The sequence below is a fragment of the Callithrix jacchus genome, chromosome X, assembly GCF_049354715.1.
Source record: "Callithrix jacchus isolate 240 chromosome X, calJac240_pri, whole genome shotgun sequence".
Classification (NCBI taxonomy): Eukaryota; Metazoa; Chordata; class Mammalia; order Primates; family Cebidae; genus Callithrix; species Callithrix jacchus.
The window spans coordinates 131,817,660-131,881,620 of record NC_133524.1 but is presented as its reverse complement, the minus strand read 5'-3'; the positions used below and the strand labels follow the sequence as shown (position 1 = coordinate 131,881,620).

At 42.6% G+C, this 63,961-nt stretch overlaps 4 protein-coding genes across 6 annotated transcripts; 2 read left to right on the top strand and 2 right to left on the bottom strand.

The window, feature by feature from the left end:
* Positions 1-7,671: 7,671 nt before the first annotated feature.
* On the bottom strand, positions 7,672-17,165 carry LOC128930851 (uncharacterized). Of its 3 annotated transcripts, XM_078363439.1 has the most exons (15): positions 17,043-17,165; positions 16,662-16,796; positions 14,722-14,856; positions 14,326-14,466; positions 13,935-14,075; positions 13,548-13,688; positions 13,158-13,298; positions 12,769-12,909; positions 12,385-12,525; positions 11,218-11,358; positions 10,066-10,206; positions 9,680-9,820; positions 9,061-9,195; positions 8,607-8,700; positions 7,673-8,222 (listed from the first exon to the last, which is right to left on the bottom strand). In XM_078363439.1, the coding sequence occupies exons 1-15, from the start codon at positions 17,149-17,151 to the stop codon at positions 8,171-8,173; spliced, it is 1,929 nt and encodes a 642-aa protein (XP_078219565.1). In that variant the 5' UTR covers positions 17,152-17,165; the 3' UTR covers positions 7,673-8,170. The 3 variants fall into 3 exon arrangements, with proteins under 3 accessions (XP_078219567.1, XP_078219565.1, XP_078219566.1); XM_078363441.1 differs by lacking the exon at positions 11,218-11,358 and having other exon boundaries at positions 7,672-8,222; XM_078363440.1 differs by lacking the exon at positions 14,722-14,856.
* A 157-nt stretch (positions 17,166-17,322) lies between these two features.
* Positions 17,323-33,368, bottom strand: LOC128930852 (uncharacterized). Its single transcript, XM_078363046.1, has 17 exons — positions 33,225-33,368; positions 30,776-30,862; positions 26,403-26,505; positions 23,619-23,759; positions 22,849-22,989; positions 21,767-21,826; positions 21,292-21,432; positions 20,917-21,057; positions 20,534-20,674; positions 20,229-20,288; positions 19,759-19,899; positions 18,988-19,128; positions 18,599-18,739; positions 18,208-18,348; positions 17,824-17,964; positions 17,434-17,574; positions 17,323-17,336 (listed from the first exon to the last, which is right to left on the bottom strand). Exons 2-17 carry the CDS (start codon positions 30,860-30,862, stop codon positions 17,323-17,325), a joined length of 1,875 nt encoding a protein of 624 aa, XP_078219172.1. The 5' UTR covers positions 33,225-33,368.
* A 7,055-nt stretch (positions 33,369-40,423) lies between these two features.
* On the top strand, positions 40,424-45,336 carry LOC144581061 (uncharacterized). The gene is made up of 8 exons (XM_078363045.1): positions 40,424-41,461; positions 41,708-41,848; positions 42,478-42,618; positions 43,641-43,700; positions 44,035-44,175; positions 44,410-44,550; positions 44,793-44,933; positions 45,179-45,336. The coding sequence occupies exons 1-8, from the start codon at positions 41,266-41,268 to the stop codon at positions 45,334-45,336; spliced, it is 1,119 nt and encodes a 372-aa protein (XP_078219171.1). The 5' UTR covers positions 40,424-41,265.
* LOC144581106 (uncharacterized) lies at positions 45,232-57,491 on the top strand. The gene is given in 22 exon segments (XM_078363431.1): positions 45,232-45,708; positions 46,339-46,473; positions 46,728-46,868; positions 47,119-47,259; positions 47,503-47,643; positions 47,893-48,033; positions 48,284-48,424; positions 48,671-48,805; positions 50,611-50,745; positions 51,001-51,141; positions 51,392-51,532; positions 51,779-51,919; positions 52,169-52,309; positions 52,558-52,698; positions 52,942-53,082; positions 54,109-54,249; positions 55,261-55,401; positions 55,647-55,787; positions 56,272-56,406; positions 56,767-56,860; positions 57,245-57,291; positions 57,294-57,491. Coding segments are annotated over 22 exon segments (2,856 nt in total). The 5' UTR covers positions 45,232-45,602; the 3' UTR covers positions 57,389-57,491.
* Positions 57,492-63,961: the final 6,470 nt, after the last annotated feature.

Below are 63,961 nucleotides of genomic sequence, written 5' to 3'. Positions count from 1 at the left end.
GCTTTCACCAGAGTAATGCAAAATATTTTGCAGCAGAAATTTCACCACCACAAGGAATGTTTGTGGTTTGTGGTACATCTGGGGTATATGAGATATTGTGATACAGACAACAATGTGTAATAAACACATCAAGGTAAATGGGGCATCTATCACCTCAAGCATTTATCTTTTGTGTTACAGATAAACCAATTATACTCTTGCTATTTTTAATGTACAATTATATTATTACTGACTGTAGTCACCCTGTCATGCTGTCAAATCGTTTTGCACGTATTAATCATCTGCACTTCCCCCCACCCCCACTAACCTTCCCAGCCTCTGGCAGTCATCCATTCCACTCTCTATCTCCAGTAGTTCAGTTGTTTAAAATTTCTGCTCCCACCAATAAGTGAGAACATGCGAAGTTTGTCTTTTTGTGCCTGGCTTATTCCACTTAACGTAATGACCTTCAGTTCCATCCATGTTGTTGCACAAGACTGAATCTCATTCTTTTCTATGGCCGAACAGCACTCCTTTGTGTATATGTACCGCGTTTTCCTTACCCATTCATCTGTTGGTGGACACTTAGGTTGCTTCCAAAGCTTGGCTACTGTGGACGGGGCTGCAACCAACACGGGAGTGCAGATATCTCTGCGGTGTACTGACTTCCTTTCTCTTGGGACTATACCCAGCAGTGGGATTACTGGATCATATGATTGCTCCATTTTCAGGTTTTCGAGGAATCTCCAAACTGTTCTTCATAGTTGTCATAGTAAATTATATTCTCAACAAGAGTGTATGAAGCTTCCCTTTTCTTCACACCCTCGCCAGCATTTGTTATTGCCTGGCTAGACTACCCCTTACCATGCAGGTGCATTTCTGTCTCCATGCTGACTGTTACTTCATCCTTCTATCTCCCACAGTGCTTCCTACAGCATAGGTTCTTTGGCTCTCTTTTGGTTAATGACACGTCTCTTTCTTTTCAGGTATATGAGAGGAGACTTAATTCCGCACCTTGAAAAGAGACTGGAAGAAATGACATCTGACTACTTGTCCAAGAAGGAACATCAGACCCTAAATGCATAATCTCTTTAATGATTGAGGAGGAAAGAGGATCAAATTGCTCTTTCCTACAATCGAGCAGGATATGGCTGAGGCCTCCTAGTATGTGTTAGTGAATAAAATGGCCTCCCAGAGGCTAAGAAATTTCTGTCAGTAAACGTTGGTCTTTTTACCTAAGCATTTCATTTGAAAGGATAACTTATTTGTTGGTTGGTTGATTTTCCCACCTGTGCTGGCAGACATGATTAACCCATCAGGTAAATACTATTACAGTCGTGGTTTCTGCAGCAGCCCACATTGTGGTAGCTGGTATTTATAACTGCCTTCTTTCACTCCCCATTTCTGATTCCCTTTGCCTTGAGATGGCATGTCAGCTGCTCATGGTGCTTTGTCTGGCAGGATGACTCAAACCTTCATTACTGAACAGTCTGAACCATTAGATGTCCTGCCTAGATGGCGTTGCTGTAATTTTTCATTAACTCTGATCATAAAACACAGGAGTACTAAGAAGCTCTCTAGATATGTCAGGCATAGTGTTCCTTAGCCCCTGGTCTAGTAGGAACCCAATATCCGTTTTAGTTTGTTTTGTTTTTGTTTTTTACTTTCCATCAGCCGAGCCAGTAGTGGATCCCCTCAAGCCAGTCTCTTAGTTCAGATGAATGAAGAGTTCAAAGTGGTCAGCTTGTAGACACAACTTCCAATTCAATGGAATCATTTTTGGTTCCCCTGTTGAAAAAATTTCTCAATTCGTAACTAATACCTCTAGTGCAGCAGAGCCAAAAGTTTGCTTCTTGATATCAAAGTTTGGTTTTGCAGCACAAGCAAAATTTTGCTACTAGATACCCAGGAGTAACAGTGAGAGAGGCCTGCATATTGCCTCCTTCATTCTTGAGGACATAGATGTAGCTATAGGAAAAATAGTTCCATATACTTGATGCTGCGATACAGCATTGCCACCTCCTAGACTGTCAGCCAAGCCCCCAAGGCACTGCCGGGAAGGCATTCCTAAATCTCAGGTTTTAAAAGATCATTGCACTGTACTATTGAGCCAACCATTTCAGCATGGGGAAGAACATCAGGAGACTCGGGTAATGCATTAGTATGATCTCATTGCCATATTCATTTCCTGTAAAGTGAGTTGCATGTTTAAAACTGGTGCAGTATGGGATACCACGAGAGTTGATACAGCCTTTCGTTACAGCCTTTCCTAATACCACAGTGTTGGTTTTCTTGAAGCGCCGTGGGTAGGAATGAAAATCCTTATGCAGAAGAAAAGTCTATTTGAGGAAGATCAAAGTGATGCCCCTTTACCTGTGGAAGCAGACCAAAGTAATCAGCGTGCCACCTGGAAGCTGACTGACCAGTCTGGGACATGGTGCAATACTGGGGAATCAGCATTGGTCTCTGCAGCTAGCAGGTGGAATAGTCAGCAGTTACTGTAGTGACGTGGACCTGGTAAATGAAAGTTAGTGTTGCCAAGCCCATGAACAACCTCTGTCTCAGCCACCATAGTCATGATGTGCCATGACTGCTTAAAAGATAGCGGGGTGCACCTAAGGAGGTATGGATGTGGGTCAAGTAGCTTACTGTGGCCTCGGCGGAGACCACAAGTATATGGGTACCTCAGTTCTACAACTTTAAGAAGTTAGACCTGCCAGTAACCCAAATGAGCTTGAAAAGACTTTCTCTCTGAGTCTTCAATTAGTCACCAGCCTGGTTGATACCTTTACTTTGATTTTGTGAGACCCTAAGCAGAGAATCATATCCAGACAGCCTGGATTTCTGATCTACAGAACTGCTTATATATTTGCATTGTTCTAAGCTGCTAAATGGGGGATGATTCTTTTGCCGCAGTAACAAACTAATACATGTGGTGCCTGCATATTCGGAAGTAACAAATGAAAATCAGTTATGATGTTTTTTATTATCTAGTCTACTGGTCACAGGGAACTACACATGAGACCACCGGTGTAGGATGAGAGAATTTTCTCTTTTTTCTGGGCCCAATCCATGCTAACAGGGTTTCAGTCACTTGTCAATGAGTCACGGTACTGAACAACATTGAGGAATGTGCTAAAACAAGCACCTATTACAAAAAAAAAACAAACCCAAAACTTAACCTTGTTGACTTTGCGTAACTACCGAAACTGGGGATATGCCAGACCTGGATCCTTAGAAGACTGGCCTGGCATCCCAGCACATCTCCAGGGGCAAACTCACTGGACCAAAGAATGGGGATGTCAGGCCCAACAGTCAATTCCAAGGGATTTTGTTGCATCAAGTCATGGGTTCCTTAAGTTCCTCCTCTTAATTATCAACAGTAGTTCAAATGTCCCAAAAGGAAAAAGTGCTTTCCTACATACCTTTTATCCAGAGCAGTTCCCCTTCTGCCTTTACAGTAATCATGCCAGTGCTCCCACTTTCGTAGAACTCCAGGACAGACAGTGTAGCTGAAACTTTGTCACCGGGTCACCTATCTGAGTCAATGCATCTGCAGGAACTAAACTAATAAGTGGACACCTCACCCAGGAAACCAATTTTTTTGCTCTATGATGTCCCTGGACTGGCACCACCTCTATTTCCTGTCAACAAAGCTACAACCTCTAGGTTTTGCTGAGGCCATCCTTGCATGAAAAGCCCTTGTTCGCCCCATCTCAACGCATCCCCCAGGGACTCTCAACATAGCCTGTCTAAAGATAACTCTGCCTGTGGTCCAACCCTAAAAGGGGAAGTCCACTGAAAGATCTTACTAATGCCGCCACTGAACTCTACCATTCATTAACGGGTCCAGTAACCACTGCCGACTTAGCGGCACAGAAACTTTCAATTATACGCCAGAAAACGGGAGACCCCTTTTATCGGCCCTCCACTGCTTTCACCACTTTAATGCAAAATACTTTTGCAGCAGAAATTTCAGCATCAAACAAATTTTGGGGGTTTGAGGATCTTCAGCATATCTACAATTACCCACTGTGGAAGGGGCGATGCTCTATCACTTACGTTTCCCTTATCTAACTTTCACATGGGCTAACACGTCTCTCCCTTTCCCCGTGTACCAGCGTAGCAAGATTCAGCTCCCAGCAAGACCCTGTATTCCCTTAAGTTTACTACTGCCCTCTCTATGGGGATTATCATGGTCAGCTACGGGAGGTAGAGCCTCGACATCCAGCATAACCGGTTTGAGGAGATGACGGTGGCCCTCCCACGTACGGCAGAGGGCCACCCTACACTTCAACAGCAGCTGGACTCCCTAGCCATTATAGTCCGACAAAACCGAAAAGCCTTCAATCTTCTCACAGACGGTCAAAGACACACGTTGGTATGTGAGAGATGAATGGTCTTTTTACATCAATCAGTCTGGTTTAGCCCAAGAAAATATCAGAAATGTCATCACCCAGGCAAACGAAATGAACACTTTAGGAACTTCCATGGGAACTGGAAGCATTAGCTATTGTCTGCTCTGCTCCCTTTAACATTGCCAGTCGTTAACATACTTTTAGCTTTGACTTTTTGTCCCAGTGTGTTTAAAATGCTGATTTCTTACTCTCTTGCTTACAGCTTCTCCAGGTCCATATGATGGTCTTGCAAGGTTTTCAACCTTGGGTTGCTAATGAGCTATCTCATGTCTTGCCCACCAGTCCAGTGAAACATGTGGTTCCCACCCCGTAGGATCAGGCAGGAAGAGACGTTAGGGCCCAGGCTAGGCAGGGAGAATGCCCCACTCAGCAGGAAACAGCATTAGAAGAACATTAATCGGCCTAAAACAACACACGTGTATTATCCACAGTTCTGCAAGTCAAGACCAGGAAGGCTCAACCGGCCTCTCTGCTGAGTCTCTCCCAAGGCCAACTCTAAATGGGCCGGCTGGGTGCTAATGTGGAGATTGTGGAATAATCCACTTCCGAGCTTATTCAGGTTATTGCTCATTTAGATCTAGTTCCTTAAGGTGGTAGGAGTGTGGATCCCATGTTTTGGTTGGCTGTCATCCAGGGACTGCTTTAAACGCTTAGAGCCACCCTATACCTTCTCGGGAGCACTGCTTTATCCTCAAAGAGGGCCTGCTGTGTCACATCCTTCTTGTGCTTTGACTCTCTTAGCTCTTCTTCTGCTCCTGTGTGATGAAAATGCTCTACTTTTCAAGGATTCCGCTGCCAGGTCTGGCCCAGCCACACCACACTCATGTCTCAAGGTTAACTGACTTGACCCCTTAATTCTCCGGCAAAATCCCACCATAGCAGTATTAGGATTAGTGCTTGATTGAGTATCCGGGAGATGGGAATCTGGGGAATCAGACTACAGCTGTCTCAGTCAGCTCCAGCTGCTATCACAGAATACCACAGACTGGGTGGCTTCATCACCAGGCATTTCTTTCTCATAGTTCTGGAGGTTAGAAGTCCAAGATCAGGATGCCAGCGTGCTCAAATTCTGGTGGGGGTCCTCTTCCTGGCTTGTAGTCAGCCACTTTGCTATATCCTTACATTTTGAAGAGGCATGGAAGAACAAATTCTCTTTTCTCTAATTAGAAGGGCGTTAATCTCATCATAGGGACCCAACCATCATGACCACATCTAAACCTAATGACCTCCCAAACAGTCTACCTCCAAATATCATCCCATTGGGATTTAGGGTTTCATCGTATGAATTCTCAGAGGTCACACATATTCAGTCCGTTCATAATGCCTGCCAACCACGCAAGCCAGAAGTGGGCAGCAGCATTACGACAGGACCAACTGGGATAGCCCTGAAGGACAGTAGAGAAGGGAAATCCTCCCAGAGGAAAGAACTTTGAGCATTGCTCCTGTGTGGAGGAGAGATGGCCAGACTTTTAAGTGTGTATCCTTGTACAGGCTGTGTCTCATTTATTGGCCGAATGATTAGGGACTTTGAGGACACATGATTGAAAATCTGTGACAAGGAGGTCTGGGGAAAAATATGTGGACAGACCTGTCCGAGTGGACTTTCAATGTGAAGATATTTGAGTCTCATGAGAGTTCTCACCAAAGGGTAACCTCAGCAGAGCAGAAGTTTAATAATCTGAAGGATAAGGTACCTATTATCTAAATATTAATCAGCCTCTCTCCCCAACACTTGTGTCACAGCCTCATGAGCTCACAAAGTGGCCAAAGTGACAGGGATAGAGATTATGCTTCAGAGGCATGGACTTCCACTCACCAAGGCCAACCTGGCTACAGTCGATAGAGACATCAGACAGCCAAGGGTCCCTGGCTAAACTCCACTTTCAAGCCTAAAACGGCCTGAAGGTTGAAAAACCAGACTGCTGGTCTTGAATGAAACCCACAACCCAGAAAAAGGATTGTCACTGTTTGCTTGCCCTTTCCCAACTGAGTCTTTCTCATTAATGCTGCCGGGTACCCGGGGGAAGAGGGTAGAGCCATGGGAAAGTTGTGTCTCGTGCAGGAGTGGCAATGGGGAGCCTGGTCTCTTCGGTTTCTGTGTGATGGCACAGAAACAATCTGGGAGGTGGGGGCCTGTTAGCAGGATTCCCTCTCGCTTTGCTGAGAGTTCTTTCCTCCCTAATTTTCCTTTTCAACCGACACATTCCCCTCCTCACCCTGTAATGTGTGCGTGAACTTAATCTTTCCTGGTCATGTGACAAGAACTCAGTTTCAGCTGAACTAAGGAACAAAATTCTGTAACATAGTCATTGCTGAGTGTACAATCTGCCAGAAACAGAGAGCAACACTGAGTCTCTTATATGGCAACTGTCTCCAGGGTGATCAGCTAGCTACCAGATGGCAGGTGCTTACATTGGACCACTTTCAATATAGAAGGGACAGGGCTGTGTTCTTACTCAAATAGACACGTATACTGACTATGGATCTTCATTTCCACCCACAGTAATTTGAGAAAATCAACATTTGTGCAGTTAGAAAAAACGCCTTATTTACCACCAGGGTATTCCACACAAGGCACTCACAGATAATAAAGTGTAGCGATGGGCCCACCCTCATAGGAATTCACTGGTCTTAATATTTATATTCTCTTATCCTCTATCAGGTTTTATTTTAAGGTGGTATTGGCTTACCCACATTGGCCTTGACCTCCAAGTCAGGCTCCCGAGCTGTCCCACATTATCTGAAGATGACTGGATCAACAGAACTGTGCAATGGACTTGTGGAACTCAGTTATAGTGCAAGCTAGGTGGCAATGTCTTGCAGATCTGAGAAATCACTTAGGAAGCAGTGTTTGCTGTATATTTGCATCCAACACAGTTTGCTTTCTTTCCCATAGTCAGGATTCTTGGTCCTAGATTCAAGGGGTATAACTGGGGGTGTCTCTACTCATACTCTATACCCCAGTGACCCACTAGCAAAAACGTTTCCTATTCTCCTGACGTTAGGCTCTGCTGAACTAGAAGTCTTATTTCCAAAGGAAGAAATGCTTTCACCAAGGGACACAACAGTGATTCCATTGAAAAGACATTCATACTGCCAGCTGGCCATTTTGGTCTCTTCATCACTTTCCATCTAGAGGCAAAGGAGGGGGTCATCCACTGGCTTGGGATGATGAACCTGACGATCAAAGGGGGATTAGTTGCACTACACCAGGAGCTAAAAAGGAGTATGTCTGCTGTGTCTAGAGAGCTTCTTAGTCCTCCCATGTTTTCTGATTACACTTAATGGAAAAGTACAGCAACCCAATCCAGGCAGGTATCTAATGGTCCTTCAGACTGTTCAGTGATGAAGGTTTGAGTCATCCTGCCAGGTCAAGCACCATGACCAGATGACATACTATCTCAGGGCAAAGGGAATGAAAAATGGGTAGTGAACGAAGGCAGTTATAAATACCGGCTACAACTATGCAGAAACCATGACCGTAATACTAAATACATTGGTGATTTATCAACTCGTATCCCTCCTCAGGTGGAAGAATAAACCAACAAACAAACCACAAAAGTCTAGCTTTTACTAACAGAAATTTACTAAATTTCAAAAGCTCCATCTTTTCTTAGCTTCAGGAAGGGAATTTTCTTCACTTCAAAATTACAGGAAGCTTCAGCAATGACCTACTCCACTTTACAGCACATATCCTTGTTTCTCCTTGGTATTTGCATTAACACAATTATTTTTTCTCATGTGCTTAACTTTGCTGAGATGGCAGTGGGAATCTACTCTTTTAGCACCTTCTTGAGTTGCTGAATTAAGGCAAAATTTTTAAGCCTGAAATGAAAGAGGTATTCCATTAACCAGAGGATACCCACGGCATCTGTGATATGTAAGAGGTAGTAGTGGATACAAAACAGACTTTACAATGTACATGCAGATAGAAAATGCATGCTCATGGAAAATACAAACTAGAAAAAGACCAAGTGAGTCACCTGAGGGCCCACACCCACTCCCAGATTATCATAAATTTGGAAGGCTCCATGGCATTGGAAAAAGGGGTTAGAATAAGAAAATATCAACCTAAATGCTTGGGGAAATAGCATGAACTATGACTGAGGGCCAGGGATTAGGAAGAACAAGGCATGATTTCTTCCTGCTCCTGTCCCAAACTGCGCACAAGTGCTTAAAACAATAGAAGAGTTTCCTTTTGGCACCCACCTTGCTGCTTCCTTAATGGCAAATTTAACAAGTTGTTTCTTGACTTCCATAGATCCTTGTACTTCATCAAGCAAAATGAAAATTCTTTCATAATCTGAAGGTATTAAAAAGTTAGTATTTCTAAAATTATGAAAATGAAATATACTTCAATCTCATTGCATCCACTACCGCAGTATACATTTTTTATGGGCTACAATGTTACACAGTGTTTGTGTTTTGAATGCTTAAATCACATCAGTATATTACTAAGGAAACTATTGTGAACACTAACAAAGAAAAACACCTAAGCAGATGTATTTGAAATTTTCAGTGAAATTAAATAGAAGCCCTGCTAAATTACAGACAGATCCAATTTAGCCAAACAATGAGCTCAAGGGGCAGCATAATTGTGTTCTAAATCATAGAATGAAAGACTTCTCAGGCTTTCATTGATAGACATTCTTGCACTACTTACTTCGCCCACACCTTCGAACTTCTTTCATCAATTGATGTTTTATATCATCATTAACTTTCTTTGCCATAGCAGGAGATATTCGTGCTGTATTTGGCACAGTTTCCACCGGAGACCTTCCTGTGACTGGTGAATCACCTGCAGAGACACGGTAGTTTTGGGCTCCTACCACAAATTCGTTATTATCAGGTTTGTAAAGCAGCTTATCTTTGCTGAGACTAGTGCAGTTGTAAGACAAAGAATCTAATGTGTTGGGTTGCATACAATCTCCTGTCATATTTATAAGCTCTGGGGGAGCAGAATCTGACAGGAAGCCATCAGGTGGGGTCTGACCATTTTCTATCTCCTTCTGGATATCATGAATGACAGTAGCATCTGGAATCCAAATGGAAAAATTGAGCTGCGAGGTAAGTGCATTATGTCACTCCCACAGGTATATCCCTCGGAGGCTCAGTTTCGAGGAAGTTATGTCAGAAAGCAGGAGGATATACAAGGTGGCGATACCAGACCCCTCGGACTGAGCTCAAAAAAGACAATACAACAAAACCACCTGCTTCCCTGCTGGACACTATGCATGCATACAGAAACCAAGTAGGACAGTACAACCAATACACAAACATACACAGATCCCTGCTACTCCTGGATGAAGCACCAGCTCCTGACAGATTACTACGCCCTGGTGGAACCGCTGATGAGGAGTTATCAGGTGCTTGTTGGCCATTATTCGTCTTCTTCTCATGGACATTGTGAGAGACGGTGGCATCTGGAAAAAAAATGAAGAGGCCGAGCTGTGAGGTTAAGTGCATAATGAGAGCCCCACAGGTATATCCCGCTCATGCTCAGTTTCTAGAAAATTATCCCATAAAGCATGAGTATATACCAGGTGGCAACCAGAGAACCCTGAAATTGAGGCAAGAAAAGATAATACAACAAAACCACCTTCTTCCCTTGATGACACTATGCCCGCATATGGAAATCAAGTAGGACACAACTTATAAGGAAACATACACAGATCCCTGGTACTCATGGTTAGGATGCTAGCCCCTGTCATATTAGGAAGTCCTGATGGAAGATTTGACAAGAAGTTTTGAGTTGCTGGTTGGCCGTTTTTTATCTTCTCTTCATGGACATTGTGAGTGATGGAAGAATCTGGAAATCAAGTGAGGAGGAGGAGGTGTGAGGTACGTGCATTATGTGAAGCCCCGGGTATATTCCACTGAGGCTAAGTTTCAAGGAAATTATGCCATAAAGCAGGAGATGATGTGCCAGGTGACGATCTGAGAACCCTCAAACTAAGCTAACAAAAGATAATACAACAAAACCACCTTCTTCTCTTTATGACACTATGCATTCATATGGAAACCAAGTAGGAAGTACAACTAGTAAACAGATCCCTCGTAGTCTTGCTATGATACCAGCTCCTGCCAAATTATTAAGCCCTGGTGTAACAGTGGGCAGGAAGTTATCAGGTGCTAGTTGGCTGTTTTTTATCTTCTTTTCACCGACATTGTGAGTGATGGTAGCATGTGGAAACCAAATGAAGAGGATGAGTTGTGAGAAAAATACATGATGTCAACCCTACGGGTATATTCCCGATGCTCAGTTTCTAGGAAATCATTGCATAAAGCAGGAGGACAGGCCAGGCGGTGTTCTGAAAACCCTAAATTCAGGTCACAAAAGATAATACAACAAAATTGCCTCCTCCCTTTCCTGACACCATGCATGCATGTGGAAACCAAGGAGGACAATCCAACTTATAAGCTAACATATACAGATCATTGCTACTCATGGTTGGAATACCAGCTTTTGCCATGTTAATAAGCCCTGGAGGAACAGCTGACAAAATGTTATCAGGTGCTTGTTGGCCATTTTCCATCTTCTCTTCACGGACATTATGAGTGACAGTAGCAACTGGAAACCGAGAGAAGACGTCAAGCTGTGAGGTCAGTGCATTACAACAACCCTGCAGGTATATACCTCTGATGCTCAGTTTTTAGAACATGATCTCATTAAGCAGAAGGATATACCAGGTGGCTATCTGAGACCTCCCAAAATGAGCTCACAAAAGATAATATAATAAAACGACCTTGTTTGATGTATGACCCTGCATGATTATGGAAACCAAGTAGGAAACCAAGCAGAAACAACCAGGAAACATACACTGAGCCCTGGTACTCATGGGTGGAGTACCAGCTCCTGATACATTAATAAGCCCTGGTGTAATGGATGACAAGAAGTTCTCAGGTGCTCTTTGACCATTGTTCATCTTCTCTCCATGGACATTGTGAGTGACTGCAGCATCTGGAAACCAAATGAAGAGGTTGAGCTGTAAGGTAAGTATATTATGGTAACCCTACAGGTATATCCCTCTGACTCTCAGTTTCTAGGAAAATATTTCATGCAGCAGGAGAGGATATGCTGGGTGGCGATCTGAGAACACTCAAATTGAGCTCACGAAAGAAGGTACAACTGAACAACCTCCTTCCCTTGATGGCACTATGCATACATATGAAAACCAAGTGAGACATTCCAACTTATAAACAAACATACACAGATCCTTGGTACTCATGGCTAGAATACCAGCTGCTGCCATGTGTATACACCCTGGTGGAAAAGTTAACAAGATGTTACTAAATTGCAGTTGGGCATTTTCCATCCTCTCCTCACGGATGTTGTGAGGCGTGGTAGCATCTGGAAGCAAAATGACCAGGTCAAGCTGTGAAATAAATGCCTTATTTAAACACACAGGTATACTCTTATGATGCAGAGCTTCTAATAAATTATTGCATGGAGCAGGAAGACACGACGGCAGTGTTCTGAGACCCCTCAAATTGCACTTAAGGAAGAGAATACAACAAAACCACTTTCTCCCATTTATGACACTATGAGCATATACTGAAATCAAATAGGAAAATCCAACTAATAAGAGAAGATACACAGTTGTATGGTACTCGTGGCCAGAAGAGCAGCTCCTGCCATACTAGTAAGCCCTGAAGGAACATTTGACTATATGTTATGCGGTTGCGGATTTGCCATTTTCCATCCTCTCCTCATGGACATTGAGATTGACTATAGCATCTGAAAATCAAATGAAGAGGTTGAGCTGTGAGGTAAGTGCATTATTTCAACCCCACAGGTACATCCCTCTGATGCTGACTTTCTAGGAAATTATCAAAGAGAGCAGGGGTGGATATGCCAAGTTGCCCTCTGATACCCTTCATATTGAGGCCAGGAAAGTATGTACAACAAAATTACCCTCTACCATCCATGAAATTATGCCTGCTTAGGGAAAGCGAGTAGGACAGCACAACTAAGAAGCAGACATACACAGATCTCTGGTCCTCCTGGATGAAATTCCAGCTGCTCCCATATTACCAAGCCCTGGTGGAGCAGTTGACAAGACGTTATCAGGTACCGGTTGGCTGTTACTTCTCTTCTCTTCACGGACGCTGTGCGTGACTGCAGCATCTGGAAACCAAATGAAATGGTTGAGCTGTGAGTTACTTGCATTATGGAAACCACACAGACATAGCCCTCAAATGCTCAGCATCTAGGAAATTATCACTTGGAGAAGGATATAGCAGGTAGCAATCTGAGAACCCTAAAATTCAGGCCAGGAAATATAGTGCAACAACACTAGATTCTTTCCTCATGACACTGTGCATGCATATAGAAACCAAGTAGGACAGTATATCGAGTGAAGAAACATACACTGATCACTGGTACTCATGAATGAAAAACCAGTTGCTCCCATATTAATAAGTGCTGGGGGAATAGTTGAGAAGATATTATTGGGTTCTGCTTCAGCATTTTTAATCATCTCCCCATGGACGTTGTGAGTGATGGTAGAATCTGGAAAGACAATGAAGACGTTAAGTTTTGATTTAAGCGCATGATGTCAGCCCACAGGTGTATCCCCCTGATGATCAGTTTCTAGGAAACTATTTTAAAAAGCCAGAGACAATATGCCAGATGGCCATCTGAGAACACTCAAATGTGCTCACGAAATATAATACAACAAAATCACTTTCTCCTATTCAGGACACTAGTCATGCCTATGAAAACCAGGTGGGATAGTACAAATGAATAAGCAAACATACACTGATCCCTGGTGCTCATGGCTGGGAGACCAGCTGTGGCCAAAAATGTAAGTGTTTGTAGAACAGTCAACAAGTCGTTATTAGATGTTGGTTGCTTATTTTCCAGCTCCTCTTCACGGACACTTTGAAGGACGGTAGCATCTGAAAACCAAATGAAGAGGTTGGGCTGTGAAGTAAATACATTATGTGAACTGCACTGGTATATCCCTCTGATGATCAGTTTCTAGGAAATCGTCAGAAAAAGCAGGGGTGCATATGCCAAGTGGACATCTGATACCCCTCAAATTGAGGCTACTAAGGCATTTACAACAGAGTTACCCTCTACCATTCATGAAATTATGCCTGCTTAGGGAAACCGAGTAGGACAGCACAACTAAGAAGCAGACATACACAGATCTCTGGTCCTCGTGGATGAAATTCCAGCTGCTGCCATATTACCAAGCCCTGGTGGAGCAGTTGACAAGATGTTATCAGTTGCTGGTTGGCCATTATTTATCTTCTCTTTACGGACATTGTGAGTGACTGCAGCATCTGGAAACCAAACAAAGTGCTTTTGCTGTGAGGTAAGTGCATTATGTCAACTACATAGGTATACCACTCTGATGGGTAGTATCTAGGAAATTATCTCATACAGAAGAAAGATATACCAGCTAGTAATCTGAGAACCCTAAAATTGAGGCCAGGAAAGACAGGAAAACAACACTACATTCTTCCCTGCTTACACTATGCATGCATGTGGAAACCAAGTAGGACAGTACACCGAGTGAACAAACTTACACTGATCCCTGGTACTCATGGATGAAACACCAGGTGCTGCCATATTAATATGTGTAGGGGAAACAGTTGGGAAGACTTTATTGGGTGCTCCTTCAGCATTTTTAATATTTCCCTCATGGACACTGTGAGTGACGGTAGCATCTGGAAACGAAATGAAAAGGTTTAGTTTTGAATTAAGTGCATTATGTCATCCCCACAGGTATATCCCCCTGATGCTCCCTTTCTAGAAAACTATTTCATAAAATCAGAGATGATATGCCAGAAGGCCATCTGAGAACACTCAAATGCAGCTCATGAAAGATAATACAACAAAATCACCTTCTCCCTTTCAGAGCACTAGGCATGCCTATGAAAACCAAGTAGGATAGTCCAAATGAATACGCAAACATACACTGATCCCTGGTGCTCATGGCTGGGAGACCAGCTGTTGCCAAATAAGGAGGTCCTTGGAGAACAGTTGACAAGACGTTATTAGGTGTTGGTTGCTTGTTTTCCATGTTCTCTTTGTGGACATTTTGAGTGATGGTAGCATCTGAAAACCAAATGAAGAGGTTGAGCTGTGATGAAAGTGCATTATGTCAACCGCACAGGTATATCCCCCTGATCCTCAGTTTCTAGAAAACTATCAAAGAAATCAGGGTAGTATATGCCACGTGGCTATCTGATACCCCTCAAATTAATGCTATGAAACTATATACAACAAAATTAACTTGTAGCATTCATCAAACTATGCCTCCTTAGGGAAATCAAGTAGGACAGTACAACTAAGAAGCAGATATACACAGACCTCCGGTCCTCCTGGATGAAATTCCAGCTGCTGCCATATTACCAAGACCTGGTGGAGCAGCTGACAACACGTTGTCAGTTGCTAGTTGGATGTTATTTATCTTTACTTCATGGATATTGTGAGTGACTGCAGCATCTGGAAACCAACAGAAATGGCTGGGCTGTGAGGTAAGTGCATCCTGTGAACGTCACAGGCATATCCCTCTGATGCTCAGTATCTAGGACATTATCTCATAAAGAAGAAGGACATACCAAGTAGCAGTCTGAGAAGCTTAAGATTGAGGCCACGAGGCAAAACTATCCAGGACATAGGAGTAGGCAAGGACTTTATGAACAAAACACCAAAAGCATGGGCAACAAAAGACAAAATAGACAAATGGGACCTAATGAAACTCCACAGCTTCTGCACGGCAAAAGAAACAGTCACTAGAGTGGATCGGCAACCAACAGAATGGGAAAAAATTTTTGCAGTTTACCCATCTGACAAAGGGCTGATATCCAGAATTTACAAAGAACTCAAACGGATTTACAGGAAAAAAACAAACAAGCCCATTCAAAAGTGGGCAAAGGATATGAACAGACACTTTACGAAAGAAGACATATATGAGGCCAACAATCATATGAAAAAATGCTCATCGTCACTGGTCATCAGAGAGATGCAAATCAAAACCACATTGAGATACCATGTCACGCCAGTTAGAATGGCGATCATTAAAAAATCTGGAGACAACAGATGCTGGAGAGGCTGTGGAGAAAAAGGAACACTTTTACACTGTTGGTGGGAGTGTAAATTAGTTCAACCATTGTGGAAGACAGTGTGGCGATTCCTCAAGGCCTTAGAAATAGAAATTCCATTTGACCCAGCAATCCCATTACTGGGTATATATCCAAAAGACTATAAATCGTTCTACTATAAGGACACATGTACACGAGTGTTCATTGCAGCACTGTTTACAATAGCAAAGGCCTGGAATCAACCCAAATGCCCATTGATAATAGACTGGATTGGAAACATGTGGCACATATACACCATGGAATATTATGCAGCAAACAGAAATGATGAGTTTGTATCGTTTGTAGGTACATGGATGAATCTGGGGAACGTCATCCTCAGCAAACTGACACAAGAACAGAAAATGAAACACCGCATATTCTCACTCATAGGCGGGTGATGAAAAATGAGAACACATGGACACAGAAAGGGGAGTACTAAACACTGGGGTCTATTGGGAGGAAAAGGGGAGGGCCAGTGGGAGGGGGAGGTGGGGAGGGATAGCCTGGGGAGAAATGCCAAATGTGGGTGAAGGGGAGAAGGAAAGAAAAGCACACTGCCATGTGTGTTCCTACGCAACTGTCTTCCATGCTCTGCTCATGTACCCCAAAACCTAAAATCCAATAAAAAATTTTTAAAAAAAAGAAAATATAGTACAAAAGAACTACATTCTTCCCTCATGACACTATGCACGCACATGGAAACCTAGTAGGATTGTAAACCAATTGCACAAAGGTACACTGATCCCTGGTGCTCATGCATGTCACAACAGCTGCTGCCATATTAATAAGTGCTGGGGGACTAGCTTGGAAGGTTTCATTGAGTGCTGCATGGGCATTTTTAATCTTCCCTCACAAACATTGTGAGTGATCGCACCATATGGAAATGAAATGAAGGGGTTCAGTGTTGAGGTATGTGCATTACGTTAACCCCACAGGTATATCCTCCTGGTGTTCACGTTCTAGAAAACTATTTCATAAAGCCAGAGAGGATATGAAAACTATTTCATAAAGCCAGCAGGGGTGAATATGCTAAATGTGCATAAGATGCCCCTAAAATTGAGGCTTGGAAAGTATATACAACCAAATTAATTTCTAGTATTCATCAAACTATGCCTGTTTAGGGAAACCAAGTAGGACAGGAAAACTAAGAAGCAGACATACACACACCTCTGGTCCTCGTGGATGAAATTCCAGCTGCTGCCCTATGACCAAGACCTGGAGGAGCAGTTGAAAAGATGTTGTAAAGTGCTCGTTGGCCGTTATTTATCATCGCTTCACGGACGTTGTGAGTGACCGAAGCATCTGGAAACCAAATGCAGTGGTTGAGCTGTGCGTTATGTGCATTAAGTCAACCGCACAGGCATACCCCTCGGATGCTCAGAATCGAGGAAATTATCTCATAAAGCAGAAGGACATACGAAGTAGCAGTCTGAGAACCGTAAATTTGAGGCCAGTAAAGATAGTACAACAACACTGTATTCTTCCCTCATGACACTACGCATGCATATAGAAATCAAGTAGGACAGTACGCCAAGTGAACAAACTTACACTGATCCCTGGTACTCATGGATGAAACACCCGCTGCTGCCATATTAATATGTGCTGGTGGAATAGCTGAGAAAACATTCTTGGGTGCCGTTTGGGCATTTTTAATCATCTCCTCATGGACATTGTGAGTGATGGTAGAATCTGGAAATGAAATCAGGAGGTTCAGTCTTGCGTTATGTGTACTATGTCAACTCTACAGGTATATCCTCCTGATACTCAGTTTCTAGAAAACGATTTCAAAAAGCGGAAGAGGATATGCCAGATGGCGATCTGAGAGCACTCAAATGCAGCTCACTGAAGATAATACAATAAAATCACCTTCTCCCGTTCAGGACACTAGGCATGCCTATGAAAACCAAGTAGGATAGTCCGAATGAATAAGCAAACATACACTGATCCCTGGTGCTCATGGCTGGGAGACCACCTGTTGCCAAATAAGGAAGTCCTTGGAGAACAGTTGACAAGACGTTATTAAGTGTTGGTTGGTTATTTTCCATCTTCTCTTTGCGGACATTTTGAGTGACGGTAGCATCTGAAAACCAAATGAAGAGGTTGAGCTGTAAGGTAAGTACATTATGTCAACCCCAGAGTTATATCCCTCTGATCCTCAGTTTCTAGGAAATTATCAAAGAAACCAGGGTAGGATATGCCACGTGGCTCTCTGATAACCCTCAAATTGATGCTAGGAAACTATATCCAACAAAATTAACTTGTAGCATTCATCAAACAATGCCTCCTTAGGGAATCCCAGTAGGACGGTCCAACTAAGAAGCAGACATACATAGATCTCTGGTCTTCGTGGATGAAATTCCAGCTGCTGCCAAATTACCAAGCCCTGGTGGAGCAGTTGACAATATGCTATCAGGTGCTAGTTGGCCATTATTTATCTTTGCTTCATAGACGTTGTGAGTGATCGCAGCATCTGGAAACCAAATGAAGTGGTTGAGCTGTGTGTTTCATGCATTATGTCAACCGCACAGGCATACGCCTCTGATATTCAGTATCGAGGAAATCAACTCATAAAGAAGGACATACCAAGGAGCAGTCTGAGAACTGTAAAGTTGAGGCCAGTAAAGATAGTACAACAACACTGTATTCTTCCCTCATGACACTACACATGCATATAGAAATCAAGTAGGACAGTACGCCAAGGGAGCTAACTTACACTGATCCCTGGTACTCATGGACGAAACACCCGCTGCTGCCATATTAATATGTGCTGGTGGAATTGCTGAGAAAACATTATTGGGTGCTGTTTGTGCATTTTTAATCTTCTCCTCATGGACATTGTGAGTGATGTTAGAATCTGGAAATGAAATCAGGAGTTTCGGTTTTGAGTTATGTGTACTAGGTCAACTCTACAGTCATATCCCCCTGATACTCAGTTTGTAGAAAACGATTTCATAAAGCTGAAGAGGATATGCCAGATGGCTATCTGAGAACATTCAAATGCAGCTCACAGAATATAATACAACAAAATCACCTTCTCCCGTTCAGGACACTAGGCATCCCTATGAAAACCAAGTAGGATAGTCCAAATGAATAAGCAAACATACACTGATCCCTGGTGCTCATGGCTGGGAGACCAGCTGTTGCCAAATAAGGAAGACCTTGGAGAACAGTTGACAAGACGTTATTAGGTGTTGGTTGGTTATTTTCCATCTTCTCTTTGCGGGCATTTTGAGTGATGGTAGCATCTGAAAACCAAATGAAGAGGTTGAGCTGTAAGGTAAGTATATTATGTCAACCCCAGAGGTATATCCGTCTGATCCTCAGTTTCTAGGAAATTATCAAAGACAGCAGGGTTGGATATGCCCTGTGACTATCTGATACCCCTCAAATTGATGCTAGGAAAGTGTATACAATAAAATTAACTTGTAGCATTCATGGATCTATGCCTCCTTAGGGAAATCAAGTAGGACGGTAAGACAAACAGGAGACCTACACAGACCTGTGTTCCACGTGGATGAAATTCCAGCTGCTGCCATATTACCAAGACCTGGTGGAGCAGCTGACAAGACGTTGTCAGGTAGTCGTTGGCCGTTATTTATCTTCGCTTCACGGACATTGTGAGTGACTGCAGCATCTGGAAACCAACAAAAAAGGCTGGGCTGTGAGGTAAGTGCATTATGTCAACCACAGCATACCCCTCTGATGCTCAGTATCCAGGAAACTATCTCATAAAGAAGTGGGACATACCAAGTAGCACTCTGAGAAACTTAAGATTCAGGCCAGGAAAGATAGTACAACAAAACTACATTCTTCCCTCATGACACTATGCACGCATATGGAAACCTAGTAGTATAGTAAACCAATTGCACACAGGTACACTGATCTCTGTTGCTCATGGATGACACAACAGCTGCTGCCATATTAATAAGTGCTGGGGAACTAGCTGGGAAGGTTTTATCGGGTACTGCTTGGGCATTTTTAATCTTCTCACAGACATTGTGAGAGATCATACCATCTGGAAATTAAATGAAGGGGTTCAGTTCTGAGTTACGTGCATTATGTTAACCCACAGGTATATCCTCCTGATACTCACTTTATAGAAAACTATTTCAGAAAGCCAGAGAGGATATGCCAGGTGGCGATCTGAGAACACTCAAATGCAGCTCACGAAAGACAATACAACAAAATCACCCTCTCCCATTCAGGACACTAGGCATGCCTATGAAAACCAGGCAGGATAGTCCAAATGAATAAGCAAACATACACCGATCCCTCATGCTCATGGCTGGGAGACCAGCTGTTGCCAAATAAGGAAGTCCTTGAAGAACAGTTGACAAGATATTATTAGGTGTTGGTTGGTTATTTTCCATCTTCTCTTTGCAGACATTTTGAATGCTGGTAGCATCTGAAAACCAAATGAAGAGGTTGAGCTGTGAGCTAAATGCATTATATCAGCCCTATAGGTCTATCTCTCTGACGCTCAGTTTCTAGGAAATTATCTAATAAAGCAGGGGAGGATATGCCAGGTGGCCCTGTGAGAACCCTCCAATTGATCCCAGGAAAGTATATGCTATAAAACCACCTTCTACCTTTCATGAAATATGCAATCATATGGAAACCAGTGATGACACTACAACTAATTAAGAGACATACACAGATCCCTGGTACTCATGCATGGAAGAGCAGCTGCTACCATATGACCAAGCAGTGGTGTAACAGGTGACATGAGATTACCAGTTTGGGATGGGCCATTTTCCATCTTCTCTTCATGTACATTGTGAGAGATGGTACCATCTGGAAACCAAAGGAAGATTTTGAGCTTGAAGTAAGTGAATTACGTCAATGCCACCGGTATATCCCACTGATGATCAGTTTCTAGGAAATTATCCCATAAAGCAAAAGAACACATCAAATGATGATCTGCGGCTCCTCAAATTGAGGCCAAGGAAGACAATTCACAAAACAACCTTCTTCCCTTCATGGCACTATGCCTGCATATGGAAACCAAGGAGGACAGTACAAGTAAAAAATGAACATACACAGATCCCTGGTACTCATTGCTGGAATACCACCTCCTGCCATATTACTAAACCATGCTAGAATATTTGGCCAGACGTTATCCTGTTGCGGTTGGGCATTTTCCATCCTCTGTTCATGGACATTGTGACTGACGGTGGCATCTGGAAAACAAATGAAGAGGTCAAGATAGGAGTAGGTGCATTATGTCGCCCCCACAGGTATATCCCTCTGATGTTCAGCTCCTGAGAAATTTTTGCACAAATCAAGATGACAAGAGTGGCATCTGGGACCCCTCAAACTGATATCAAGAAAGATAATACAACAAGATCTCCATCTCCCCTTCCTGACAATATACATGCATATGGAAACAAAGTAGGAAAATCCAACTAAAAAGTGAACATACACAGACCATCAGTACTCATGGCTGGAATAGCAGCTCCTGCGACATTAGTAAGTCCTATTGGAGCAATTGATGAGATGTTGCCATGTTGAGGTTCGCCCTTTTCCATCTTCTCCTTAAGGACATTATAAGTTTCAGTAGCATCTGGAAACCAAATGAAGAGCTGTGAGTAAGTGTGTTATGGTAACTCCACAGGTATATCTGTGCTCAGTTTCTAGGAAATTATCTCATAAACCAGAGGATATACCAGGTTGCCATCTGACACCCCTGAAATTGAGGCCTGGAAACATAGTATAACACAACCACCTCCTACCTTTTTTGACACTATACATGCATATGGAAACCAAGTAAGACAGTAATACTAACAAACAAACTTACCCAGATCCCTGGTACTCATGGATGAAATACCAGCACCTGCCATATTAATAAGTCCTGGCTGAAGTGTCAACAACACGTTGTCAGGTGCTGGTTGGACATATTCCATCTTCTGTTCATGGACGCTGTGAGTGATGGTAGCGTCTGGAAATCAAAGGAAGAGGTTGAGCTGTGAGGTAAGTGCATTAGGCCAAACCATAAGTATATCCCTCTGATGCGCACTTTCCATGAAATTATTTCATAAAGCAGGAGGATATATAAGGTGGTGTATATATCTGGGGCCCCTCAGATTTAGTTCAGAAAATATAATACAACAAAACCACCTGCTTCCCTTCAGAAGGCACTACGCATGCATATGAAAAGCAAGTAGGACAGTACAACTTATAAGCGGACATATAGCGATCTCTGGGACTCATGGCCGGAATAGCAGTTGATACCATATTACAAAGCCCTGTGGAATCAGTTGACAAGACGTTACCAGGTTGGGGCTGGCCATTTTTCATTCTCTCTTCATTGATATTGTGAGTGATGGTAGCATCTGGAAACCAAATGAAGAGTTCAAGCTCTGAGGAAAGTGCATTATGTCAACCCCACAGGTATATCCCTCTGGTGGTCAGTTTCTATTAAATTAACCCATAAAGCAGGAAATATCAGGTGGAAAATGAGACGCCAGAAATTCAGACCAGAAACAATAATAAAACAAAGCCACCGTCTTCCCTGCATGTCACTGCATGCATACGGAAACCCAGTAGGACAGTATAACTAGTAAACAAACATATGCTGATCCCCAGTACTCAGGGGTGGAATACCAGCCCCTGTGAAATTTATAAGCCCTTCTATAACGGTTGACAGGGATCTATCAGGGGCCATTTGTTCCTTTTTTATCTTCTTTTCATAGACATTCTGAGTAACAGTTGAATCTGGAACCCAAAGGAAAAGGTTGAGCTGTGATGTAAATGCATTATGTCAGTCCCACAGGTGTATCCCTCTTATGCTGAGTTTCTACGAAATTATCTAAGAAACAGGATAGGATATGGCTGGGCACGGTGGCTCACGTCTGTAATCCCAGCACTTTGGAAGGCTGAGGCGGGTGGATCTCGAGGTCCGAGACCAAGACCATCCTGGCCGACACGGTGAAACCCTGTCTCTACTAAAAATACAAATATTAGCTGGGCGTGGTGGTGCATGCCTGTTATCCCAGCTACTCAGGAGGCTGAGGCAGGAGAATCACTTGAACCCGGGAGGTGGAGATTGCAGCGACCGAGATAGCATCACTGCACTCCAGCCTGGGCGAGAGAGTGAGAATCAGTTTTGAAAGAAAAAAGAAAAAAAAGAGAGAGAGAGAAAGAAAAAAAGAGAGATAACGGGAGGAAGGAAGGAAGGGAGGGAGGGAGGGAGGGAGGGAGGGAGGAAGGACGGATGGACGGATGATATGCGGCCATCTGAGACCCCTCAAATTGAGAGTAGGAAAGAAAATACAACAAAACCGACTTCTACCATTCATGAACATATGCATGTTAGGGAAACCAACTATTCAGTACTACTAATTAAAAGACATACACAGATCCCTGATACTCATGGATGGAATACCAGCTGCAGTCATATGACCAAGGCATAGTGGAACAGTTAACAAGACTTTATCAGTTTGGGGTTGGCCATTTTCCATCTTCTGTTCATGGACATTTTGAGTGACAGTAGCATCTGAAAACCAAACAAAGAGGTTGAGCTGTGAGGTAAGTGCATTATGACAACCTCACTGGTATATCCCTCTGATCTTTCTAGGAAATTATCTGATAAAGCAGGAGCAGACATCATATGATTCGAGTTCCATCAAATTGAGGTCGGGAAAGATAATTCCCCAAAACCACCTTCTTCTCTTCATCATATTGCGCATGCATATGGAATCGTAGTAGGATACTACATCTAATAAACAAACATACACACATCTCTGGTACTCATCACTAGAATACCAGCTCCTGTCATATAAAACTGCTGTGACCGAGCATTTGACAAGACACTATCTGGTTGCAGTTGACCATTTTCCATCCTTTCTTCACGGATATTGTGACTGACGGTAGTAGGTGGAAACCAAGTGAAGAGGTTGAGCTCTGAAGTAAGTGCATTATGTCAACCCCACAGGAATATCCCTCTGATGCTCAGTTTCTAGAAAATTATCTAAAAAATCAGGAGAGAATATGCCAGGTGGCCATGTGATATCCCCCAAATGGAGGCTAGGAAAGAATATGAAACAAAACCACCTTCTACCGTTCATGAAAATATGCCTGCTTATGGAAATCAGGTAGGATAGTACAATAAAGAAGCAGACATACACAGATCTCTGGTCCTCGTGGATGAAATTCTAGGGGCTGCCAAATTACCAAGACCTGGTGGAGCAGTTGAAAAGACGGTATGAGGTGCTGGTTGGCCGTTATTCATCTTCTCTTCATGGACGTTGTGAGTCACCGCAGCATCTGGAAACCAAATGAAGTGGTTGAGCTGTGTGTTATGTGCATTACATCAACTGCACAGGCATACCCCTGGGATGCTCAGTATCTAGGAAATTATCTCATAAAGGAGGAGGACATACCAGTTAGCAATTTCAGAACCCTAAAATTGAGGCCAGAAAAGATAATACAACAAAATTACCATCTTCCCTCATGACGCCATGAATGTATACGGAAACCAAATAGGACAGTACAACAAGTGAACAAACTTACACTGATCGCCGAAACCCAGGGATGAAATACCAGCTGCTGTAATATTAATAAGCGCTGATGGAACAGTTGGAAAGACATTATCGGGTGTTGGTTGGCCATTTTTAACCTTTTCTTCACAGACATTGTGAGTGACGCTAGCACCTGGAAACCAACTGAAGAGGCTCAGTTGCAAGATAGGTGTGTTTTGTCCCATCATCCCGGTGAGACAGAAGGACTTACCACATTGAAACACATATCAGGTCAGATTACACAATAAAACTACGTATGTATCTCTTGGCATAACGATGGTATGTAGTAAGTACGACAGTAGAATAAACATTCACAGATTTCTTGCAATCATCATTTTGTATCATCTTGCTGCCCTTTACAATTCTCATTTGATATCGCTTTTATAGTTCACCTATACATGCCATGCTGTGTGCAGCGGGAAAGCCAGACTAAGTGAGGCCTTGTTAACTTGCCTCCTTTCTACCTCATATAATCTGAGAAAATAGAGGTGGCTATTGGAGTTGAACACTCTTATGTCCACTCCATCGTCACACATCCCTAGTTTTTACGTGATTCTACAGATCCTCCCCTTTCGTCTGTAAAAGTAACATTCCTTTTACTCCAGGTCTGTCACCTGTTTCATTTATTCATTGTCTGTGGCAGGCGGCATGCCAGGAGCTGGGGATCAGCAGTAAAGAGGACAGAGAGCAACGGTCCCTGCCTTTGTGGGACTCATATCACTACGGGGCAGTCGGACAGGACATACACAATGAGCAAATGAAACAAGCAGCATTGGGCTGGTGTCGGGGAAGTAGTCCACAGGCCTGAGGGAGACAGCAGCAGAGGGAGCCTCAGGGGCTCTGGCTCCTTGGGCAGAGCCATCTGAAGAAGTGCCATTGGACAGGGCTTGGAGGAAAAAGCAGAGCCTCCTGTGCAGAGGCAGAGGGAGAGTTCCAGATTGCGGTGAGACCAAGGGTATGGGCTGGAGTGGGAATGGACCGGGCACTACAGGGTGTTAGACAGAGGCAAAGAGAGCCAGGAGGAAATGGATGGGACCATTGTTAGGAGAGGGAGAGTTGAGGATGGGGTTTTAGGAAGGAAATGGCTTGCTGACATAATTTTCTAGCCACATGGTTAGAGAGTATGCTACAGATGAGGGAAGATTAGAAAGACAGCCAAGAAGATGTTGTACTACCTTGGTCAGCGGTCACGGCAGTGTGCACTGGAGGGATAGAGGGAAATGGTGGGATGCAGAGTTTATACTGGGCATTGACTGCTGAACTTGATAAGAGATTGGAAATGAGAGAATAATAAAAGAATCATAAGAGAAATCATAAGTGACTTTAAGTATTTTGGGGTGACCTACTAAGTAAAAGTATACCAGGGATGTGCAGGAGGGGTTAGGCAACCGACTATGGGAGCGGAATGCTGCCAACTCTTCCTGATTCTGGTTCAGTGACCTTATGTCGACAGCTTGAACTAGGCCATGGTGGGATTATTTGTACCGTGGACAGCTGAAAACTCTAAAACCAGGACTTCTGAATCCCCCATACCTGTGAACAGCTGCTTGTTACACCTTTGTGGATGTTTCACCTAATGGACAGTGTCTTTAACTGAAACAGTGAAGGCTGTGAGTAAAGTATTTTTGTAGAGAGGGAGGTCAGAAATTTGAACTTGCAGAGCTGGTTGAAATGTAGATGCCTATTAGACACCCTGTAGAGATACAACACGTGTAGTTGTTTATGAGTTTGGATTTCAGGAGCAAGTCGTAGCCTAGAAGTTTAATGGTGACAGTTCTTGTAGTGTGAATCATTTAAAATTCTAAGACAGCATGACATCACCTATGGAGATAGTATATTGAAGAGAAGAGAGGCTAGGATCAAGTTTTGGTGCCCTGAAATATTTAGAGGTAGGAAGGAAGAGGAGAAAAACAAAAAACGAGAAGGAAAATGAGCCCTTAGTAACAGAGTAAGAAATCCAGGTGTCTGGGGACCCAAGAAGTTTTCCGTGCAGGAGGGCGTAAACAACTGTGTCACATGCTGCTGAGGAATTGATGTCAAAGTGCAGCAAACATGGCGACCTTGATGGCAATATTTTCATTGGAGTAGACTAAGAAGAAGCCATACTGCACTGGGTTAGAGAGGAGTGTGTGGACAGGTGGAAAGTGAGCAGACCTGTCCTCTTGTTGTGCCCACCACCTCCTTCTGCCTCAGGAACCTGCTTTGTTCATCTCACGCTTGCAGCAACTGCAAATTGTTGCACCTAATTAGAACCTTGCACTTCCACTTGCAAATGTGCTCATATCTGTTCATCCTTCAAGGACAAGGCCACAAATGTCCTTTGACACGATTGAAGCCCAAAGATTGGATTCCCCCTCAGCTTCCTGTTGGTGTAACCACCGGGACGTACCCTGCCTTGTCGTAGAATAATAGCGTCTCTTGGATTTTCTGGAACGACTCCGTTTCCTTCGATGCCTTCTTGCAGCCTGATTTACTTTGTCACTCCTCATTTGCTGAAAAACATCAGTGAACATATTCCATTAAAGACAAATACAACCACTGCAAAGTCACAGTCTTCATATGCATACACAGCCATGCATTTATATCATTAAGTTTTAGCCAAAGGTCAAAGATTCATCATCACACACGATGCTCGCAGAAAAGGCAAGCCAACTCTAATGTAGTTTCAGTGAAACAAGCGAAGGCAAAATACAAGGTGTTATGCAAAGTCAAACATGGTACGGTCATGATTAATCAGAGTGATTGGGGAATGAGTGGCTTTCATCAACCAAGGCAAGAAACATGCTTATCTCTCTAATGTAGTACACATAATTGTCTCTCAGCCCTTGTTAGGGGACAAAAAAAAGCAAATACCGTTTTTTATTTTTTAGTTGTTGAAAGTTACTTATTAACAAATACTGATTAATACTATATTAGATAATATATGTAGACAGTGAAAGGTAGCATCGATTGAAAAGGTAAATTTTCCCACCTCCAACCTTATGGAGACTCAAATATGTTCATTTTGGAGCCAGGTAGGGGCAGGAGGTGCTTTGAAATATTGGTGGTAAATAAAACATGAAATTGAAGGATATACTAGGTTAACTAAAAGGTCCTGCCATCAAAAGATAACCCGAGAATATGCTCCTGCCTACTTAAAAAGTACTATTTGGCACTATTTCTACTGAAACTATATAAAAAAATTGAAAAGGAGGGACTCCTACTACATTTTAGGAGACCAGCATCATCCGGATACCAAAATCTGGCAGCGATACAGCAACAACAAACACTTCAGGCTGGTGTTCCTGATGAGCAATGACGCAAATATCCTTAATAAAATACTGGCCAACTGAATCGAGCAGCACATCAAAAAACTTATCTACCATGAACAAGTTGGCTTCATTGCCAGGACTCAAGGTCAGTTCAGAATAGGTAAATCAATAAATGTAATTCATCACATAAATAGAACTAAAGGCAAAAACCACATGATTATCTCAATGGATGCAGAAAAGGCCTTTGATAAAATTCAACATCCCATTATATTAAAAGCTCTCGGGCCGGGCGCGGTGGCTCAAGCCTGTAATCCTAGCACTTTGGGAGGCCGAGGCGGGTGGATCATGAGGTTAATAGATCGAGACCATCCTGCTCAACATGGTGAAACCCCGTCTCTACTAAAAATACAAAAAATTAGCTGGGCATGGTGGCGCGTGCCTGTAATCCCAGCTACTCGGGAGGCTGAGGCAGGAGAATTGCCTGAACCCAGGAGGCGGAGGTTGCAGTGAGCCGAGATTGCGCCATTGCACTCCAACCTGGGTACCAAGAGTGAAACTCCATCTCAAAAAAAAAAAATAGCTCCCAAGAAACCAGGTATTGAATGCACACATCTCCAAACAGTAAGACCCATATATGACAAACTTACAGCCAATATCATATCGAATGGGAAAAAGCTGGAAGCATTCCTCTTGAAACTTGCACAAGACAAGGATGCCCTCCCTCACCAGTCCTGTCCAACATAGTATCAGACGTTCTGGCCAGGGCAATCAGGCAAGAGAAAGAAAGAAAGGGTATTCAAATAGGGAAAGAGGACATGAAGTTATCTTTCTTTGCAGATGACATGGCCCCATATATAGAAAATACTATCATCTCAGTCCAAAAGTTTCTGAAGATGATAAGCAACTTCAGCAAACTCTCATGATATAAAATCCATGCGCAAAAATTGCTAGCATCCCTATATACCAAAAACAGGCAAGCAGAGAGCCAAATCATGAATGAACTCCCATTCACAATTGCTACAAAAAGAATAAAATACTTATGAATACAGCTAACAAGGGAAGTGAAGGACTTCCTCAGAGAGAACTTCAAACCACTGCTCAAAGAAATCCAAGAGGACACAAACAAATGGAAAAACACTCCATACTCACGGATAGGAAGAATGAATATCGTGAAAATGGCCATACTGCCCAAAGTAATTGAGAGATTCAGTGCTATTCCCATTAAACTATCATGGACATTCTTCACAGAAGTAGAAGAAACTCTTTTAAATTTCATATGGATCCCCCCAAAAAAGCCACAATCGCCAAGACAATCCTAAGCAAAAGGGAGAAAGCTGGAGGCATCATGCTACCTAACTTCAAACTATACCGTGGGGCAACAGTAACCAAGACGGCATGGTACTGGTAGAAAAACAGATACATGGACCAATGGACCAGATTAGAGAACTTGGAAGTAAGATCACACAATGATAAACATCTGATCTTGACAAACCTGACAAAAATAAGCAATGGAGACAGGATTCCCTATTTAATTAATGATACTGGGAGAATTGGCTAGCCATATACAAAAATTGAAACTGGGCCCCTTCCTTACAACTTATACAAAAATTAACGGAAGATGGATTAAATACTTAAATGTAACATCCAAAACTATAAAAACCCTATAAGAAAATCAAGGCAATATTATTCAGGACATAAGTTCGGCCAAAGATTTCATGACAGAAATGCCAAAAGCCATGGCAACAAAATAAAAATCTGACAAATGGGATCTAATGAAACTAAAAGCCTTCTGCAGAGCAAAATGAACAATGATCAGAGTGAACAGACAACCTACAGAATGGGAGAAAACTTCTGCAATCTGTCTATCTGACAAAGGTCTAATATCCAGAGTCTGCAAGAAACTTAAACACATTTACAAAAGAAAACTAAACAACCCCATTAAAAAGTAGGCAAAGGACGTGAACAGACACTTCTCAAAAGAAGATATTCATGCGGCCAACAAACATATGAAGAAAAGCTCAACATCACTGATCATTAGAGAAATGCAAATCAAAACCATAATAAGATACCATCGCACACTAGTCAGAATGGCGATTATTAAAACGTCAAAAACTACAGATGCTGACAAGGTTGCGGAGAAAAAGGAACACTTTTACACTGTTGGTGGGAATGTAAATTACTTCAACCATGTGGAAGACAGTGTGGTGATTCCCAAAAGATATAGAGGCAGAAATATAACTTGATTCACCAATCAAGTTATACTGGGTATACACCCAAGGAAATAGATATCATTCCATTATAAAGATATATGCACACGTATATTCATTGCAGCACTATTTACCATAGCAAAGATGTGGAATCAACCCAAATGGCCATCAATGATAGACTGGATCAAGAAAATGTAGTACACATACACCAGGGAACACTATGCGGCCATAAAACGGAATGAGATCATGTCCTTTGCGGAAACATTGACGGAGCTGGAAGCCATTATCCTCAACAAACTAATGCAGAGAAAGAAAACCAAACAGTGCGTGTTCTCACTTTTAAGTGGGAGCTGAATGATGAGAACACACAGACACATCAGGTAGGGCAACAACGCTGGGTCTTTCTGGGGGAGGGCTGGGGGGAGAGAGTACATCAGGAAGAATAGCTAATGGATGCTGGGCTTAATACCAAGGTGATTGATTGACAGGTGCAGCAAACCACCGTGCCACACATTTACCTATGTAACAAACCTCCATATCCTGCACATGTACCCCAGAACTTAAAATAATAGGTGAAGTAATAACGAATATGCTCCCGCATTAAATAGGAAAGAGTATCAGCATATATTTCAAGAAATACATATAATATATGTATATATACCATGTAATATATAGAACGTATATAATATATAATTTTGATTTTAAAATTTTCCAAAGCATTTTCACATCCTATGAAAGAGGAGCTGAGAATGTGTGAAGATATTTTTACTGAACATTTACTACCCTCCAGGTACTGTTCTAAATGCTTTGCATGTATTAACTCAATCCTTGGCCAATCCCTATGAGTGAGGTGTGATTCTTATCTCTTTCCTTAAGAAAGCGAAGATAAAGGCACGGAAAATTAGGGAAGAGTCTAATTAATTGAGGAGTGGGAGAGAATATAGACTCTGGAGTCAGAAAGATATGCATTCGAACCCTGGCTCTGTGTCCTACCATGTGTCACGTAGGGCAAGACATTTGACCGCTGTCAGCCTTGATTTCTCATTAAAGGCGAGATAGTAATACACATCTGCAGAACAATTATGAGCATTAAATGTGATCATTAAAAACATCAGCTCCTAGTCCAATGAATCTACTCTTGGACCAAAAAGTTCCCATTTTATGTTCACATGAGAATTCCTGTGTCATATTCTTATCTTTTAAATCAAGAGAATTAACACATATAGTTTATATTCATCTTTCCACTGAGAAAATACTTATACTAAGAATGTCACAATTAGGGCAGAAATAGAAAGTTATCTTACCTGGCCATCATTTGTAAGCACAGAGCCAACAGTGTGACGTTTTCCAGGTGGAGTTGGCTGACTCGTCTGAAGTGGAGAAACCGGCATCTGCAGATATGTCTGATAATTATCTATGTGTGTTACTAGAACACTTTCATTTATACCTGGAACATAACTGGCACATAAATTGGCACTATATAGCTGAAATATATGATCCTCCTGAGAGCACATGATCACAGACTGTTTTAGCAATGGGTGCCTTGGTAGCAAACAGAGTTTAGAATCTCATATCTAGAATCTATATCGTGTTCTGTGATCTCTAAATCTCACTTTATCTAAGTGATGACTCACGCTACCATCACGACTTCCTGTAGGTTCACACCACTAGGTTAAACAAATCCCTTATGCCTCCAGCTTAGTTTGAGAACAGAATGACCTTCCTTATGCCACCATCCCGACTAAAAGATCTATAATTCTAAATAGTAATACTTAAATATTTAGAATGCCAATTTTTGTAATTCCACAAGTTCATCTTTTCAGGCTTAAAGGAGAAGTATGTATTAATGAGCACATACACTTTCCTAGTTGTCCTACCTGCCCATCATTTGTAAAGCCATAGCCAACTGTATGAAGTTGTTCAGGTGGAGAAGGGTGTAGGCTACATGGCATTCTCTTACCTTCCAGGGAACGCTGAGTAGCGGGCCTAACCCTCTTTGGAAAATTTGATGAAATCTACAGATATTTTCCCCTGGAGAAGTACCCTTACACACAAACTTGGTGTGCAAATTCAGAAGTGTGACCAGCCTAAGATCCGATTAGATTAGTGGACAGGTGACCCCACACAAAATCACCAAATTAGCGGTAAAGAGGGTTTATAAACTGCTGCCAATTATCCTGGATATTATCAGTTTTGTGATTTCCATATAAACAAGGAATTCTCTGCCAAACTCACAGCAGTAAGCAGTGTGATATAGTATTTGTGTGTGCAATCTCTGGAATCTGACATACCTAGATTTTGTCACTTTCCAACTGGTTAAACCTGAAAGAGCTACTTAAATGTGCACCCTAAGATTCTATTTCCGTAAAATGGGCATAAAACAGTACCTAACTCATGGTGCTCTTATAAGGATTATCAGAGATAAAGCACAAAGAGGATAGTGAATGTGCTGGTTGATACATACTTCGAAGCTTTAAAAAAATAAATTTGGGGGATTAAGTGAAAATGAGAAGTCTAAATATTAAAAAAACAAACTTCTCATGCAAAAAACACCTTCTTACCAACTAGATTTATATTTTCTTTTTTTTTTTTTCTTTTCTTTTTTTTTTCATGTTCTTATTGTTTTATTATTTTTTTTTTAATTTTTTATTGGATTATAGGTTTTGGGGTACATGAGCAGAGCATGCAAGACAGTTGCGTAGGTACACACATGGCAGTGTGCTTTGCTTTTCAAAATTAATAAAACCTGGTACAAAAAACTTGTCTGGTTTCAGCATACCAAATTTCCTTCTGGTTAACTGGTCGAAAATGACTACTACTTGGCAATATCATAAGCATTTCTATATGTTTAAGGTTTCAAATCCTCCTTTATGAAACAAACCATTTGTTATTCCTGAAGTTTTAAACTGATGTATTTCATACTAGCAAGCAGAAAGAGGGGAATGATGAAAATTAAAGAAAATCAGTGAAATAAAAATCAATGAAATAAAAAATTGGTTCACAGAATAGTTGGAAAAAAAAAAAAACTAACTTATCTTTCAGCTTGACTGACCAAGAATAAAAGAAAGGACTACACAGATTACCAAAATCAAGAATGAAAAGGGTGTTATGAATACTGACCTTACAGAAATTAAAAGGGGCCAGGCGCGGTGGCTCACTCCCGTAATCCCAGCACTTTGGGGAGCCGAGACCAGCGGATCACCTGAGGTCAGGAGTTTGAGACCAGCCTGGCCAACATGGTGAAACCCTGACTCTACTAAAACACAAAAAATTAGCCGGGCGATATGATGCCACCTGTAGCCCCAGCTACCCAGGAGACCGAGACAGAAGAAGTGTTTGATCCAGAAAGGCAGAAGTAGTTATGAGCCCAGATCGCGCCACCACCCTCCATCTTCAGCAAAAGAGTGAGACACCGTCTCACGTGCACACACACACAAAGAAAGTGAGAAATTTAAAGACATACATTATGAACACCTTTATGCCAACAAATTAAACAACGCAGGTGAAACAGAGAAATTCCTAGAGAACAAATTACTGACTCAAAAGAAAGAGAAATTTGCAATAGGACTATAGCATGGAAAGGTATTTAATTAGTAATTTAAAATCTCCCCACAAATGGAAGGCAAGCCGAGGTGGTTTCGCATGTAAATTCTATCAAACATTTAAGGAAGAAGTAATACCAATACTTAGCAAAGGATTTCAAAAGAATAAAAGAGGAAGGAACACTACTTCATTCTATGAGGCCAATATTACCCTGATATCAAAGCCAGACAAACATATTATAAGATGTTTTTGCCCGTCAGCTCCAAATTCACCCTTTGATTCCGCTGTGTGAGGTTCCGCGTTCCTCTGCCTATGTCCGCCGTACTGCCGATACCGAAGGCTGCGCGTAAAGAGGGTTAGAGTTAGCGAAGGGCGGGGACGCCACGCTTCCCGGTTCTTCCGGTTGGCGCCGGCGGTCTCGCAGTGCACGAGGCTTCACTTCGGGACTCTGGCCCCCCCAACAGGCTCCCAGTGTTCGGCTGGGGCGGGGCCCGCGGTGGCCGGCAGCTTCCCTGCCTTCTGCCTCCCTTGAGCCTTACCAGATTGGTGCTTCTGGTGGGACGCCTCCCAATGAGCATCACTCACAGGCATCCGGGGCACACTTCCCATAACTCCCAGAGAGCAAGTTTCTAGAAAGTTCCAGCAGTGGGGAGGCGCCACAACTTCTCTGCCATTTTGGGAAGTGCAGCCGCAGCTCCTCCGGCAAGGTCAAGACTTCAGGACTACGTAAGTGGGCAGTTTTTCCCTGGATGCTTTAATTTCTACCCAGAATGTGTCCTTTTTCCTAGGAAAGCTTCTTTTCTGGGGTGTTCTTTGTCCGGTGAGTGGTACCGCTTCGCTTTGTGGACACTACCATGGGCGCGTGTGTCAGCTGTCGGGGAGCCTTTTCCTTGGACACCCCGTCTCGGTTATGTTGTGGGGCTGGGGAGCTTTTCTTGGGGACTCCCTCTTAGTGATGCGAACTTTTCCTGCTGCAATGACTGAACCCAAGGGTGGGGACCCTACATTGGTCGCCTGTGTCACCTTCGGGTGCGGCGGTGTTTCTTCCCCGCTTGGCCACGACCCTGTGGGGAGACTCTGCCTTAGGGACTCTGTCTGTGTTCGGGGCTGGGGTGAGGGTGGCTGTCCTGCGGACACATGATCACTGCCCTGTGGGTTCACTCTCTGTCGCGGGGTTTATCTCAGCCCGCGAGAGACTCTTCGCTGGGTGCTGATGTCAGCCGTGGGGCACATTTGGCCTTGGATGTTGCTCACTTTCAGCTAGGATGTGTTGGCTTTTCTTTGGATCTGTTTATCCCCGATTGGGACGCCTATCGGATGCTTTCTCTTGGTGCTGGGTTTTTAAATTATTATCTGTGGGTGCTGTCTCCCAGTGCTGCGAGGGAGTGGGGTGCTGTTTCTTGGATTCTCTAAGCCTATGGTGGGACTCTCAGAGCTCTGTGTCAGCCATGAGGGAGGCCACCTGACCTTGGGAGCTCTATCTGGCCCCGGGTTGGGGTGCTTTTCCTCCGTTGGTTCTCAGTCGTGAAGGAGCTCTTTCCCCGGGAACTATCTCACCTTTCAGCCGTACCCATCGGGTGTCTGTGTAGGAAACATTTCTGTCCAGAAATGTTTGAAGGTTCCAGATGCACATCCTGGGTGTGCAATTAGTCTTTCATTTCAGCCACTCTGATGGGTGTGCAGTGATCTCTCCTTATGTCTGCATTTGCAGTTTTGGGCATGCCGCCAAGTCTGGCTAATCGTTGTATTTTTTGGTAGAGATGGCGTTTCGCCAAGTTGCCCAGGCTGGTCTCGAACCCTTGGGCTCAAGTGGCCTCTGCCTGCATCAGCCTCCCAAGGTGCTGGGATTACAGGTATGAGCCACTGTGCCCAGCTATTTATTATTTTTAGAGCACTTTTTAAATGTGTTTATTCGCCATTTAAATATGTCTTTTACGATGTCCCTTTTCAGCACATTTCCTCCAAATTTTATTGAGATATTTGTATTTTAAAAATGGATTCGTGGTTTACATATAAGTTCTGGGTTTCAGTTAGACACATACACACAGGCATATATGTACATGTATTAAAATACACACACAATTTCAGTATCTTCTACAAATCTGTTTTGCTTTTACACTATCTCAATATTGTGTTTTAGATGAACAGATTCTCTTAACTTTATTAATCAGTTTCTTGTTTAGGGCTGGTGCTTCCTATTATTTTAAGAATAATCTTTGCCTTGCCCAATGCCATGATGATAATATTCTAAGCTGTCTTTTAGATCTCCCATTCATCTCAAATAAATTTTCATGGATTGGAGTAAAGTGATAGTCTGGGTATATTTTATGTGATGATTAAAGTCATCTTTGAGTATGACTCTTATGAATGAGTACTCAGCTGTTTCCTGCACGTTTTATTGCAATGTTTATTTTTTAAAATTGATTTGTAGTTCTGGTTATATTCTGGATTCCACTCATTTTTTTGTCAGATATATACATACATATGATTAATGTATATTTTTATATATAACCTATACTATATATTATATAATATGTAATCTACAGATATGCTTTGCTTTTTCACTCCTAAGACTGTCTTTTGAGGAATACAAGTTTTACATTTAATTATGTCTAATTAAACAATGTATTCTTTATCGTTAGTGCCTTTTTATCCTAATCAAAAATACCTTGGCCTATTCTAAAGCTGTAACACTAATATCTTATGTTTTGTACTGGATTTACTATCCATCTTTAGTAACTTTTTCTGGAGTGGGATGGGGTAAGAGTCCAAGTTTGTATTTTCCCTGCATTTATGAAGTGCATTTTTTAAAAACACTCGTCTTTCCACTCTTCTGTGGTAAATCTAGCTGTTTTCCATTTCTAGATCCTTTCTGGCCTCCATGTCCTCTACCTTTAGTGTATTTGTCTGTCATTGCTCCAATACCATACTGTTTCAATTACTCTACCGTTATGGTAAATCTCATGTTTAGTAGTGTATGTCTACAAACTTAGTTCTTTTTCTTAAATATTGTCTTAGCTTTTTCAAATATATATATGTTCCTTTTTCTCCGCAACCTTGCCAGCATCTGTAGTTTTTTGACGTTTTAATAATCGCCATTCTGATTAGTGTGCGATGGTATCTTATTATGGTTTTGATTTGCATTTCTCTAATGATCAGTGATGTTGAGCTTTTCTTCATATGTTTGTTGGCCGCATGAATATCTTCTTTTGAGAAGTGTCTGTTCACGTCCTTTGCCTACTTTTTAATGGGGTTGTTTAGTTTTCTTTTGTAAATGTGTTTAAGTTTCTTGTAGACTCTGGATATTAGACCTTTGTCAGATAGACAGATTGCAGAAGTTTTCTCCCATTCTGTAGGTTGTCTGTTCACTCTGATCATTGTTCATTTTGCTCTGCAGAAGGCTTTTAGTTTCATTAGATCCCATTTGTCAGATTTTTATTTTGTTGCCATGGCTTTTGGCATTTCTGTCATGAAATCTTTGGCCGAACTTATGTCCTGAATAATATTGCCTTGATTTTCTTATAGGGTTTTTATAGTTTTGGATGTTACATTTAAGTATTTAATCCATCTTCCGTTAATTTTTGTATAAGTTGTAAGGAAGGGGCCCAGTTTCAATTTTTGTATATGGCTAGCCAATTCTCCCAGTATCATTAATTAAATAGGGAATCCTGTCTACATTTCTTATTTTTGTCAGGTTTGTCAAGATCAGATGTTTATCATTGTGTGATCTTACTTCCAAGTTCTCTGTTCTGGTCCATTGGTCCATGTATCTGTTTTTCTACCAGTACCATGCCGTCTTGGTTACTGTTGCCCCACGGTATAGTTTGAAGTTAGGTAGCATGATGCCTCCAGCTTTCTCCCTTTTGCTTAGGATTGTCTTGGCGATTGTGGCCTTTTTTGGGGGGATCCATATGAAAATTAAAAGGGTTTCTTCTACTTCTGTGAAGAATGTCCATGGTAGTTTAATGGGAATAGCATTGAATCTCTCAATTACTTTGGGCAGTATGGCCATTTTCACGATATTCATTCTTCCTATCCATGAGCATGGAGTGTTTTTCCATTTGTTTGTGTCCTCCTCGATTTCTTTGAGCAGTGGTTTGAAGTTCTCTCTGAGGAAGTCCTTCACTTCCCTTGTTAGCTGTATTCATAAGTATTTTATTCTTTTTGTAGCAATTGTGAATGGGAGTTCATTCATGATTTGGCTCTCTGCTTGCCTGTTTTTGGTATATAGGGATGCTAGCAATTTTTGCGCATGGATTTTATATCATGAGAGTTTGCTGAAGTTGCTTATCATCTTCAGAAACTTTTGGACTGAGATGATGGTATTTTCTATATATGGGGCCATGTCATCTGCAAAGAAAGATAACTTCATGTCCTCTTTCCCTATTTGAATACCCTTTCTTTCTTTGTCTTGCCTGATTGTCCTGGCCAGAATGTCTGATACTATGTTGGATAGGACTGGTGAGGGAGGGCATCCTTGTCTTGTGCAAGTTTCAAGAGGAATGCTTCCAGCTTTTTCCCATTTGATATGATATTGGCTGTGAGTTTGTCATATATGACTCTTACTGTCTTGAGATTCTATTCATTCAATACCTGGTTTCTTGGGAGCTATTTTTTTTTTTTGAGATGGAGTTTCACTCTTGGTACCCAGGTTGGAGTGCAATGGCGCAATCTCGGCTCACTGCAACCTCCGCCTCCTGGGTTCAGGCAATTCTCCTGCCTCAGCCTCCCGAGTAGCTGGGATTACAGGCACGCACCACCATGCCCAGCTAATTTTTTGTATTTTTAGTAGAGACGGGGTTTCACCATGTTGAGCAGGATGGTCTCGATCTATTAACCTCATGATCCACCCGCCTCGGCCTCCCAAAGTGCTAGGATTACAGGCTTGAGCCACCGCGCCCGGCCCGAGAGCTTTTAATATAATGGGATGTTGAATTTTATCAAAGGCCTTTTCTGCATCCATTGAGATAATCATGTGGTTTTTGCCTTTAGTTCTATTTATGTGATGAATTACATTTATTGATTTACCTATTCTGAACTGACCTTGAGTCCTGGCAATGAAGCCAACTTGTTCATGGTAGATAAGTTTTTTGATGTGCTGCTCGATTCAGTTGGCCAGTATTTTATTAAGGATATTTGCGTCATTGCTCATCAGGAACACCAGCCTGAAGTGTTTGTTGTTGCTGTATCGCTGCCAGATTTTGGTATCCGGATGATGCTGGTCTCCTAAAATGTAGTAGGAGTCCCTCCTTTTCAATTTTTTTATATAGTTTCAGTAGAAATAGTGCCAAATAGTACTTTTTAAGTAGGCAGGAGCATATTCTCGGGTTATCTTTTGATGGCAGGACCTTTTAGTTAACCTAGTATATCCTTCAATTTCATGTTTTATTTACCACCAATATTTCAAAGCACCTCCTGCCCCTACCTGGCTCCAAAATGAACATATTTGAGTCTCCATAAGGTTGGAGGTGGGAAAATTTACCTTTTCAATCGATGCTACCTTTCACTGTCTACATATATTATCTAATATAGTATTAATCAGTATTTGTTAATAAGTAACTTTCAACAACTAAAAAATAAAAAACGGTATTTGCTTTTTTTTGTCCCCTAACAAGGGCTGAGAGACAATTATGTGTACTACATTAGAGAGATAAGCATGTTTCTTGCCTTGGTTGATGAAAGCCACTCATTCCCCAATCACTCTGATTAATCATGACCGTACCATGTTTGACTTTGCATAACACCTTGTATTTTGCCTTCGCTTGTTTCACTGAAACTACATTAGAGTTGGCTTGCCTTTTCTGCGAGCATCGTGTGTGATGATGAATCTTTGACCTTTGGCTAAAACTTAATGATATAAATGCATGGCTGTGTATGCATATGAAGACTGTGACTTTGCAGTGGTTGTATTTGTCTTTAATGGAATATGTTCACTGATGTTTTTCAGCAAATGAGGAGTGACAAAGTAAATCAGGCTGCAAGAAGGCATCGAAGGAAACGGAGTCGTTCCAGAAAATCCAAGAGACGCTATTATTCTACGACAAGGCAGGGTACGTCCCGGTGGTTACACCAACAGGAAGCTGAGGGGAAATCCAATCTTTGGGCTTCAATCGTGTCAAAGGACATTTGTGGCCTTGTCCTTGAAGGATGAACAGATATGAGCACATTTGCAAGTGGAAGTGCAAGGTTCTAATTAGGTGCAACAATTTGCAGTTGCTGCAAGCGTGAGATGAACAAAGCAGGTTCCTGAGGCAGAAGGAGGTGGTGGGCACAACAAGAGGACAGGTCTGCTCACTTTCCACCTGTCCACACACTCCTCTCTAACCCAGTGCAGTATGGCTTCTTCTTAGTCTACTCCAATGAAAATATTGCCATCAAGGTCGCCATGTTTGCTGCACTTTGACATCAATTCCTCAGCAGCATGTGACACAGTTGTTTACGCCCTCCTGCACGGAAAACTTCTTGGGTCCCCAGACACCTGGATTTCTTACTCTGTTACTAAGGGCTCATTTTCCTTCTCGTTTTTTGTTTTTCTCCTCTTCCTTCCTACCTCTAAATATTTCAGGGCACCAAAACTTGATCCTAGCCTCTCTTCTCTTCAATATACTATCTCCATAGGTGATGTCATGCTGTCTTAGAATTTTAAATGATTCACACTACAAGAACTGTCACCATTAAACTTCTAGGCTACGACTTGCTCCTGAAATCCAAACTCATAAACAACTACACGTGTTGTATCTCTACAGGGTGTCTAATAGGCATCTACATTTCAACCAGCTCTGCAAGTTCAAATTTCTGACCTCCCTCTCTACAAAAATACTTTACTCACAGCCTTCACTGTTTCAGTTAAAGACACTGTCCATTAGGTGAAACATCCACAAAGGTGTAACAAGCAGCTGTTCACAGGTATGGGGGATTCAGAAGTCCTGGTTTTAGAGTTTTCAGCTGTCCACGGTACAAATAATCCCACCATGGCCTAGTTCAAGCTGTCGACATAAGGTCACTGAACCAGAATCAGGAAGAGTTGGCAGCATTCCGCTCCCATAGTCGGTTGCCTAACCCCTCCTGCACATCCCTGGTATACTTTTACTTAGTAGGTCACCCCAAAATACTTAAAGTCACTTATGATTTCTCTTATGATTCTTTTATTATTCTCTCATTTCCAATCTCTTATCAAGTTCAGCAGTCAATGCCCAGTATAAACTCTGCATCCCACCATTTCCCTCTATCCCTCCAGTGCACACTGCCGTGACCGCTGACCAAGGTAGTACAACATCTTCTTGGCTGTCTTTCTAATCTTCCCTCATCTGTAGCATACTCTCTAACCATGTGGCTAGAAAATTATGTCAGCAAGCCATTTCCTTCCTAAAACCCCATCCTCAACTCTCCCTCTCCTAACAATGGTCCCATCCATTTCCTCCTGGCTCTCTTTGCCTCTGTCTAACACCCTGTAGTGCCCGGTCCATTCCCACTCCAGCCCATACCCTTGGTCTCACCGCAATCTGGAACTCTCCCTCTGCCTCTGCACAGGAGGCTCTGCTTTTTCCTCCAAGCCCTGTCCAATGGCACTTCTTCAGATGGCTCTGCCCAAGGAGCCAGAGCCCCTGAGGCTCCCTCTGCTGCTGTCTCCCTCAGGCCTGTGGACTACTTCCCCGACACCAGCCCAATGCTGCTTGTTTCATTTGCTCATTGTGTATGTCCTGTCCGACTGCCCCGTAGTGATATGAGTCCCACAAAGGCAGGGACCGTTGCTCTCTGTCCTCTTTACTGCTGATCCCCAGCTCCTGGCATGCCGCCTGCCACAGACAATGAATAAATGAAACAGGTGACAGACCTGGAGTAAAAGGAATGTTACTTTTACAGACGAAAGGGGAGGATCTGTAGAATCACGTAAAAACTAGGGATGTGTGACGATGGAGTGGACATAAGAGTGTTCAACTCCAATAGCCACCTCTATTTTCTCAGATTATATGAGGTAGAAAGGAGGCAAGTTAACAAGGCCTCACTTAGTCTGGCTTTCCCGCTGCACACAGCATGGCATGTATAGGTGAACTATAAAAGCGATATCAAATGAGAATTGTAAAGGGCAGCAAGATGATACAAAATGATGATTGCAAGAAATCTGTGAATGTTTATTCTACTGTCGTACTTACTACATACCATCGTTATGCCAAGAGATACATACGTAGTTTTATTGTGTAATCTGACCTGATATGTGTTTCAATGTGGTAAGTCCTTCTGTCTCACCGGGATGATGGGACAAAACACACCTATCTTGCAACTGAGCCTCTTCAGTTGGTTTCCAGGTGCTAGCGTCACTCACAATGTCTGTGAAGAAAAGGTTAAAAATGGCCAACCAACACCCGATAATGTCTTTCCAACTGTTCCATCAGCGCTTATTAATATTACAGCAGCTGGTATTTCATCCCTGGGTTTCGGCGATCAGTGTAAGTTTGTTCACTTGTTGTACTGTCCTATTTGGTTTCCGTATACATTCATGGCGTCATGAGGGAAGATGGTAATTTTGTTGTATTATCTTTTCTGGCCTCAATTTTAGGGTTCTGAAATTGCTAACTGGTATGTCCTCCTCCTTTATGAGATAATTTCCTAGATACTGAGCATCCCAGGGGTATGCCTGTGCAGTTGATGTAATGCACATAACACACAGCTCAACCACTTCATTTGGTTTCCAGATGCTGCGGTGACTCACAACGTCCATGAAGAGAAGATGAATAACGGCCAACCAGCACCTCATACCGTCTTTTCAACTGCTCCACCAGGTCTTGGTAATTTGGCAGCCCCTAGAATTTCATCCACGAGGACCAGAGATCTGTGTATGTCTGCTTCTTTATTGTACTATCCTACCTGATTTCCATAAGCAGGCATATTTTCATGAACGGTAGAAGGTGGTTTTGTTTCATATTCTTTCCTAGCCTCCATTTGGGGGATATCACATGGCCACCTGGCATATTCTCTCCTGATTTTTTAGATAATTTTCTAGAAACTGAGCATCAGAGGGATATTCCTGTGGGGTTGACATAATGCACTTACTTCAGAGCTCAACCTCTTCACTTGGTTTCCACCTACTACCGTCAGTCACAATATCCGTGAAGAAAGGATGGAAAATGGTCAACTGCAACCAGATAGTGTCTTGTCAAATGCTCGGTCACAGCAGTTTTATATGACAGGAGCTGGTATTCTAGTGATGAGTACCAGAGATGTGTGTATGTTTGTTTATTAGATGTAGTATCCTACTACGATTCCATATGCATGCGCAATATGATGAAGAGAAGAAGGTGGTTTTGGGGAATTATCTTTCCCGACCTCAATTTGATGGAACTCGAATCATATGATGTCTGCTCCTGCTTTATCAGATAATTTCCTAGAAAGATCAGAGGGATATACCAGTGAGGTTGTCATAATGCACTTACCTCACAGCTCAACCTCTTTGTTTGGTTTTCAGATGCTACTGTCACTCAAAATGTCCATGAACAGAAGATGGAAAATGGCCAACCCCAAACTGATAAAGTCTTGTTAACTGTTCCACTATGCCTTGGTCATATGACTGCAGCTGGTATTCCATCCATGAGTATCAGGGATCTGTGTATGTCTTTTAATTAGTAGTACTGAATAGTTGGTTTCCCTAACATGCATATGTTCATGAATGGTAGAAGTCGGTTTTGTTGTATTTTCTTTCCTACTCTCAATTTGAGGGGTCTCAGATGGCCGCATATCATCCGTCCATCCGTCCTTCCTCCCTCCCTCCCTCCCTCCCTCCCTCCCTTCCTTCCTTCCTCCCGTTATCTCTCTTTTTTTCTTTCTCTCTCTCTCTTTTTTTTCTTTTTTCTTTCAAAACTGATTCTCACTCTCTCGCCCAGGCTGGAGTGCAGTGATGCTATCTCGGTCGCTGCAATCTCCACCTCCCGGGTTCAAGTGATTCTCCTGCCTCAGCCTCCTGAGTAGCTGGGATAACAGGCATGCACCACCACGCCCAGCTAATATTTGTATTTTTAGTAGAGACAGGGTTTCACCGTGTCGGCCAGGATGGTCTTGGTCTCGGACCTCGAGATCCACCCGCCTCAGCCTTCCAAAGTGCTGGGATTACAGACGTGAGCCACCGTGCCCAGCCATATCCTATCCTGTTTCTTAGATAATTTCGTAGAAACTCAGCATAAGAGGGATACACCTGTGGGACTGACATAATGCATTTACATCACAGCTCAACCTTTTCCTTTGGGTTCCAGATTCAACTGTTACTCAGAATGTCTATGAAAAGAAGATAAAAAAGGAACAAATGGCCCCTGATAGATCCCTGTCAACCGTTATAGAAGGGCTTATAAATTTCACAGGGGCTGGTATTCCACCCCTGAGTACTGGGGATCAGCATATGTTTGTTTACTAGTTATACTGTCCTACTGGGTTTCCGTATGCATGCAGTGACATGCAGGGAAGACGGTGGCTTTGTTTTATTATTGTTTCTGGTCTGAATTTCTGGCGTCTCATTTTCCACCTGATATTTCCTGCTTTATGGGTTAATTTAATAGAAACTGACCACCAGAGGGATATACCTGTGGGGTTGACATAATGCACTTTCCTCAGAGCTTGAACTCTTCATTTGGTTTCCAGATGCTACCATCACTCACAATATCAATGAAGAGAGAATGAAAAATGGCCAGCCCCAACCTGGTAACGTCTTGTCAACTGATTCCACAGGGCTTTGTAATATGGTATCAACTGCTATTCCGGCCATGAGTCCCAGAGATCGCTATATGTCCGCTTATAAGTTGTACTGTCCTACTTGCTTTTCATATGCATGCGTAGTGCCTTCTGAAGGGAAGCAGGTGGTTTTGTTGTATTATATTTTCTGAACTAAATCTGAGGGGCCCCAGATATATACACCACCTTATATATCCTCCTGCTTTATGAAATAATTTCATGGAAAGTGCGCATCAGAGGGATATACTTATGGTTTGGCCTAATGCACTTACCTCACAGCTCAACCTCTTCCTTTGATTTCCAGACGCTACCATCACTCACAGCGTCCATGAACAGAAGATGGAATATGTCCAACCAGCACCTGACAACGTGTTGTTGACACTTCAGCCAGGACTTATTAATATGGCAGGTGCTGGTATTTCATCCATGAGTACCAGGGATCTGGGTAAGTTTGTTTGTTAGTATTACTGTCTTACTTGGTTTCCATATGCATGTATAGTGTCAAAAAAGGTAGGAGGTGGTTGTGTTATACTATGTTTCCAGGCCTCAATTTCAGGGGTGTCAGATGGCAACCTGGTATATCCTCTGGTTTATGAGATAATTTCCTAGAAACTGAGCACAGATATACCTGTGGAGTTACCATAACACACTTACTCACAGCTCTTCATTTGGTTTCCAGATGCTACTGAAACTTATAATGTCCTTAAGGAGAAGATGGAAAAGGGCGAACCTCAACATGGCAACATCTCATCAATTGCTCCAATAGGACTTACTAATGTCGCAGGAGCTGCTATTCCAGCCATGAGTACTGATGGTCTGTGTATGTTCACTTTTTAGTTGGATTTTCCTACTTTGTTTCCATATGCATGTATATTGTCAGGAAGGGGAGATGGAGATCTTGTTGTATTATCTTTCTTGATATCAGTTTGAGGGGTCCCAGATGCCACTCTTGTCATCTTGATTTGTGCAAAAATTTCTCAGGAGCTGAACATCAGAGGGATATACCTGTGGGGGCGACATAATGCACCTACTCCTATCTTGACCTCTTCATTTGTTTTCCAGATGCCACCGTCAGTCACAATGTCCATGAACAGAGGATGGAAAATGCCCAACCGCAACAGGATAACGTCTGGCCAAATATTCTAGCATGGTTTAGTAATATGGCAGGAGGTGGTATTCCAGCAATGAGTACCAGGGATCTGTGTATGTTCATTTTTTACTTGTACTGTCCTCCTTGGTTTCCATATGCAGGCATAGTGCCATGAAGGGAAGAAGGTTGTTTTGTGAATTGTCTTCCTTGGCCTCAATTTGAGGAGCCGCAGATCATCATTTGATGTGTTCTTTTGCTTTATGGGATAATTTCCTAGAAACTGATCATCAGTGGGATATACCGGTGGCATTGACGTAATTCACTTACTTCAAGCTCAAAATCTTCCTTTGGTTTCCAGATGGTACCATCTCTCACAATGTACATGAAGAGAAGATGGAAAATGGCCCATCCCAAACTGGTAATCTCATGTCACCTGTTACACCACTGCTTGGTCATATGGTAGCAGCTGCTCTTCCATGCATGAGTACCAGGGATCTGTGTATGTCTCTTAATTAGTTGTAGTGTCATCACTGGTTTCCATATGATTGCATATTTCATGAAAGGTAGAAGGTGGTTTTATAGCATATACTTTCCTGGGATCAATTGGAGGGTTCTCACAGGGCCACCTGGCATATCCTCCCCTGCTTTATTAGATAATTTCCTAGAAACTGAGCGTCAGAGAGATAGACCTATAGGGCTGATATAATGCATTTAGCTCACAGCTCAACCTCTTCATTTGGTTTTCAGATGCTACCAGCATTCAAAATGTCTGCAAAGAGAAGATGGAAAATAACCACCCAACACCTAATAATATCTTGTCAACTGTTCTTCAAGGACTTCCTTATTTGGCAACAGCTGGTCTCCCAGCCATGAGCATGAGGGATCGGTGTATGTTTGCTTATTCATTTGGACTATCCTGCCTGGTTTTCATAGGCATGCCTAGTGTCCTGAATGGGAGAGGGTGATTTTGTTGTATTGTCTTTCGTGAGCTGCATTTGAGTGTTCTCAGATCGCCACCTGGCATATCCTCTCTGGCTTTCTGAAATAGTTTTCTATAAAGTGAGTATCAGGAGGATATACCTGTGGGTTAACATAATGCACGTAACTCAGAACTGAACCCCTTCATTTAATTTCCAGATGGTATGATCTCTCACAATGTCTGTGAGAAGATTAAAAATGCCCAAGCAGTACCCGATAAAACCTTCCCAGCTAGTTCCCCAGCACTTATTAATATGGCAGCAGCTGTTGTGTCATCCATGAGCAACAGAGATCAGTGTACCTGTGTGCAATTGGTTTACTATACTACTAGGTTTCCATATGCGTGCATAGTGTCATGAGGGAAGAATGTAGTTTTGTTGTACTATCTTTCCTGGCCTGAATCTTAAGTTTCTCAGAGTGCTACTTGGTATGTCCCACTTCTTTATGAGATAGTTTCCTGGATACTGAGCATCAGAGGGGTATGCTGTGGTTGACATAATGCACTTACCTCACAGCCCAGCCTTTTTTGTTGGTTTCCAGATGCTGCAGTCACTCACAATGTCCGTGAAGCGAAGATAAATAACGGCCAACGACTACCTGACAACGTCTTGTCAGCTGCTCCACCAGGTCTTGGTAATATGGCAGCAGCTGGAATTTCATCCACGTGGAACACAGGTCTGTGTAGGTCTCCTGTTTGTCTTACCGTCCTACTTGATTTCCCTAAGGAGGCATAGATCCATGAATGCTACAAGTTAATTTTATTGTATACACTTTCCTAGCATCAATTTGAGGGGTATCAGATAGTCACAGGGCATATCCAACCCTGCTGTCTTTGATAATTTCCTAGAAACTGAGGATCAGACGGATATACCTCTGGGGTTGACATAATATACTTACCTTACAGCTCAACCTCTTCATTTGGTTTTCAGATGCTACCATCACTCAAAATGCCCGCAAAGAGAAGATGGAAAATAACCAACCAACACCTAATAACGTCTTGTCAACTGTTCTCCAAGGTCTTCCTTATTTGGCAACAGCTGGTCTCCCAGCCATGAGCACCAGGGATCAGTGTATGTTTGCTTATTCATTTGGACTATCCTACTTGGTTTTCATAGGGATGCCTAGTGTCCTGAACGGGAGAAGGTGATTTTGTTGTATTATATTCTGTGAGCTGCATTTGAATGTTCTCAGATAGCCATCTGGCATATCCTCTTCAGCTTTATGAAATCGTTTTCTACAAACTGAGTATCAGGGGGATATGACTGTAGAGTTGACCTAGTACACATAACTCAAAACCGAAACTCCTGATTTCATTTCCAGATTCTAACATCACTCACAATGTCCATGAGGAGAAGATTAAAAATGCACAAACAGCACCCAATAATGTTTTCTCAGCAATTCCACCAGCACATATTAATATGGCAGCAGCGGGTGTTTCGTCCATGAGTACCAGGGATCAGTGTAAGTTAGCTCCCTTGGCGTACTGTCCTACTTGATTTCTATATGCATGTGTAGTGTCATGAGGGAAGAATACAGTGTTGTTGTACTATCTTTACTGGCCTCAACTTTACAGTTCTCAGACTGCTCCTTGGTATGTCCTTCTTTATGAGTTGATTTCCTCGATACTGAATATCAGAGGCGTATGCCTGTGCGGTTGACATAATGCATGAAACACACAGCTCAACCACTTCATTTGGTTTCCAGATGCTGCGATCACTCACAACGTCTATGAAGCAAAGATAAATAATGGCCAACTAGCACCTGATAGCATATTGTCAACTGCTCCACCAGGGCTTGGTAATTTGGCAGCAGCTGGAATTTCATCCACGAAGACCAGAGATCTATGTATGTCTGCTTCTTAGTTGGACCGTCCTACTGGGATTCCCTAAGGAGGCATTGTTTGATGAATGCTACAAGTTAATTTTGTTGGATATAGTTTCCTAGCATCAATTTGAGGGTTATCAGAGAGCCACGTGGCATATCCTACCCTGGTTTCTTTGATAATTTCCTAGAAACTGAGGATCAGAGGGATATAACTCTGGGGTTGACATAATGTACTTACCTTACAGCTCAACCTCTTCATTTGGTTTTCAGATGCTACCGTCACTCAAAATGTCCGCAAAGAGAAGATGGAAAATAACCAACCAACACTTAATAACGTCTTGTCAACTGTTCTCCAAGGACTTCCTTATTTGGCAACAGGTGGTCTCCCAGCCATGAGCACCAGGGATCAGTGTATGTTTGCTTATTCATTCGGACTATCCTACTTGGTTTTCATAGGCATGCCTAGTGTCCTGAACGGGAGAAGGTGATTTTATTGTATTATCTTCAGTGAGCTGCATTTGAGTGCTCTCAGATCGCCATCTGGCATATCCTCTTCCGCTTTTTGAAATCGTTTTCTAGAAACTGAGTATCAGGAGGATATACCTGTAGAGTTGACATAGTACACATAACGCAAGACTGAACCTCCTGATTTCATTTCCAGATTCTACCACCACTCACAATGTCCATGAGGAGATGATTAAAAATGCCCAAACGGCACCCAAGAATGTTTTCTCAGCTATTCCACCAGCACATATTAATATGGCAGCAGCGGGTGTTTCATCCATGAGTACCAGGGATCAGTGTAAGTTTGTTCACTTGGCGTACTGTCCTACTTGATTTCTATATGCATGCGTAGTGTCATGAGGGAAGAATACAGTGTTGTTGTACTATCTTTACTGGCCTCAAATTTACGGTTCTCAGACTGCTACTTCGTATGTCCTTCTGCTTTATGAGATAATTTCCTCGATTCTGAGCATCCGAGGGGTATGCCTGTGCGGTTGACTTAATGCACATAACGCACAGCTCAACCACTGCATTTGGTTTCCAGATGCTTCGGTCACTCACAACGTCCGTGAAGCGATGATAAATAACGGCCAACGAGCACTTTACAACATCTTTTCAACTGCTCCTCCAGGTCTTGGTCATAGGGCAGCAGCTGGAATTTCATCCACGAGGACCAGAGGTGTGTGTATGTCTGCTTCTTAGTTTTCCTGTCCTACTTGGTTTCCCTAAACAGGCATAGTTTGATGAATACTAGAAATTAATTTGGTTGTATATACTTTCCAAGCCTCAATTTTAGGGGCATCTTATGCACATTTAGCATATTCACCCCTGCTGGCTTTATGAAATAGTTTTCATATCCTCTCTGGCTTTATGAAATAGTTTTCTAGAACGTGAACACCAGGAGGATATACCTGTGGGGTTAACGTAATGCACATACCTCAACACTGAACCCCTTCATTTCATTTCCATATGGTGCGATCACTCACAATGTTTGTGAGGGAAGATTAAAAATGCCCATGCAGCACTCAATGAAACCTTCCCAGCTAGTCCCCCAGCACTTATTAATATGGCAGCAGCTGTTGTGACATGCATGAGCACCAGGGATCAGTGTACCTTTGTGCAATTGGTTTACAATCCTACTAGGTTTCCATGTGCGTGCATAGTGTCATGAGGGAAGAATGTAGTTCTTTTGTACTATATTTTCTTTTTTTTAAAAATTTTTTATTGGATTTTAGGTTTTGGGGTACATGAGCAGAGCATGGAAGACAGTTGCGTAGGAACACACATGGCAGTGTGCTTTTCTTTCCTTCTCCCCTTCACCCACATTTGGCATTTCTCCCCAGGCTATCCCTCCCCACCTCCCCCTCCCACTGGCCCTCCCCTTTTCCTCCCAATAGACCCCAGTGTTTAGTACTCCCCTTTCTGTGTCCATGTGTTCTCATTTTTCATCACCCGCCTATGAGTGAGAATATGCGGTGTTTCATTTTCTGTTCTTGTGTCAGTTTGCTGAGGATGACGTTCCCCAGATTCATCCATGTACCTACAAACGATACAAACTCATCATTTCTGTTTGCTGCATAATATTCCATGGTGTATATGTGCCACATGTTTCCAATCCAGTCTATTATCAATGGGCATTTGGGTTGATTCCAGGCCTTTGCTATTGTAAACAGTGCTGCAATGAACACTCGTGTACATGTGTCCTTATAGTAGAACGATTTATAGTCTTTTGGATATATACCCAGTAATGGGATTGCTGGGTCAAATGGAATTTCTATTTCTAAGGCCTTGAGGAATCGCCACACTGTCTTCCACAATGGTTGAACTAATTTACACTCCCACCAACAGTGTAAAAGTGTTCCTTTTTCTCCACAGCCTCTCCAGCATCTGTTGTCTCCAGATTTTTTAATGATCGCCATTCTAACTGGCGTGACATGGTATCTCAATGTGGTTTTGATTTGCATCTCTCTGATGACCAGTGACGATGAGCATTTTTTCATATGATTGTTGGCCTCATATATGTCTTCTTTCGTAAAGTGTCTGTTCATATCCTTTGCCCACTTTTGAATGGGCTTGTTTGTTTTTTTCCTGTAAATCCGTTTGAGTTCTTTGTAAATTCTGGATATCAGCCCTTTGTCAGATGGGTAAACTGCAAAAATTTTTTCCCATTCTGTTGGTTGCCGATCCACTCTAGTGACTGTTTCTTTTGCCGTGCAGAAGCTGTGGAGTTTCATTAGGTCCCATTTGTCTATTTTGTCTTTTGTTGCCCATGCTTTTGGTGTTTTGTTCATAAAGTCCTTGCCTACTCCTATGTCCTGGATAGTTTTGCCTCGTGGCCTCAATCTTAAGCTTCTCAGACTGCTACTTGGTATGTCCTTCTTCTTTATGAGATAATGTCCTAGATACTGAGCATCAGAGGGATATGCCTGTGACGTTCACAGGATGCACTTACCTCACAGCCCAGCCATTTCTGTTGGTTTCCAGATGCTGCAGTCACTCACAATATCCATGAAGTAAAGATAAATAACATCCAACTAGCAACTGACAACGTGTTGTCAGCTGCTCCACCAGGTCTTGGTAATATGGCAGCAGCTGGAATTTCATCCAGGAGGACCGGAGGTCTGTGTATATCTGCTTCTTAGTTGTACTGTCCTACTTGATTTCCCTAAGGAGGCATAGTTTGATGAATGCTACAAGTTAATTTTGTTGTATATAGTTTCATAGCATTAATTTGAGGGGTATCAGATAGCCACGTGGCATATACTACCCTGATTTCTTTGATAGTTTTCTAGAAACTGAGGATCAGGGGGATATACCTGTGCGGTTGACATAATGCACTTTCATCACAGCTCAACCTCTTCATTTGGTTTTCAGATGCTACCATCACTCAAAATGTCCACAAAGAGAACATGGAAAACAAGCAACCAACACCTAATAACGTCTTGTCAACTGTTCTCCAAGGACCTCCTTATTTGGCAACAGCTGGTCTCCCAGCCATGAGCACCAGGGATCAGTGTATGTTTGCGTATTCATTTGGACTATCCTACTTGGTTTTCATAGGCATGCCTAGTGCTCTGAAAGGGAGAAGGTGATTTTGTTGTATTATCTTTCATGAGCTGCATTTGAGTGTTCTCAGATGGCCTTCTGGCATATCATCTCTGATTTTATGAAATAGTTTTCTAGAAAGGGAGCATCAGGGGGATATACCTGTGGGGATGACATAATGCACTTAATTCAAAACTAAACCTTTTCATTTCGTTTCCAGATGCTACCGTCACTCACAGTGTCCATGAGGGAAATATTAAAAATGCTGAAGGAGCACCCAATAAAGTCTTCCCAACTGTTTCCCCTACACATATTAATATGGCAGCACCTGGTGTTTCATCCATGAGTACCAGGGATCAGTGTAAGTTTGTTCACTCGGTGTACTGTCCTACTTGGTTTCCACATGCATGCATAGTGTAAGCAGGGAAGAATGTAGTGTTGTTTTCCTGTCTTTCCTGGCCTCAATTTTAGGGTTCTCAGATTACTAGCTGGTATATCTTTCTTCTGTATGAGATAATTTCCTAGATACTACCCATCAGAGTGGTATACCTATGTAGTTGACATAATGCACTTACCTCACAGCAAAAGCACTTTGTTTGGTTTCCAGATGCTGCAGTCACTCACAATGTCCGTAAAGAGAAGATAAATAATGGCCAACCAGCAACTGATAACATCTTGTCAACTGCTCCACCAGGGCTTGGTAATATGGCAGCAGCTGGAATTTCATCCACGAGGACCAGAGATCTGTGTATGTCTGCTTCTTAGTTGTGCTGTCCTACTCGGTTTCCCTAAGCAGGCATAATTTCATGAATGGTAGAGGGTAACTCTGTTGTAAATGCCTTAGTAGCCTCAATTTGAGGGGTATCAGATGTCCACTTGGCATATGCACCCCTGCTTTTTCTGACGATTTCCTAGAAACTGATCATCAGAGGGATATACCAGTGCAGTTCACATAATGTATTTACTTCACAGCCCAACCTCTTCATTTGGTTTTCAGATGCTACCGTCCTTCAAAGTGTCCGTGAAGAGGAGCTGGAAAATAAGCAACCAACATCTAATAACGACTTGTTGACTGTTCTACAAACACTTACATTTTTGGCCACAGCTGGTCTCCCAGCCATGAGCACCAGGGATCAGTGTATGTTTGCTTATTCATTTGTACTATCCCACCTGGTTTTCATAGGCATGACTAGTGTCCTGAATAGGAGAAAGTGATTTTGTTGTATTATATTTCGTGAGCACATTTGAGTGTTCTCAGATGGCCATCTGGCATATTGTCTCTGGCTTTTTAAAATAGTTTCCTAGAAACTGATCATCAGGGGGATACACCTGTGGGCTGACATCATGCGCTTAAATCAAAACTTAACGTCTTCATTGTCTTTCCAGATTCTACCATCACTCACAACGTCCATGGGGAGATGATTAAAAATGCTGAAGCAGAACCCAATAATATCTTCTCAACTATTCCCCCAGCACTTATTAATATGGGAGCAACTGGTTTTTCATTCATGAGTACCAGTGATCAGTGTATGTTTCTTCACTCGATATACTGTCCTACTTGGTTTCTATATGCATGCACAGTGTCATGAGGAAAGAATCTAGTGTTGTTGCACTATATTTCCTGGCCTGAATTTTAGGGTTCTCAGATTGCTACCTGCTATATCCTTCTCCAAGTGATAATTTCCTAGATGCTGAGCATTTGAGGGCTATGTCTGTGTGGTTTCCATAATGCAAGTAACTCACAGCTCAACCATTTCATTTGGTTTCCAGATGCTGCAGTCACGCACAGCGTCCGTGAAGAGAAGAGAAGTAACAGCCAACCGGTACCTGATAACGTCTTGTCAACTGCTCCACCAGGGCTTGGTAATATGGGAGCAGCTGGAATTTCATCCAGGAGGACCAGAGATCTGTGTATGTCTGCTTCTTAGTTGTGCTGTCCTACTCGCTTTCCCTAAGCAGGCATAATTTCATGGATGGTAGAGGGTAATTTTGTTGTACATACTTTCCTGGCCTCAATATGAAGGGTATCAGAGGGCAACTTGGCATATCCACCCCTGCTCTCTTTGATAATTTCCTAGAAAGTCAGCATCAGAGGGATGTACCTGTGGGGTTGAAATAATGCACTTACCTCACAGCTCAACCTCTTCATTTGATTTTCAGATGCTATAGTCAATCTCAATGTCCATGAGGAGAGGATGGAAAATGGCAAATCCGCAACCGCATAACATATAGTCAAATGTTCCTTCAGGGCTTACTAGTATGGCAGGAGCTGCTCTTCTGGCCACGAGTACCATACAACTGTGTATCTTCTCTTATTAGTTGGATTTTCCTATTTGATTTCAGTATATGCTCATAGTGTCATAAATGGGAGAAAGTGGTTTTGTTGTATTCTCTTCCTTAAGTGCAATTTGAGGGGTCTCAGAACACTGCCGTCGTGTCTTCCTGCTCCATGCAATAATTTATTAGAAGCTCTGCATCATAAGAGTATACCTGTGTGTTTAAATAAGGCATTTATTTCACAGCTTGACCTGGTCATTTTGCTTCCAGATGCTACCACGCCTCACAACATCCGTGAGGAGAGGATGGAAAATGCCCAACTGCAATTTAGTAACATCTTGTTAACTTTTCCACCAGGGTGTATACACATGGCAGCAGCTGGTATTCTAGCCATGAGTACCAAGGATCTGTGTATGTTTGTTTATAAGTTGGAATGTCTCACTTGGTTTTCATATGTATGCATAGTGCCATCAAGGGAAGGAGGTTGTTCAGTTGTACCTTCTTTCGTGAGCTCAATTTGAGTGTTCTCAGATCGCCACCCAGCATATCCTCTCCTGCTGCATGAAATATTTTCCTAGAAACTGAGAGTCAGAGGGATATACCTGTAGGGTTACCATAATATACTTACCTTACAGCTCAACCTCTTCATTTGGTTTCCAGATGCTGCAGTCACTCACAATGTCCATGGAGAGAAGATGAACAATGGTCAAAGAGCACCTGAGAACTTCTTGTCATCCATTACACCAGGGCTTATTAATGTATCAGGAGCTGGTACTCCACCCATGAGTACCAGGGCTCAGTGTATGTTTCCTGGTTGTTTCTGCTTGGTTTCCTACTTGGTTTCCATAATCATGCAGGGTCATACATCAAACAAGGTCGTTTTATTATATTATCTTTTGTGAGCTCATTTTGGGAGGTCTCAGATAGCCACCTGGTATATCCTTCTGCTTAATGAGATCATGTTCTAAAAACTGAGCATCAGAGGTATATACCTGCAGGGTTGTTGTAATGCACTGACCTCACAGCTTGACGTCTTCTCTCGGTTTCCAGTTGCTACTGTCACTCATAATGTCCGTGAAGAGAAGATGGAAAATGGCCAACAAGCACCTGATAACATTTTGTCAGCTGTTCCTCCAGGGCTTATTAACATGGCAAAAGCTGGTATTCCAACCATGAGTAGCAATGATCTGTATATGTTAGCTTATAAGTTGGATTGTCCTCCTTGGTTTCCACATGCATGCATGGTGTCAGGAAAGGGAGGAGGCAATTTTGTTGTATTATCTTTTGTGACCTGAATTTAGGGTTTTCAGAACACCGCCTGGCCTGTCCTCCTGCTTTATGCAATGATTTCCTAGAAACTGAGCATCGGGAATATACCCGTAGGGTTGACATCATGTATTTTTCTCACAACTCATCCTCTTCATTTGGTTTCCACATGCTACCATCACTCACAATGTCGGTGAAAAGAAGATAAAAAACAGCCAACTAGCACCTGATAACTTCCTGCCCACTGTTACACCAGGGCTTAATAATTTGGCAGGAGCTGGTATCATAGCAAGACTACGAGGGATCTGTTTACTAGTTGTACTTCCTACTTGGTTTCCATATGAATGCATAGTGTCATAAAGAGAAGAAGGTGGTTTTGTTGTATTATCTTTTGTTAGCTTAGTTTGAGGGTTTTCAGATCGTCACCTGGCACATCATCTCCTGCTTTATGGCATAATTTCCTTGAAACTTAGCCTCAGTGGAATATACCCGGGGCTTCACATAATGCACGTACCTCACACCTCCTCCTCCTCACTTGATTTCCAGATTCTTCCATCACTCACAATGTCCATGAAGAGAAGATAAAAAACGGCCAACCAGCAACTCAAAACTTCTTGTCAAATCTTCCATCAGGACTTCCTAATATGACAGGGGCTAGCATCCTAACCATGAGTACCAGGGATCTGTGTATGTTTCCTTATAAGTTGTGTCCTACTTGATTTCCATATGCGGGCATAGTGTCATCAAGGGAAGAAGGTGGTTTTGTTGTATTATCTTTTCTTGCCTCAATTTCAGGGTTCTCTGGTTGCCACCTGGTATATACTCATGCTTTATGGGATAATTTTCTAGAAACTGAGCATGAGCGGGATATACCTGTGGGGCTCTCATTATGCACTTAACCTCACAGCTCGGCCTCTTCATTTTTTTTCCAGATGCCACCGTCTCTCACAATGTCCATGAGAAGAAGACGAATAATGGCCAACAAGCACCTGATAACTCATCATCAGCGGTTCCACCAGGGCGTAGTAATCTGTCAGGAGCTGGTGCTTCATCCAGGAGTAGCAGGGATCTGTGTATGTTTGTGTATTGGTTGTACTGTCCTACTTGGTTTCTGTATGCATGCATAGTGTCCAGCAGGGAAGCAGGTGGTTTTGTTGTATTGTCTTTTTTGAGCTCAGTCCGAGGGGTCTGGTATCGCCACCTTGTATATCCTCCTGCTTTCTGACATAACTTCCTCGAAACTGAGCCTCCGAGGGATATACCTGTGGGAGTGACATAATGCACTTACCTCGCAGCTCAATTTTTCCATTTGGATTCCAGATGCTACTGTCATTCATGATATCCAGAAGGAGATAGAAAATGGTCAGACCCCACCTGATGGCTTCCTGTCAGATTCTGCTCCCCCAGAGCTTATAAATATGACAGGAGATTGTATGCAACCCAACACATTAGATTCTTTGTCTTACAACTGCACTAGTCTCAGCAAAGATAAGCTGCTTTACAAACCTGATAGTAACGAATTTGTGGTAGGAGCCCAAAACTACCGTGTCTCTGCAGGTGATTCACCAGTCACAGGAAGGTCTCCGGTGGAAACTGTGCCAAATACAGCACGAATATCTCCTGCTATGGCAAAGAAAGTTAATGATGATATAAAACATCAATTGATGAAAGAAGTTCGAAGGTGTGGGCGAAGTAAGTAGTGCAAGAATGTCTATCAATGAAAGCCTGAGAAGTCTTTCATTCTATGATTTAGAACACAATTATGCTGCCCCTTGAGCTCATTGTTTGGCTAAATTGGATCTGTCTGTAATTTAGCAGGGCTTCTATTTAATTTCACTGAAAATTTCAAATACATCTGCTTAGGTGTTTTTCTTTGTTAGTGTTCACAATAGTTTCCTTAGTAATATACTGATGTGATTTAAGCATTCAAAACACAAACACTGTGTAACATTGTAGCCCATAAAAAATGTATACTGCGGTAGTGGATGCAATGAGATTGAAGTATATTTCATTTTCATAATTTTAGAAATACTAACTTTTTAATACCTTCAGATTATGAAAGAATTTTCATTTTGCTTGATGAAGTACAAGGATCTATGGAAGTCAAGAAACAACTTGTTAAATTTGCCATTAAGGAAGCAGCAAGGTGGGTGCCAAAAGGAAACTCTTCTATTGTTTTAAGCACTTGTGCGCAGTTTGGGACAGGAGCAGGAAGAAATCATGCCTTGTTCTTCCTAATCCCTGGCCCTCAGTCATAGTTCATGCTATTTCCCCAAGCATTTAGGTTGATATTTTCTTATTCTAACCCCTTTTTCCAATGCCATGGAGCCTTCCAAATTTATGATAATCTGGGAGTGGGTGTGGGCCCTCAGGTGACTCACTTGGTCTTTTTCTAGTTTGTATTTTCCATGAGCATGCATTTTCTATCTGCATGTACATTGTAAAGTCTGTTTTGTATCCACTACTACCTCTTACATATCACAGATGCCGTGGGTATCCTCTGGTTAATGGAATACCTCTTTCATTTCAGGCTTAAAAATTTTGCCTTAATTCAGCAACTCAAGAAGGTGCTAAAAGAGTAGATTCCCACTGCCATCTCAGCAAAGTTAAGCACATGAGAAAAAATAATTGTGTTAATGCAAATACCAAGGAGAAACAAGGATATGTGCTGTAAAGTGGTGTACGTCATTGCTGAAGCTTCCTGTAATTTTGAAGTGAAGAAAATTCCCTTCCTGAAGCTAAGAAAAGATGGAGCTTTTGAAATTTAGTAAATTTCTGTTAGTAAAAGCTAGACTTTTGTGGTTTGTTTGTTGGTTTATTCTTCCACCTGAGGAGGGATACGAGTTGATAAATCACCAATGTATTTAGTATTACGGTCATGGTTTCTGCATAGTTGTAGCCGGTATTTATAACTGCCTTCGTTCACTACCCATTTTTCATTCCCTTTGCCCTGAGATAGTATGTCATCTGGTCATGGTGCTTGACCTGGCAGGATGACTCAAACCTTCCTCACTGAACAGTCTGAAGGACCATTAGATACCTGCCTGGATTGGGTTGCTGTACTTTTCCATTAAGTGTAATCAGAAAACATGGGAGGACTAAGAAGCTCTCTAGACACAGCAGACATACTCCTTTTTAGCTCCTGGTGTAGTGCAACTAATCCCCCTTTGATCGTCAGGTTCATCATCCCAAGCCAGTGGATGACCCCCTCCTTTGCCTCTAGATGGAAAGTGATGAAGAGACCAAAAGGGCCAGCTGGCAGTATGAATGTCTTTTCAATGGAATCACTGTTGTGTCCCTTGGTGAAAGCATTTCTTCCTTTGGAAATAAGACTTCTAGTTCAGCAGAGCCTAACGTCAGGAGAATAGGAAACGTTTTTGCTAGTGGGTCACTGGGGTATAGAGTATGAGTAGAGACACCCCCAGTTATACCCCTTGAATCTAGGACCAAGAATCCTGACTATGGGAAAGAAAGCAAACTGTGTTGGATGCAAATATACAGCAAACACTGCTTCCTAAGTGATTTCTCAGATCTGCAAGACATTGCCACCTAGCTTGCACTATAACTGAGTTCCACAAGTCCATTGCACAGTTCTGTTGATCCAGTCATCTTCAGATAATGTGGGACAGCTCGGGAGCCTGACTTGGAGGTCAAGGCCAATGTGGGTAAGCCAATACCACCTTAAAATAAAACCTGATAGAGGATAAGAGAATATAAATATTAAGACCAGTGAATTCCTATGAGGGTGGGCCCATCGCTACACTTTATTATCTGTGAGTGCCTTGTGTGGAATACCCTGGTGGTAAATAAGGCGTTTTTTCTAACTGCACAAATGTTGATTTTCTCAAATTACTGTGGGTGGAAATGAAGATCCATAGTCAGTATACGTGTCTATTTGAGTAAGAACACAGCCCTGTCCCTTCTATATTGAAAGTGGTCCAATGTAAGCACCTGCCATCTGGTAGCTAGCTGATCACCCTGGAGACAGTTGCCATATAAGAGACTCAGTGTTGCTCTCTGTTTCTGGCAGATTGTACACTCAGCAATGACTATGTTACAGAATTTTGTTCCTTAGTTCAGCTGAAACTGAGTTCTTGTCACATGACCAGGAAAGATTAAGTTCACGCACACATTACAGGGTGAGGAGGGGAATGTGTCGGTTGAAAAGGAAAATTAGGGAGGAAAGAACTCTCAGCAAAGCGAGAGGGAATCCTGCTAACAGGCCCCCACCTCCCAGATTGTTTCTGTGCCATCACACAGAAACCGAAGAGACCAGGCTCCCCATTGCCACTCCTGCACGAGACACAACTTTCCCATGGCTCTACCCTCTTCCCCCGGGTACCCGGCAGCATTAATGAGAAAGACTCAGTTGGGAAAGGGCAAGCAAACAGTGACAATCCTTTTTCTGGGTTGTGGGTTTCATTCAAGACCAGCAGTCTGGTTTTTCAACCTTCAGGCCGTTTTAGGCTTGAAAGTGGAGTTTAGCCAGGGACCCTTGGCTGTCTGATGTCTCTATCGACTGTAGCCAGGTTGGCCTTGGTGAGTGGAAGTCCATGCCTCTGAAGCATAATCTCTATCCCTGTCACTTTGGCCACTTTGTGAGCTCATGAGGCTGTGACACAAGTGTTGGGGAGAGAGGCTGATTAATATTTAGATAATAGGTACCTTATCCTTCAGATTATTAAACTTCTGCTCTGCTGAGGTTACCCTTTGGTGAGAACTCTCATGAGACTCAAATATCTTCACATTGAAAGTCCACTCGGACAGGTCTGTCCACATATTTTTCCCCAGACCTCCTTGTCACAGATTTTCAATCATGTGTCCTCAAAGTCCCTAATCATTCGGCCAATAAATGAGACACAGCCTGTACAAGGATACACACTTAAAAGTCTGGCCATCTCTCCTCCACACAGGAGCAATGCTCAAAGTTCTTTCCTCTGGGAGGATTTCCCTTCTCTACTGTCCTTCAGGGCTATCCCAGTTGGTCCTGTCGTAATGCTGCTGCCCACTTCTGGCTTGCGTGGTTGGCAGGCATTATGAACGGACTGAATATGTGTGACCTCTGAGAATTCATACGATGAAACCCTAAATCCCAATGGGATGATATTTGGAGGTAGACTGTTTGGGAGGTCATTAGGTTTAGATGTGGTCATGATGGTTGGGTCCCTATGATGAGATTAACGCCCTTCTAATTAGAGAAAAGAGAATTTGTTCTTCCATGCCTCTTCAAAATGTAAGGATATAGCAAAGTGGCTGACTACAAGCCAGGAAGAGGACCCCCACCAGAATTTGAGCACGCTGGCATCCTGATCTTGGACTTCTAACCTCCAGAACTATGAGAAAGAAATGCCTGGTGATGAAGCCACCCAGTCTGTGGTATTCTGTGATAGCAGCTGGAGCTGACTGAGACAGCTGTAGTCTGATTCCCCAGATTCCCATCTCCCGGATACTCAATCAAGCACTAATCCTAATACTGCTATGGTGGGATTTTGCCGGAGAATTAAGGGGTCAAGTCAGTTAACCTTGAGACATGAGTGTGGTGTGGCTGGGCCAGACCTGGCAGCGGAATCCTTGAAAAGTAGAGCATTTTCATCACACAGGAGCAGAAGAAGAGCTAAGAGAGTCAAAGCACAAGAAGGATGTGACACAGCAGGCCCTCTTTGAGGATAAAGCAGTGCTCCCGAGAAGGTATAGGGTGGCTCTAAGCGTTTAAAGCAGTCCCTGGATGACAGCCAACCAAAACATGGGATCCACACTCCTACCACCTTAAGGAACTAGATCTAAATGAGCAATAACCTGAATAAGCTCGGAAGTGGATTATTCCACAATCTCCACATTAGCACCCAGCCGGCCCATTTAGAGTTGGCCTTGGGAGAGACTCAGCAGAGAGGCCGGTTGAGCCTTCCTGGTCTTGACTTGCAGAACTGTGGATAATACACGTGTGTTGTTTTAGGCCGATTAATGTTCTTCTAATGCTGTTTCCTGCTGAGTGGGGCATTCTCCCTGCCTAGCCTGGGCCCTAACGTCTCTTCCTGCCTGATCCTACGGGGTGGGAACCACATGTTTCACTGGACTGGTGGGCAAGACATGAGATAGCTCATTAGCAACCCAAGGTTGAAAACCTTGCAAGACCATCATATGGACCTGGAGAAGCTGTAAGCAAGAGAGTAAGAAATCAGCATTTTAAACACACTGGGACAAAAAGTCAAAGCTAAAAGTATGTTAACGACTGGCAATGTTAAAGGGAGCAGAGCAGACAATAGCTAATGCTTCCAGTTCCCATGGAAGTTCCTAAAGTGTTCATTTCGTTTGCCTGGGTGATGACATTTCTGATATTTTCTTGGGCTAAACCAGACTGATTGATGTAAAAAGAGCATTCATCTCTCACATACCAACGTGTGTCTTTGACCGTCTGTGAGAAGATTGAAGGCTTTTCGGTTTTGTCGGACTATAATGGCTAGGGAGTCCAGCTGCTGTTGAAGTGTAGGGTGGCCCTCTGCCGTACGTGGGAGGGCCACCGTCATCTCCTCAAACCGGTTATGCTGGATGTCGAGGCTCTACCTCCCGTAGCTGACCATGATAATCCCCATAGAGAGGGCAGTAGTAAACTTAAGGGAATACAGGGTCTTGCTGGGAGCTGAATCTTGCTACGCTGGTACACGGGGAAAGGGAGAGACGTGTTAGCCCATGTGAAAGTTAGATAAGGGAAACGTAAGTGATAGAGCATCGCCCCTTCCACAGTGGGTAATTGTAGATATGCTGAAGATCCTCAAACCCCCAAAATTTGTTTGATGCTGAAATTTCTGCTGCAAAAGTATTTTGCATTAAAGTGGTGAAAGCAGTGGAGGGCCGATAAAAGGGGTCTCCCGTTTTCTGGCGTATAATTGAAAGTTTCTGTGCCGCTAAGTCGGCAGTGGTTACTGGACCCGTTAATGAATGGTAGAGTTCAGTGGCGGCATTAGTAAGATCTTTCAGTGGACTTCCCCTTTTAGGGTTGGACCACAGGCAGAGTTATCTTTAGACAGGCTATGTTGAGAGTCCCTGGGGGATGCGTTGAGATGGGGCGAACAAGGGCTTTTCATGCAAGGATGGCCTCAGCAAAACCTAGAGGTTGTAGCTTTGTTGACAGGAAATAGAGGTGGTGCCAGTCCAGGGACATCATAGAGCAAAAAAATTGGTTTCCTGGGTGAGGTGTCCACTTATTAGTTTAGTTCCTGCAGATGCATTGACTCAGATAGGTGACCCGGTGACAAAGTTTCAGCTACACTGTCTGTCCTGGAGTTCTACGAAAGTGGGAGCACTGGCATGATTACTGTAAAGGCAGAAGGGGAACTGCTCTGGATAAAAGGTATGTAGGAAAGCACTTTTTCCTTTTGGGACATTTGAACTACTGTTGATAATTAAGAGGAGGAACTTAAGGAACCCATGACTTGATGCAACAAAATCCCTTGGAATTGACTGTTGGGCCTGACATCCCCATTCTTTGGTCCAGTGAGTTTGCCCCTGGAGATGTGCTGGGATGCCAGGCCAGTCTTCTAAGGATCCAGGTCTGGCATATCCCCAGTTTCGGTAGTTACGCAAAGTCAACAAGGTTAAGTTTTGGGTTTGTTTTTTTTTTGTAATAGGTGCTTGTTTTAGCACATTCCTCAATGTTGTTCAGTACCGTGACTCATTGACAAGTGACTGAAACCCTGTTAGCATGGATTGGGCCCAGAAAAAAGAGAAAATTCTCTCATCCTACACCGGTGGTCTCATGTGTAGTTCCCTGTGACCAGTAGACTAGATAATAAAAAACATCATAACTGATTTTCATTTGTTACTTCCGAATATGCAGGCACCACATGTATTAGTTTGTTACTGCGGCAAAAGAATCATCCCCCATTTAGCAGCTTAGAACAATGCAAATATATAAGCAGTTCTGTAGATCAGAAATCCAGGCTGTCTGGATATGATTCTCTGCTTAGGGTCTCACAAAATCAAAGTAAAGGTATCAACCAGGCTGGTGACTAATTGAAGACTCAGAGAGAAAGTCTTTTCAAGCTCATTTGGGTTACTGGCAGGTCTAACTTCTTAAAGTTGTAGAACTGAGGTACCCATATACTTGTGGTCTCCGCCGAGGCCACAGTAAGCTACTTGACCCACATCCATACCTCCTTAGGTGCACCCCGCTATCTTTTAAGCAGTCATGGCACATCATGACTATGGTGGCTGAGACAGAGGTTGTTCATGGGCTTGGCAACACTAACTTTCATTTACCAGGTCCACGTCACTACAGTAACTGCTGACTATTCCACCTGCTAGCTGCAGAGACCAATGCTGATTCCCCAGTATTGCACCATGTCCCAGACTGGTCAGTCAGCTTCCAGGTGGCACGCTGATTACTTTGGTCTGCTTCCACAGGTAAAGGGGCATCACTTTGATCTTCCTCAAATAGACTTTTCTTCTGCATAAGGATTTTCATTCCTACCCACGGCGCTTCAAGAAAACCAACACTGTGGTATTAGGAAAGGCTGTAACGAAAGGCTGTATCAACTCTCGTGGTATCCCATACTGCACCAGTTTTAAACATGCAACTCACTTTACAGGAAATGAATATGGCAATGAGATCATACTAATGCATTACCCGAGTCTCCTGATGTTCTTCCCCATGCTGAAATGGTTGGCTCAATAGTACAGTGCAATGATCTTTTAAAACCTGAGATTTAGGAATGCCTTCCCGGCAGTGCCTTGGGGGCTTGGCTGACAGTCTAGGAGGTGGCAATGCTGTATCGCAGCATCAAGTATATGGAACTATTTTTCCTATAGCTACATCTATGTCCTCAAGAATGAAGGAGGCAATATGCAGGCCTCTCTCACTGTTACTCCTGGGTATCTAGTAGCAAAATTTTGCTTGTGCTGCAAAACCAAACTTTGATATCAAGAAGCAAACTTTTGGCTCTGCTGCACTAGAGGTATTAGTTACGAATTGAGAAATTTTTTCAACAGGGGAACCAAAAATGATTCCATTGAATTGGAAGTTGTGTCTACAAGCTGACCACTTTGAACTCTTCATTCATCTGAACTAAGAGACTGGCTTGAGGGGATCCACTACTGGCTCGGCTGATGGAAAGTAAAAAACAAAAACAAAACAAACTAAAACGGATATTGGGTTCCTACTAGACCAGGGGCTAAGGAACACTATGCCTGACATATCTAGAGAGCTTCTTAGTACTCCTGTGTTTTATGATCAGAGTTAATGAAAAATTAC

Bases quoted from the DNA above. Each gene is read 5' to 3' on its own strand.
- LOC128930851 (XM_078363439.1), bottom strand. From the start codon at position 17,151: ATGATTAAAAATGCCCAAACGGCACCCAAGAATGTTTTCTCAGCTATT. The intron at 14,857-16,661 runs GTGTGTGTATGT...GTTGGTTTCCAG, and splicing joins TTCATCCACGAGGACCAGAG to ATGCTGCAGTCACTCACAAT. The intron at 11,359-12,384 runs GTATGTCTGCTT...TTTGGTTTCCAG, and splicing joins CAGGAGGACCAGAGATCTGT to ATGCTGCAGTCACTCACAAT.
- LOC128930852 (XM_078363046.1), bottom strand. From the start codon at position 30,862: ATGCCGGTTTCTCCACTTCAGACGAGTCAGCCAACTCCACCTGGAAAA. The intron at 23,760-26,402 runs GTACGTCCCGGT...TTTGGTTTCCAG, and splicing joins TTATTCTACGACAAGGCAGG to ATGCTGCGGTGACTCACAAC. The intron at 17,575-17,823 runs GTATGTCTGCTT...TTTGGTTTTCAG, and splicing joins CACGAAGACCAGAGATCTAT to ATGCTACCGTCACTCAAAAT.
- LOC144581061 (XM_078363045.1), top strand. From the start codon at position 41,266: ATGATGGGACAAAACACACCTATCTTGCAACTGAGCCTCTTCAGTTGG. The intron at 41,462-41,707 runs GTAAGTTTGTTC...TTTGGTTTCCAG, and splicing joins CCTGGGTTTCGGCGATCAGT to ATGCTGCGGTGACTCACAAC. The intron at 44,934-45,178 runs GTATGTTCATTT...TTTGGTTTCCAG, and splicing joins AATGAGTACCAGGGATCTGT to ATGGTACCATCTCTCACAAT.